General features: G+C 41.1%; 3 protein-coding genes across 3 annotated transcripts in view; 2 read left to right on the top strand and 1 right to left on the bottom strand.

Moving 5' to 3' along the window:
- Positions 1-12,990: 12,990 nt before the first annotated feature.
- On the top strand, positions 12,991-21,323 carry LOC143744237 (E3 ubiquitin-protein ligase TRIM35-like). The gene is made up of 6 exons (XM_077235621.1): positions 12,991-13,619; positions 19,248-19,343; positions 19,458-19,688; positions 19,806-19,828; positions 19,910-20,028; positions 20,402-21,323. Exons 1-6 carry the CDS (start codon positions 13,224-13,226, stop codon positions 20,944-20,946), a joined length of 1,410 nt encoding a protein of 469 aa, XP_077091736.1. The 5' UTR covers positions 12,991-13,223; the 3' UTR covers positions 20,947-21,323.
- An 8,163-nt stretch (positions 21,324-29,486) lies between these two features.
- On the bottom strand, positions 29,487-47,555 carry LOC143744236 (dolichyl-diphosphooligosaccharide--protein glycosyltransferase subunit MAGT1). The gene is made up of 8 exons (XM_077235620.1): positions 47,434-47,555; positions 44,479-44,619; positions 44,248-44,388; positions 42,928-43,017; positions 42,325-42,388; positions 36,046-36,120; positions 35,881-35,971; positions 29,487-30,057 (listed from the first exon to the last, which is right to left on the bottom strand). Exons 1-8 carry the CDS (start codon positions 47,470-47,472, stop codon positions 30,042-30,044), a joined length of 657 nt encoding a protein of 218 aa, XP_077091735.1. The 5' UTR covers positions 47,473-47,555; the 3' UTR covers positions 29,487-30,041.
- A 16,277-nt stretch (positions 47,556-63,832) lies between these two features.
- The window catches only part of LOC143744262 (E3 ubiquitin-protein ligase TRIM35-like), a 3,273-nt gene continuing 991 nt past the window's right edge, over positions 63,833-66,114 (top strand). The window contains exons 1-5 of the mRNA XM_077235651.1: positions 63,833-64,466; positions 65,028-65,123; positions 65,238-65,468; positions 65,586-65,608; positions 65,690-65,808. Coding sequence (XP_077091766.1) covers positions 64,071-64,466; positions 65,028-65,123; positions 65,238-65,468; positions 65,586-65,608; positions 65,690-65,808 — 865 coding nt within the window. The 5' untranslated portion in view covers positions 63,833-64,070. The remainder of the gene's footprint in view (positions 64,467-65,027; positions 65,124-65,237; positions 65,469-65,585; positions 65,609-65,689; positions 65,809-66,114) is intronic.

Genomic DNA, 66,114 nt, shown 5'->3' with positions numbered 1-66,114 from the left:
AAATGTCCTTTTAATGTTCAATGGTTGAAGGGTGAGTAGAATAATGTAATGTTATTGTACACAGTTTAAAAAATATATGATAGCATCCTTAAAGTTTGTCATTCACTGATTGTTTACAGCTTAACGGAAGTTACACCCATAATTTGCGCAAAGCCTCATGGGGTGTAAGAATAATGTGGATATGAGCCATTGAGACTCATTTAAACTCATAAACTCATCTATCTATCTACTTCAAACTACTTTAAACTTCAAACTTATTTTAACTTTTAACTGATTTTAACTTCAACTATTACATTTACTTCATTTAAACTTATAAACTCATGAATTGATACACTTTTAAACTCATACACATAAACTCATGAATTCATACACTTATGAACTCTTAAAATCATACATTAACAAACTCTGAACTCTTAGACTCATTTAATCTTATAAATGTATACACTCATAAACTCATACATTTATAAACTCTTAAACTTGAAACTATTTAAAACAGGGTTCTCAAACTCAACTCACCTGGGGGCCGCTGGAGGTAGAGTCTGGGTCAGGCTGGGCCCCATCAAGTATTACACACAAAAAGGAACACAACTGATCCAATCTTCTCAATCTTTATTATTAACAGTTCTTCAACATGAATGTTTCTTCTGAAAATGAACTGTCCTCTGAATTTGAACATTCCTTTCTGAACATGAACGATTCTTCATGAACATAGGCTTCTCTTGCCTACTCCTTGCTGCCAGAGACCAAGATATTTCCCATACTGAGCCAACATACCTTGGTGAAGTAGAGCACATCCTCATATTCTGACTCTATTTCCTCCAAAAAGGCACGGAACTGCCGGTGCTTTAAACCCCTAGATCTGATATGGTTGATGCATTTCACAACAACAGACATCACATTGTCAAACCTCATGCATTTGCCTCAAAGGGCCTGCTGATGGATAATGCAGTGCAGAGCAATGGACTCTACATTCTCCTCTTCCAGTTTTCTTTGAACAAGTGCCACCAGTCCATTTTTCCTTCCTGACATTGATGGCGCTCCATCGGTTGTTATTCCAGTAAACCTCTTCCATGGCAAACCGGCATCCTCTATAGGGCTTGGCGTCTATAGGGCTTGGCGTGACGTCATTACTTGGCATGGCCGCCATTTTGATTGCCTCCTTTACTGCTACTCGGACTACTGCGCACTGTTTATAGACGTACTCCCTCTCAGTTTTGCGTAACAGACATCTTCAGCTACCTTGTTTGTGGTGTGAGCGCCTACACTTCAGAACAGTTCCGAAGCTACAAGTCATTGGAGTCTCATGTGCAGTTCACAAATGGATGGGTTCAGGAGCTGCAGATCATAAAGCTAACAAAGCGAGTTGTGAAGCTAACGTAAGGTCTAACGTGACTTTGCTTACAGATTGGCGTGAAATCGTTCTCTCACAACAACCACGCTGTTATCTTAAAAAGGACAAAATCACGCTAAGGTTGCCTTCAAGTAAGCAAAACGATGCTTTGAAAACATCTGTTTCGCTGGAAGGGCAAGGGGGTAGCAACAGGACAACAGCAAGTTACAGAGACTGACAGGTCCGATGGGAGGGACAACGTTAATGTTATGAGAGTATTAAAATACGGGATATTTTACAGGAAAATATTAAAACGGGAAGACAGCAGGAAAAGAGCTCAGCTTACCTTTGTCCGGATTACTGTGTTCCCACTGTTTGCCGCTGGCATTATGATCTGCAGCTCCTGAACCCATCCATTTGTGAACTGCACATGAGACTCCAATGACTTGTAGCTTCGAACTGTTCTGAAGTGTAGGCGCTCACACCACGAACAAGGTAGCCGAAGAGGTCTGTTATGCAAAACTGCGGCAGCAAATCCTCGTCGGTGCTCCACTCTTTGTTGGAAATTTTATATGGATCCAAACCGTTAATAGTGCCGATTTTGTCCACATACCGGTCCTTGGCTTCCCTTTTTAACGTATTCCGGTAAATTCCAGATCCTTTTAGGGATCTTAACATCTTTTTTTCTTTCTCCCAACTCTGCTTCTTCTCGTTCGACTTGCTGTATGTTTACATTCGCGAGGCCATCAATATGGCCGCCATGTCCCAGAATGCAACGCGGCGTCCAAGCCCTATAGCACCCCACAGCTGGCGGAATATCTCCTGAGCGGTGGTCTGACCATGCAGTGGAATCACAGCGAGCAACTCCTCGATCACTTCAAAATTGTCGTCAACACCACAGACATAATACTGCGAGCTGAGCAGTGTCAGTGTTGTCCGTGCTCTCATCAAGAGCGACTGAGTATGCACAAAAACGTTTGGCTTTCTCACGCAGTTGATCATATATTTTTTCTGACAGGTCAGAAATGGACTCTGCCACTGTGTTTGCTGAAAGGCTTATGTTGCTAAACTGACCCTTTTTTTCCGGACAGACTTTACTTGCAGCTAGTAACATGCACTTTTTGATGAACTTTCCGGCCTTAGCAATCATCTCACTCACCACGTAGCTAGCTTCGACTGCTGCTTCATTCTCTTTGTCTGCTTTCTTGAATAAATCTTGTTGCCTCAATAGACATTTTTTAAGATTGGCGACCCGGTTCTTTCTCTCGTCATCTCCCTGGTATTTTGTATACTCCTCAGCATGTCTAGTTGAGTAATGACGTCGGATGTTACATTCCTTGTACACCGCAACTTTCTCTGTGCATATGAGACACGTACGGGTGCCCCTATGCTCGACAAAAAAATATTCCGTCTCCCACTTTTCCTGAAATTGCCTGTGCTCGTCGCCAACTTTTCTCTTCATGGTGCGTTTTGAGAGGGACATTGACTGGAAATGGGTGATGGCATATATTTTCTGTCCACTTGGTGTCACTCCGGAACACGTTTCACCCAAGTGACTAATACTTCCCCAGGGGCCTCATGTATCAACACTGCGTACGCACAAAAACACGGCGTACGTCAGCTTTCACGTTCACGGCCAGATGTACTAACAGTGAAATTAACGCGAGAATGTGCGTTCCTCCACGCCGTTCTCATGTCTGGCGTACGTACATTTCTCATAGTTTTTGTCCGTTGGCGACTCATAGAGGCAATAAAGTGAAGTGGCAAACATTACACTACGAATTGTTCTATCGCACCACCAGCTGTCAGATATTGCTTATAATTTGTAATTGATCAATTATTTGACATATTATTGTCACACAAGTCTTATTAAAATATTCTATTAATTATGCAATTAAGTAAGAACATATATAAAGCATGTGCAAATTGATACAACCCGTCTAGCAATGGCAGCGTTGGCTTTATTAGAGGACATTGCTATGGCAGAATCCGAAGAGAACGAGTTTTTAGGGACCACAATGATTTTCTGGCCCACGATGATGACTGGCTTATCAGCCGTTTCAGATTTCCACGGCCTATACTCTTGGAACTCTGCGCTGAGTTGGGTCCGAATTTGGAAAGAGAGACAGTGAGGAGCCACGCATTGCCCGTTCCTTTACAGGTGCTTACTACACTTGGTTTCCTGGCAACTGGTTCTTTCCAAAGAGAACTGGCAGACCGCTCAGGAATAAGCCAGTCGTGTTTGAGCCGTGCAATGCCAGCTGTATGGGACGGGATCATCCGCTTGTCTACCAGGTATATAACGTTCCCATACGATGCAGGTGACCAGCCAAACATTAAAGCGCAATTTGCTGCGATAGCCGGTTTTCCTAATGTAATCGGAGCGATCGACTGCACACATATTGCTATAAAGGCGCCATCTGAAGAAGATTTTGTATATGTGAATCGGAAACATTTTCATTCAATAAATGTGCAGATTATATGTGATGCACAAATGCGCCAAACAAATATTGTGGCAAGGTGGCCTGGGGCAACCCATGATTCATATATCCTTACAAATAGCATGGTTGGGATGAGACTCCAAGCTGGCAGGGTGCGCGATGGGTGGCTACTTGGTAAGTTATGCATTTAAATGTATGGTTCTATCTAAAAGTTTAATTTTTGTGTGTTATTATTCAACTGCCCATCAGGAGACAGTGGTTATCCACTAAAGACGTGGCTGTTAACCCCCCTCACCAACCCACAAACTGACCGAGAGCGCAGATACAATGATGCCCATTCTCGCACTCGGTCAGTTGTGGAGCGGGCGATTGGGCAGCTGAAATGTCGGTGGCGTTATACCGCCCTGACAAGGTTTGCCACATCATACTGGCCTGTGGAGTGCTGCACAATGTCGCGCACAGGCATGGCATACCCCTTGGTGAGGTGGCAGCACTGCCACATGACTCTGACCCAGGACCAGTATATGTGCAGCACAATCAACAAGCCATTCAGGCCCGTCAACGTGTAATTGCGACAATATAAATGGTACTCAGACACAAAGTTCATTTTTTCACCAATTCCTTTAATGAATGCCTTATTTCTGTGAGTGCGTCAGTGACATTTTTCAGGTGACTGTTAATTTCTCCAATGGCCCTAACAATTTGCTGTTGTGACTCCAGAACAGCATGCGTCAAGACGCGGCCAGATGGACGGGCTTCAGCACTGGGGGGAGCATTAGAGACACCGGAGACGCTGGACTGAATGGGCTCTGGCTGCTCGGGTGGTGGAGACTCTGGTGGTGCGGACTCTGAGTGCGTGCCAGTGGACGTTCCTGCTGTTGTTCCTGCGGTTCCTAAGTCCAAATAAACACAGCCACATGTTAACAGTAATTTGAATCGGTTCCTTATTAATGGGTACACGCATTTGCAATAAAAGCAGTGGATACGAAAAATCTCTGGTGTACTTTTTGCTACATTGCATGCATTTTAAAATTAAAATGGTGGCTGGTAGGCTATATGTATCAAAGTTAAGGAAATACATTTCACATTAGTTACCTTGCTGGCAGTCCTGCAGTATATCCGAGTCTCCCACATCAACGGATACGATTCCAGAGATTAACGTGTCTCCTACAATAGAGGCAACTCTCTGATCAAAGGGTGAAAGTTCATCGGCCCCTGTACCACCGCCTGTTCTGCCCACACTGTGGCGGTGCGCAGCAGTTCTCCGCTTAACTTCCACCTTTATGTCAGACCATTTCTTCTTCAGTTCATTTACAGTGCGACTCTCAGATCCCACCGCGTTGACGGCATCAGACAAACTCTCCCACTCTTTTTTCTTTCTTTTGTTATTCATTCCAGAGGACAAAGTTCCAAATAAAATATTTTTTCTTGTTTCTACCTCTAATAGTAGGACCTCTAATTCATTTTCAGTGAAATTTCGTTTCTTGCTTGCTTTAGCCATGTTCTTGCAGGTTTCTTTTTCCAAATTGGACTAATTACCATATTTAAATGATTTAATTGAGGGAGGAGACTGGGTGGGGCGTTGTGCTCGTGCATGTGCGCTCAATTTTACGTTAATTGGGATGTACAAAGAGAATATGCGTGGGAACCTTCTTACGCAGAGATTCATACATCTGTTTTTTTTTGTGCGTACGCACATTTACAGCTTTGTCCGTACGCAATGTTTTAGTATGAATTCAACGCAAGTCTTTGTACATGAGGCCCCAGGTACTTTGCGGTTGGCTTGACAACCATTGACAACATACGCCCCCGGAAGCTGTCACGAGACTATCTATGGTAGTGTACCCACCTAATGTTGACCTTTTTTTAGCGGAATGCAGAAGGAAAAAATAAAATAATCATGAGAAAAAGAATGCAGTGACTGAAAAGAGCCCTTGCTATTGATATTCTTGTTAACATTTCACATTAAAATACCAAGTGCTACGTTTTCCAAATTTTTAATTGTTCAGGTTGGGCACCAGACAGTTTAAAAAACTGACAAACAAATGTTATGTTCAAATGAAATATTCTGTTAACCACCCTTATGGGAAGAAGAAAGAAACAGAAATGTTTCACAGGAGTCTTTTAATTTCCTTAAGTCTGTTCACATTTTATAGCAACAACAATAACAAAAAATAAATAAATATTTCAGTCTCTTAGTGTCCAGAAACACGCCCTTAGAAATGAGCAAATGAAAAGATTCTTTACAAATGAAATACCGGCGTGTTTGCACACAGGCCGTCAAGGTTCAACAGTAGGCCTAGGCCTTTTAAAAAAATAATAACAAAAAGGTGTCTCCAAAAATCATCCCAAAATATGAGTAAATATAGAGAGATCGGTAACCAGGAGGGCGCGGGGAAGACTGCATGCTCCTTATACCTTTTGGTTTTGGTGATCACACGTCGGAAAAAAGTCGCAGAAGATTTCAGCTCGTTTGTTACTCTCTTCCTCCATGCACGCACGTCCCTTCTCCATCATTTCACTATGCAGAAATTCAGACTTTCCACATGTAAAATAATCCCACAGAGTACCTTCACAACACGCTGAAACAACGGCCTCATTTCCCCTGACTTTTCCAGACGCTGCTTCCAAATTTCCCGACCAGGCTCTCGCTTCCGCTTCTCTACTTCCTCTTTTCTTTTCCTCTCAATCACCCAAACCCCTCCTCTTCTTGTTACCGTATTTAGTTTTTCGTTTGTACAAATTCTAATAACTGTTATGAAGTTGTGTAGGTTTTCATTTAGTGTTATTTACAACCCCAAATCAGAAAAAGTTGGGACATTTTGTAAAATGCAATAAAATCAAGATGATAAAATCTGTGATTTGTTCATTCTATTTAACTTTTTTTTAGCTGACAAAAGTACAAAGAAAAGTTTTCCAATATTTTAACTGACCAACATAATTGTATTTTGTAAATATGAACAAATTTTGATTTTGATGGCTGCAACACACCCCAAAAAAGTTGTGACAGAGGCATGTTTACCACTGTGTCACTTCACCTTTCCTTTTAATTACACTTTTTAATCATTTGGGAGTTGAGGATACTAATTGTTGGAGTTTTGCTAGTGGAATATTTGCTCAATCTTGTCTGATACAAGACAGCCGCTCAACAGTCTGTGGTCATCGTTGCCTGATTCTCCTTTTCATGTTGGGTCATACATTTTCCATAAGAGACAGATCTGGACTGCAGTAAACAGGCCGGCACATCCCTTCTATGGTGCAGAGTGTCTAGAAACCACTCAGTTTTAGCACGTGCAGAATGAGGCCTGGCATTGTCTTGCTTCCCAGGGAAGATGTCATCTTGATGGCAGTTTATGTCTCTGTACAATCCAAATATATGCCTCCATGTCAATGGTACCTTCACAATAATGCAAGTTACCCATACCGTTTGCAATGATGCACCTCAATACCAGCACAGATTTTTGCTTTTGCACTTGTCGCTGGTGAAAGTCTGGTTGGTCCCTTTCGTCTTTGGGACTGAGAACTCGATGTCCATTTTCTCCCAAAAACAAGCTGAAACATGGACTCATCTGACCACAGCGCACGTGTCCACTGTCTTCTAGACCATCTGAGATCTCCTCAGGCCCAGAGAACTCGCCGGAATCTCCACATAGAACTGATGTAAAGCTTTCTCCTTGCGTAACAGAGATTCAAGTTGCATTTCTTGATGCAGAGTCAGACTGTGTTCAGTGAAAATGGTTTTCCAAATTACTCCTGAGCACATGTGGCTGTATTTAACGGATTAGCATGATGGTATCTTGTGCAATGCCATCTGAGGGCTCAAAGGTCACGCACATTCAACAGAGGTCTACTGCCTTACCCAACACAGACTGAGATTTCTCTGGATTCCCTGAATCTTGTGACAATATTATGTATGTTTATGTATGGAAGATAATGAAAGGCATAAATTCTTTGCAATCTTGCATTGAGAAATGGGATTTTTTAATTGTTTGACAATTCTCTCAAGATATTTGGCACAAAGTGATGGGCCATGACCCATCTTTGCTTAAAAAGACTGAGAAGCACTTTTACACCCAAACATGATACCCTCAACTATTACCAATTCACCTGCTCATTGTGGACTGTTTCAAAAGAGTTGGATAATCTAATTTGGATAATCTTTTCACTTTTATTTCGTCTCTGTCCCAACTTTTTTGGGGTGTGTTGCAGCCATCAAAATCAAAATTTGTTCATATTTATAAAATACAATTATGTTGGTCAGTGAAAACACTGGAAAACATTTCTTTGTATTTTTGTCAGCTAATAAAAGGTTAAATAGAATGAACAAATCACAGATTCTTGATTTTATTGCATTTTACAAAATGTCCCAACGTTTTCTGATTTGGGGTTCTAATATAATTATTAATTAAATGTTGGTTTATTTTGTTTTACATTGTAGCAGTTCGCTACAGTAGCCCATAAGTGATAAAAACTAAAATAAAAGCGTGGCAAGCGGGGCACACCCAACGACTCAGCAAAAAGGTGCGTTTCAGAACAACGCGCGGGCCGCACTAAAACTGAACTTTGATATCAAGTAGGGGGCCACAAAACATCACCCTTCAATGGCTTCAATTAGCCCCCGGGCCGCGAGTTTGAGACCAGTGATTTAAAACTTCAAAATACTTATCTATCTATCTATCTATCTATCTATCTATCTATCTATCTATCTATCTATCTATCTATCCTAACTTCTTAGGTTTAAAGCTCCTAGCTCCCAAGCAACTCCATAGCAACCAAACTTGAGTACCCTAGCAACCTTTCAACAAAACCTATATATCTACATCAGAACATCGTTTAGGGATGAGGGTTGGCTCTTTTGACTCATGCTAGAAAACAGCACCTTACAACATGCTACACATGCTAGCAGTGAATAGCTACATGCTAATAGCGATTAGTTAAGTGCTAAATCATGCCAAGAACATGCTAAGAACTCTATAAAAACTCCATAGTGTAAACATCTGTGACAAGTTGCTGTGACCTAGCAACTGCCTAGAAACGTCCTAGCAACCACCCAAATACCCCAGCAACCGCCTATCAACACCATATCAACCACCTATAACACCCTAGCAACCGCCAAGAAACGCCCTATCAACCACCCAGAACACCCTAGAAAACGCCTAGCAATGCCCTAGCGACCACCCAGAATACCCTAGCAATCACCTAGCAACACCATATCAAACACCCAGACCACCATAGCAACCACTCAAAATACCTTAGCAACCGCAAAGCAACCACCAAGAACACCCTGGCAACCACACAGAGTACCATAGCAAACACTCAGAATACCCTAGCAAATGCCTAGCAACACCATAGCAACCACCCAGAACACCCTAGCAACCACCCAAAATACCTTAGCAACCGTCTAGCAACTGCTCAGAACACCATAGCAACCACATAGCAACACCATAGCAACCACCCAGAATACCCTAGCAACCACCTAGCAACACAATAGCAACCACCCAGAACACCCTAGCAACAATCCAAAATACCTTAGCAACTGCCTAGCATCCACCCAGAATACCGCAACTGCCCAGAACACTACAGCAACCACCTAGCAACAACCCAGAACACCCTAGCAACCACCTAGCAACTCCATAGCGACCACCCAGAATATCATAGCAACCGCCTAGCAACCACCCAGACCACCATGGCAACCACCCAGAACACCCTGGCAAACAACTCAAAATACCTTAGCAACCGCAAAGCAACCACCAAGAACACCCTGGCAACCACACAGAGTACCATAGCAAACACTCAGAATACCCTAGCAAATGCCTAGCAACACCATAGCAACCACCCAGAACACCCTAGCAACCACCCAAAATACCTTAGCAACCGTCTAGCAACTGCTCAGAACACCATAGCAACCACATAGCAACACCATAGCAACCACCCAGAATACCCTAGCAACCACCTAGCAACACAATAGCAACCACCCTGAACACCCTAGCAACAATCCAAAATACCTTAGCAACTGCCTAGCATCCACCCAGAATACCGCAACTGCCCAGAACACTACAGCAACCACCTAGCAACAACCCAGAACACCCTAGCAACCGCCTAGCAACTCCATAGCGACCACCCAGAATACCATAGCAGCCGCCTAGCAACCACCCAGAACACCCTGGCAACCACATAGCAACCACCCAAAGTACCATAGCAACCATCCAGAATACCCTAGCAACCACCTAGCAACACCAAAGGAACCACCCAGAACACCCTAGAAGCCGCATAACAACATCATAGCAACCACCCAGAATAACCTAGCAACCACCCAGAACACCTTAGCAACCCACTAGAACATTTCAATGCAGGTTCATTTTGAATACATCTTACCTGAAGAACAGTGGCGGTTCTAGAGGGGGGGCCAGGGGGGCCGTACCCCTGTGACAACTAGCTTGGCCCCCCTTGTGGCCCCCCTAAATGTGGAGTGTGAAATAATTTTTACAAAACTGTTTTTTGCTATCTTTGTTATCGTTGTATGCATTTTTTTTTTTTTATTATTCTATCTTTGTGGATTTGCTTGTTCACGTGACAATTCGCATCACATTCGCGGGAATCCCGGCAGAATAGTCTGTCTCCTCCACGCGAGAGAGGAGAGAAGGAGAAAGCTGGTCAGTTGCAAGTTCATTCTGTGTGTATGGCAAGCCGTTTTAACTTTTATTCATTTCCAGGATATGAATTCTTGATATCAACAATTCAATTTTAACTAGTTAAAATTATAGTTATTGATATCAGGAATTAGATTTATACTAGTAACAATGGCAATTTTTGATATCAGAAATTACATTTCCACTAGTAACAATGCTAATTCTTGATATCAACAATCACATTTTTACTAATTAAAATGCTCATTCTAGATATCAAGAATTGTATTTCAACTAGTAAAAACTATAATTCTTGATATCTGTAATTGTATTTTCACTAGTGAAATGTCAGCATAGGCTGCCATTCAAAATCAATTGTTGATATCAATAATTGATTTCTTACTAGTTGCAATTCCAATTTCACATATCAGAAATACAATTCTTACTAGTAAAAACCTTTATTTTTGATATCAAGAATTCAATTGTCACTAGTTGAAATGTCTATTCTTGATATCAACAATTGAATTGCTACTAGTAACAATGTTCATTTTTGATATCAATAATTCCATTTTCACTAGTGACTATGTTAATTTCTGATATCATGAATGTGATTGTTACTAGTAAGAAAGCCATTTTAGATATCTGAAATAATATTGATGTCAGAAATACATTTTCAGATATCAAAAATTAAAGTTTTTACTAGTAGCAATTAAATTGTTGATATCAAGAATAGACATTTCAACTAGTGACAATTGAATTATTGATATCAGGAATTCACATTCTTACTAGTAACAATGTAATTATTGATATGAAAAATTATATTTCTACTAGTAAGAAATCAATTGTTGATATCAACAATTAATTTTGAATGTATTCAAAAATGTAATTGTTGATATCAAAAATTGAATTGTTGATATCAACAATTCATATCCTGGAAATGAATAAAAGTTAAAACGGCTTGCCATACTGTGTGTGCGTATCGGGTGTGCGATGTGTATTGTCTATTAAAATATTGTAATCATTGTTTTAACTATGTACGAGGCACTGTGAGCTGACATCGCATTTGTCTATGGTTCTTTCACTGCTGTGTGCGGTTCATAGGTATGTCTTATATTTATATCATATTATGTTCTTATATTAGAATATCAAATCAGCAAGAGTGCCGTTTTCCCGTGCACAATTGCAACTGTGATATTGATGTTATACAACAGTTAAATCAACAATAAGTTAACATGAGTTACTTTTTAGACACAATATTGTCAATATTGTTTGTTTTCCCTTTATTTCGCCGACGAGAATTTCTAAATGAACCCGTAGCAGAGTCTCAATGCAACAACAGCGATGATTTATTGACTGAAATCCGCGTTTTGAACGAATCATTTTAACGATTCAATGAACAATCACTTGCACTTCCTGAATGAATCAGCCGTTTGAACAAATCGGTTGAATGAATGAATCCCTCAACTCACTTCTGTGACTTTCCGCCGCCTACTGGCGGTTTTAGTTTCATATTTAAAGTACCCTTTAATTAAAACGTTAAAATTAGAAATCATTTCAAATTTAAATATTGATTTAAAAAAAAATCTCATAGCTTTATTTATGCAATTGTAAATGGAGTGTAAATATATTAATGCCGCTTCTGTGTCACCTCTAGACTGCACTGCAAATATGGATTTTGATTGAATTAATTAATTTGACTGGTAACAGTGGTACTGTATAATTATTGTATAATTAAGTATTATTGTATAAATAAGTATAATTACTGTATAATTTGAATGTTAGTATTTGACATAAAAGGTGATTCATAACTCTAAATAAGTTTAAAAAGAATGTCCATATATTGGTGAAAATGCCCCTGGAAATCAATTTAAGGTGGCAAATTAAATTAATTAAAAATTAATTAAAAATTAATTTCGGTCCCTGCTGTTAACTGACCACTGCATAGAATATTAAAAAATATGAATATCTTTGTGAGTCGGCTGTTAACAACAGGCCTAAACCAGCCATGGCACCAGCACAAAAACACAATCAGTAAAATATCATCTAATTATCAACAAAACATTGAAAATATTGAGATATATTTTTGTCAATATTGCACACCCCTAATGTACGGTATGAATTTTGGTCTTAAAAAGCCTTAAATTTGACTTTAAAAAGTGTGCAGTAACCTGTAAACGGTTAGACATAGTTACCTAGCAAGTCAGTTATTTTCAGTAAATGAATTAATAAGCTTCTTGGTCCCCATTGCTTTTGCTCTATAGCTCTCACCAAAATGAAGAGAAAGAAGGACATCATGTCAATTACAGTTACTGTGACTAATACTGAATATGTAATGCAAATGTAAAAATATAATGGAAATGCAAATACATTGTTGAATGATTATAAACATGGTATTTTGCCCGGTAATGCCTGCAGTGCAGTGCAGAAAATGATATGACAACAATAAGTTCTAAATGTAACTGGCCCCTCTAACAGTACAACTGGCCCCAGCTTGGCCCCCCCAGTTGAAATGGTCTAGAACCGCCACTGCTGAAGAAATCCTGACGTTCCTGTTTGACCTGTTTGTACACACCCAAAGGTGATCATAAACTCCTCCTTCTTACAACACTAACCAGGAAGAGACGGACTTATTTCTCCTTTCTGTCACACCGACTTTGTCTCAACAAAAGCAATAAAGAATAAGCAATCAATGGAGAACAAAGAAACTTTAGAGAAGTTCATTTCTGAACCGACAGCAGATATTTGATACTCATTGTGATTCATTTTTGAAAAACGTAGTTCAGAAAGTGAAAGTAAAGTTTATTTTGCAGGACTCAAACGGTGAAAATGGCTTCAGCAGCAGAAGATGATTATATTTGTCCTGTTTGCTATGAAATCTTCAAGGTTCCTGTTATTCTGTCCTGTAGTCACAGTTTCTGTAAAGAGTGTCTACAACAGTTCTGGAAAACTAAGGAAACTCAGGAGTGTCCTGTCTGCAGGAGAAGATCCTCAAGAGATGATCCACCAGTTATTCTCGTATTAAAAAACTTGTGTGATTCATTGATAAAGGAGGGAACTGAGAAACGTTCATCAGGATCTGAGGAGATCTGCAGTTTACACAGTGAGAAACTCAAACTCTTCTGTCTGGAGGACAAACAGCCTGTATGTTTAGTGTGCAGAGACTCAGAGAAACACACCAATCACACATTCAGACCCATCAGTGAAGTGTGTTCATCTTACAAGGTAAGACACATGTCTCTCATTTCATATGCTGAATACAGTGCTAAACATAGAAACATTATTATTATACAATAGACCAGTATTTATATTTGCTCAGACTAAATCTCTATGATTTATTACTGATGTAAAATTCTGCATTAATCTCCGACACTGATGTTCAAATCTTCTTGAATGTAACAGCATTGGCACAAAACGTCTCAGGTTACGACTGTAACCTATGTTCCCTGAGAACAGGGAACGAGACAATACGTCAACGACGCTATGGGGAACGCCTCAGGCGTGACAGGTGTCTGAAATCACTATCAAATCACGTCAATCATATTGACCGGCGACAGCCCGTGAATCATTAGCGTGAATGATTAACGTGCGACCTGGAAGTATAAAGGGGCGCCTTGCAAACATGACAAATCACCTTATCGTCTGAAGGGACTGTACGGTAGGCAAGCCCCGCGGCATGGCAGGGAGACGTATTGTCTCGTTCCCTGTTCTCAGGGAACATAGGTTACAGTCGTAACCTGAGACGTTCCCTTTCGAAGGGAACTCAACAATACGTCAACGACGCTATGGGGAACGATATACCAACGCCGCCATGCTAAGGGGAGTGCATGCCAAGTGGCAGTGACACCTGTCAGAACCAGCAACTTCAAATGAAACGCTAGAACCACTCACCCTCAGGTCACACTGGGCTGTCAGTGACAGCATTCCCTACGGTCATAGCCCAAGCTACAGCCTCACAGAAAAACCTTCATAAACATGGTTAAATGAAAGGTCTACCTGGGCCGGCTCCGGGCCTGGAACCTCAGCTTCCAATTAGAAGGGGTCCCTTCTAGGGAATGTGGCTAGGGAACCCAAGGGAACCCCAGCCAGTCACTATTCAGGGGAACGTACTCACCCCGAAATGCCACCAGGACGGCCTGACCTGGCGCCAGTACATAGACACTTAGTCTGGCCAAATCCTGTCTGTCTGAAGACAGAGCCTCTGGACAAATGCCTTAAGTAAGGCATCCAACCCGAGGGACTGCGAAGCTGGCAGTGAACCACTCGGCCCGGATCTCAGAGACGGGATATCCCGGAGAGTATGACTCAGCATAGTGCTTTCCGACCCTTGCTAGCGAGGGGAGTTTCTCTACTCGATCCACGGATCAACCCAGTGTCTGTGTTTCAAAACACTGAGGAGGCCTGTGAAGGCCTAAGGGCTGATCTAACTGGGAGGCCTCACGAGAGGCCTACGACCGTCTGACCAGACTCAGGAAGCCGCATGCTCTGGTAGGCAAACCAGGCTGTAGGCAGAAAAGGTTCCGGGAGGGAACCTTTAGCAGAGAATGAACACTTTAGCGAGCCAGGGCGCAAGCTCGCCTTCAGCAGCTGCCTATTAAGGCTAGCTGAAACTGATAGCAAGAGACCACTAGCTTCATAAACCCAGCACCACTAGGGAGCGTTACAGGGAGGCCCGGAGAGGCCTACTACCTGATCCTTTAGGGAGGCACGTGAGGCCTACTACCTGATAACCACAGTACGTGGGAACTCACCTTCAGGGAGGCCCGGTGAGGCCTGCTACCTTACAACCACAGTATGTGGGGAGCTCACCTTCAGGGAGGCCTGGTGAGGCCTACTACCTGGTCACCACTATCTGTGGGAACTCACCTTCAGGGAGGCCTGGTGAGGCCTACTACCTGACCGTTCTCATTCAAGGAGGCCTGTAGGAGCCTACTACCTGATAATCACAGCATGTGGGAACTCACCTTCAGGGAGGCCTGGTGAGGCCTACTACCTGACAGCCAAAATATTTGGGAGCCCACATCCAGGGAGGCCCAGAGCGGCCTACTACCTGACAGCCACAATATTTGGGAGCTCACATTCAGGGAGGCCCAGAGAGGCCTACTACCTGATAGCCAACGTAAGTGGGAATTCGCCTTCAGGGCGGCCGGGTGAGGCCTACTACCTGATAACCATCTTAAGTGGGAATTCACCTTCAGGGAGGCCTGAGTGGCCTACTACCTGATAACCACTGGTAGCTTTGAGCCCTGAGTCCGGGTGAAAGTATAAGGTGGCCTGCTAAGGCCAGCCAGCTGGGGACTCGCCTATCAGGGAGGCCTGGTCGGGCCTACTAGCTAATAGCAAGTCATATTCTGCCATAAAGTACACTGTTGGAAACCATACTACACAGCATAATTCACTAATGGGCTTCCAGTAGCGCTATAAGGTATGTCCCACAATGTTGGGACTCACCTCCGAGGAGGCCTGTTTAAGGCCTACTACCCATCAGTGAGTCAACTGCCCAAACCACCAAGGCCAACCACGTAAAGTGAGCTGGCCTACAGTGCCCTCTGGGGGGCTGTCCGAAGGCTGCTGAGGCCTACTACCTAATGGCGCAGCCTTCGTTGGCAGAAAAACTGTTTACACAGCGCCTACAGCATCCTGGTGCCTAATCACATTGCCCATGGCAGTGTACTCCGCAAGAAAGCTAGCACCCTTAAAACAAGGGGAGTACAACATACGCCACTCTGCCTCAACGGAGGCCCCAGTTAGTCAGGGGCCTACCATCTATGCATGGGCGTCAGCTCAGGGCAATGCTCTGGCTTCAGGGGAGCGTACTTCGACCAAAGAAGAAGTGAAGCTTACTTCATACTCGACCCGAGCCATAGTGGTGCGAGGTGGGATAAAACAGAACTGGGAGTGAAGTGCTCAGACCTACCCTGTATCACAGGGGAATACTCACACCTCACCCTGAGGTTACCAGGGTGCGGGCCTGCCAGCGGCTCTAGGGGTGACAGAAATGTATCTGTGCCCAACCTAGGGGAGTGGGGCTTGAATGAAAGCCAACCACCTACACCCTAGCGCTCGAGCAGTAGCTCAGCGAGGTGAGTGAAGCCTAAACTGGCGGCCTAAATCCGTAGGCCAGTTCTGCATGGCAGAGTCGGGCAGGAAACCCAGTCTTCTTCGTGAAGCGAAAGACGGCTTAACCCTGCTCAATAAAGACATATATACCACGGAGGCCTGTTTGAGGCCTACCATGTCCTTACAAACCATCCTCAGCACCACGCTGCATTACTCTAGGCACCCCAGAATGCAGAGAAGGGGGCGGGCCTTGGCCTAACGACTCCCACGGGAGGAGGCTGTTTATACAGGGATGCTAGAAACCAACATTCACACAGTGAAGGGTCTGAGGAAGAAATGCTAAAATTTTTAGCAGAGCGCCTCTATTATCCCTGGCACAGCCTAGGCCAGCTACAGAGGCGGCCCTGGTGAGGGCCAGCCTGCAAGCATAGATCAATCTGAGGGCTCGGAGGAGCCACAGCCTTACTAAAGAATATAGTCTGTATTATTCCATACAAAGGGCTGCAGAATCGCTCAGCCTAATGAAACCCAAACAGAGCTCAAGGGGCGAAATACTCAGGAAGAAGTCAACGGACCCGTGGGCCGGACATAAGATCTATCTGAAGCTCTAGCGTCAGTCAACACTCTAAGTAAAAAATTCTAAGAGAGAGACCAACTACTCTACCCTGAGGTGGCTAACAGCCCGAAGGCTAACATAGTTATCGTTCTGGCCACCTAACAGGGAACTTCAGGGCCCTAATGATCCAGGAAACTTCTCTTACCTTATTACCTTGACATGACCCCATAGCTCTATACAGGGAACGAGGTCTGTAGAGAGATACATCTCGGAATTTTAATTCACAAAAAATTACTCTTAAAAGACCAGTCAGCTCACCTGCGGCGTGCGGAGTGAAGACTCGCCAGATAGTTCTTTATGACCCTGGGGTCCACCACTTTACATGCCTGAAAGAGGCGTTTCTACTAGCCAAGCCTAGGCGGGCCATTGGAACATCGTTCTTATCATAGGCCCAGCCCCAGGCCTGATGTAATGAACGTCTGGGGAGTCAGAAGAGAGGAGAGGGCTGGATTTCTTTTTAATGAAGCCCTCCGGGGAGATTATCCATCAGCGACACTGTGTGCGCTTGTGCTGGATAACCTCCCTCAGATCCCTCTTCTTGCGGGAGTCACGCCTCTTCTGCGCCCTGTTCCTCCACGGAGGGGGCGCACGAGAGGCGACACTGGCTCTCTGGCCCTGTCTACGGTCCTCGGACCGTGAAGGGCCAGGCCCTCCCGCCTGCCTGGGTGTGGAACCGGATCTCAGCGGTATGCAGGATCCTGCAGCAGGTCGGCCTGATATGCCTGCAGCACCGCCATAGTGTGCAGGGAAGCACCAGCCTGAACCGCTGTCGTGTATGCTCTGCCATTCAAACGTGCTGTTGACTTTAGCGGTTTGGATGGCAGGGTTGGAGCTCTCAGTGTCGACGCCTGCCCAGACACGAGATAGTTCGCAAACGACTCGTCAAATGGGCGGCATCGACACATACCCATGCTCTGCGATCCCCTCAACATCAGCGAAACTAACCCGCTGATGTCGGTGAATACGGGCAGAGTATGGGCTCTTCCATGCCCTCTCGATCTCCGTGTGAAGATCAGGAAGGAATGGAAGGCTCACCTGAGCTGGTGTGTATGGCAGGGGAGAAACCGATCGCCAAGCCTACCGCGAGCGGTCTCTCCTCTAGCGCGTCGCCATGGCAGCTACAGCCTGTTGGCGGCGCGCTCCACAACATCCACCAGGTCTGCATACACGGGGCAGGGTGGCTGAGAGGGTTCAGGATCTACCTGATTATAAACCTCCTCAGCCATCTCCTGCTCGTCCTGAAGAGCAGCAACTGCAGGAAACCATTGGTGCCTGCAGTTCGCCCTCGTCAGCCGTCGAATCATTTGAGAGGTTTACAGGACTCTCAAGATGATCGATGAGCTCTATCTGGAAGCCCATGATGCAAGTCGCCGCTCTGCCTCGGCACGAGCGGGACCACGCGGACCAGACGTTGAACCCCCTTCACTCGAGAAGAGGGCCAGACGAGAGCGGAGCGTTTTAAGAGAAAAACGCTCACAGTTCACACAGAGGATTCCCTCGAGAACCTCTCGTGCGCGCTCTTCTCCCAGGCAGGAAAAAACACACTCGTGTGCTGTACATTTCATTTTCTTACCGTTCCATTGAGTAGCGTTTTCAAACAGACAGTCCCTGAAGACGATGAGATGATTTGTCATGTTTGCAAGGCGCCCCTTTATACTTCCAGGTCGCACGTTAATCATTCACGCTAATGATTCACGGGCTGTCGCCGGTCAATATGATTGACGTGATTTGATAGTGATTTCAGACACCTGTCACGCCTGAGGCGTTCCCCATAGCGTCGTTGACGTATTGTTGAGTTCCCTTCGAAAGGGAACATGTATCGAAAAAATAGACATATCATGGGTTATTATTATTTTTTTAAACAATAATATGTGATTTTAAAACACACTGAAAAAGTGACTGATACTAACATACTTTCACTTTCTGCATTTGTTTTGCACAACCACAAATTTAAAACTGCATGGATATAATAATTAAGAATTGGCCATTGCAAAAAAACACATTTGTTTGATGAAAACATGATTTCTTGATGTTCATGCTTTCAAAATGAAATCGTTAAAAATATATGTCCTGCAATTGTCAGGCACAAACGCTTCCCCCATTCATCTTATAAATAAAAATACAATATTTAAACCTCTTAAAGCTGCAGTTTCACAGATTTTCATCTTAACCTGTAGGAGGAATTTAATACAGCACTGACGTCCTTACTAAACAACCTCGAACATGGAGAAGAAATGAAGAAAAAGTGTGATGAAACAATTGAACACATCACGGTGAGGATGTATAAAGAGTTAAATACTCAACATTCACACACAGAGTTTATTATTGACATTAGTGGAGTGTGTGTTCATACAGAGCTGACTGAAGTGAATGTGATTTGATTTCAGTCTCAAGCTGAGCACACAGAGCGTCAGATTAAAGAAGAGTTTGAGAAGCTTCATCAGTTTCTCAGAGACGAAGAAGAAGCTACAATCACTGCACTGAGGGAGGAAAAGGAGCAGAAGAAGCAGAGGATGAAGGAGAAGCTGGAGGAGATGAACACACACATCTCAGCTCTTTCACACACAATCAGAGACATGGAGGAGATGATGAAAGACAATGACGTCTCGTTTCTAAAGGTGACAAATCAATCTGACTTCATTCTTTGTGCATAAAACAACTTGTATAGAGAGACTCATTGACAGTGAGAGTGTTTGATAAGATATTAAAATGTTTTTAAACTCTATATTTTCCAGAACTATAAAGTCACGATGGAAAGGTAAGTGAGCTGCTCGTATCTCTTCTCTCAGTGGATCTGAACTCAAATTCACTGCAGTTCTGACTCCTGAATGTTCCTCAGAGTCCAGATCTCACAGCCGGATCCACGGATGAGTTCTGGAGCTTTGATTCATGTGTCGCGTTATCTGGGTAACCTGCCGTTCAGAGTCTGGAAGAAGATGCTGGAAACTGTCCAACACAGTGAGTCTCGCAGATCTGACACAGTGCAGAAGATAGTTCAGATATAAACACACACAACATCAACATTTGATAGAAATATATTTAAAAATCACTTGAATTTCTAAGTGAATCTAAAGTGTATATCAGTAAATCATCAGATCATACAGTGAACTCATAATGAAAAGTCTATTCCTCATAATCTATGTTTATGTATTAGGATACAATAGTGTTTACTGTATACTGATATTAAACCTGAAGCCTCAATCCATTCTGACAGTAACTGAGAGAATATTGTTATGATTTATGATCTCTTTCAACAAAGTCTTTGTGTTTTACATTTACATTTCTAATACATCATATTTCATCCTGTAATCTGATGTTATTGTCTTTGCAGCTCCGTTGACTCTGGATCCAAACACAGCAGATCCTCGTCTCACACTCTCTGCTGATCTGACCAGTGTGTCGTACAGTCGTGTAGATAAAACACTTCCTGATAATCCAGAGAGGATTGACTGGTATCCATGTGTCCTGGGATCTGAGGGCTTTAACTCAGGAACACACTACTGGGATGTGGAGGTTGGAGACAATACAAACTGGAGTCTTGGAATAACCACAGCATCAAACCAAAGGAAGGGAGAGGATTTCTTTGAGTCTAATGTCTGGTATGTGTGGTACATAAACAGCAAATACAGCTCAGAATCCCCAGAGCAACGCCTCACTGTCTTTACTGTTAAACAGAAGCTTCAGCGTGTGAGAGTTCAGCTGGACTATGACAGAGAAACAGTGTCATTCTCTGATCCTGAAACTAACACACATTTACTCACATTCAGGACATCCTTCACAGAAACTGTCTTTCCATTCTTATATAATCGCTGCACAACTTCTCCTCTGAGGATCTTACCAGTTAAACTGTTTATCACAGCAGAAAATCACAGTTAAATCTGATTCTGCTTCTAGATTAATTCAGTTTTGCAAATTATGCTTTAATAATAACGCTGTAATAAAAGGGTCTCGTTCATCAATCACACTTAAATGTAAAATTTAGAGCTAACTTAACACTTGTGTTTCCTTAAGGACTTTTTTGTCTCTCATTTATTTATTTTTTTGGATAATGTTTCTTTTGTTTATGGCAACTGCGTCAATTGTACGTATTTTATTGCATATGTTATTATTTCATCCTCATTTCCTTTCATAAATCACTGGGTACACAAAATAGTTACACTCAAGTTTGGACCAAAAATGTTTCCATTGAAACCCATTAAAACTCTTTATCCCAGAGCAATTTAACTATTAAATGATTCAGTCTTTGTTAAGGCTTTAAGGCTTTTTTTCCTGTTTTCTGATTATGCATATTAGAGTCATATTCGATTATTTTTATATATTCATCCTATAACTCGAGCTCTGAAACATGAATGCACTGTGAGGCCAGCAGCTGTTTATATATTCATGCATAATGATTGACAGAATAACAAGACAAACTAAATACTTTAGTTTACTTTACTTTAACCAACCGTTATTTAAAACTGTTTGAAAATGTTTATATTTTTATGTATATATATATATATATATATATATATATATATATAAAGCACCACACAAGATGCAAAATGATTGAATTCAATGGATTATGTGTACAACTACTGTGACAAATATACAGTAAGTATATTGATGATGTAACAGGACCCGTTCTCAGCACCAGTGACTGCAGTGCATGCTGGGATTCGGGGGAAAAAAACACTTCCCTGGTTATAATGATACGCTTCTCATATCAAGAGTCAACTGTAGGATTTTCTCTGAAATATACTCTGAGTCAAACGTACATTGATAAGGAACTTGATATGAGGACATTTAAGTATTAACAGTGTTGTTGTCAAACCCATGATTCAACACACAGTCTAATTATTAATCAGTGTTCAAATCCTAAATAACTAACTTTCTGCAGTTCAGCTCACACACACATTCCTGTAGTTTATTTCAATAGGTTGGTAATTTAACATTATATCAGTAAATTAAGTTTACTGTAAATTTAACTTAAATCTGTAGAACCTAAAATATGACTATTAGTATTTCAATAGGCAAGACTGTGAGGATAAACTGAGGGTATACCTGAGACCCAGAAAAAAAAGTTACACACAACGGAAAAAGTACAGGCAGATTTTCTGTAAATTGACGGTATGATAGACAGTAAAAATACAGGACATTTTCTGTGTTTTAGTGTTATACATACAATAAAAAAGGACACTTTCTGTTATTTAATGTTATAAAAACTGCAATAAATCCAACAAATAATGGAAGATATTCTGGAAGCTCATTACCCAGACTTTTTCTGAACTTTTCTGTTAATTTAATTATATTAATATTAATCATAATGCCTACAGTGCAAATGATAATAAGTTTATACGCAGTTCTCCCATTTTTAAGGATTTACTGGAGAAAGCAGAATGGTTTCAATATGTCTGTCACATTAGATATATATTGACAGTATATAGTCTTCTTCATCCAGGAAAAGGGTTCATGACATGCGTAGCTGTTTAATCATTTACATTTACATTTAATCATTACAATATTTATGATTTCTCATTTTTGGTGGTGTATAGTAGCAAACACTTTAATTACAACATATAACCTGATGATAAGATGCAAAGTATTTGTGTCACAATTTCCTCTGTGTTTTGTGTTCAAGGAGTCTTATATGCTATATATATATATATATTAATAATTACTAATTTCAACATTAGTTTTATCCCTTCTTGACAGGAGTGTTAAGCTTATACTTTGTTGTTACGACTTGTCGATTTCAGTATCCTATTTACATTATTTTCAAGAATGATCAAGAATTATGGTTGGTGAAAATATGAAAAGGTCTTTTTCTCTTCCATGACTCATGGTTTCTGCAGTGTTATTCAGTATCGAGATGTTCAGAGAGACAGCACTGATCTCTACTGGCCAGACATCAGCCGTGCAAATATCATTGAAGAAAACCATTAGATTGAAGGCATTTTTACAACTCCAGAGGGACAAAAACCACAGCTGAGACGAGCAGCTAGAAAATAAGTGCTACTACTATGAAGGTAAATTGGTAGCAAAACTCGAGAACACGTAGATGTGAATTTGAGAACTTGTACAATAACAGGGCTCTCAAGTCTCACGCATTGGTCGTGAGACACACGAATTTCAACCCGTCCACCCGTTCACACGCCACACCTTGTATTTCTCACGCTGAGGAGAAGGGAACTTGTCCCGCTATACAATTAATGGACGAGGCGCAGGCAAACGGAGGGAAGTTCTCTGCCGAGTCCATAGCATCTGTCTCGAGTTATACAGAGTTAAATGTTAGCTACCAGCCAATCAGAAATTAGAATTAGTTGTTTCCTGGTAGATTATGTGTTCCCGCTGCAAGCTCGTTCGTTACTAGACAACAGGGCCGTGCAGAGACCTCTGGAGGGGCAGGTGCTCAAAGTATAAAAGGGGGCACATGCGAAACAAGGCTTTAAATAGGGCTGTGCTCAACATATCAATACAGTAATATATCAATACGGATGATTCTGTATTGATACAGTAGCAAATGCATTGATGCAGTTTTGAAAAAGAAACAGAACAGAAAAGACAAATTTTACGTTTAAAAGTTAAAAAAAATTATGAATGTGCAGTGTGCACCTATTCATAACTCTGGGATTAGAAACTGAAGTATCTTAAGTTGTCCCAACCTGATGGCTTTTTCTTCTCTGTTATACAGAATAATAAAGAACAGCTGTTATAGTAAACTGTGTAGGACAAAATCAACGTGGCCCATGTTTCGTATAGTATAGTTTTATTTAATGCCATATCAGCATCTAGGCATGTGCCGGTATCAAATTTTCATGCTGCGATTAATTGATCGAGCTTTTATCACGGTATACGGTATTATCACGATATTTTAATTGCACAAGAGAAACAGACGGATTGGGGGTATCTAAAAAAAAACTTGCATCACAATGTGTAATTGTGATTGTCAAAACATTAATTTTATTTTTTAGTGACAACATGTTATAATGTTTACATGGTTACTGAGGCTACTGTTTGTATTATTGCTTAACACAATTTTCAGGATTTCAATTAAATTCTTGGATTTAATTTCAATCTTGATTCAATATTGACTCATTTGGATAAATATTAGGTAGGCTACAGTAGATAGCCTGCATTTAAATGTTTCTCAAGAAAATATATCTCACATAATGCTGTAAACATACAGAGAGAAATTAAATATAATGCATACAATATAAATATAATAATAATATAAATATAAAAATGTAATATGCAGTAATTTTCATTATAATAACAATTATATAATGACAAGTAAACATATATTAAAATAATATAGTGCGCATATTTAGCAAAATACTCCTCTCTATAGCTATTTTCTTATAGTCAACTAACATTAAATGGCTTTCCTGAGGTAAATGTAACGTTCTGTGACATAATTGTTCTCCTGCAGTGTTATTGACCTCTTTCCGTGGTTGAAAAACACTGATTGATCGAAAGTACCTTTCGGTGGGTTGTACTGTATCTTTAATAAAAAGTAACAGATGATCGGTTTACTTGATCTGAGGCGCGCGATCTGTCACGTCACATTTACAAGCACCAAAACAGTATTTATTGTCTGAATTTCGTTATAAAACCTGAGAGCTGATATTTTTTTCATATCAAAAGTAACCTGCTCTGTCTAGTCTGTCGTTGTCAGTGTCCTCTTTGCTCCGCGATTTTTCTCTGCGTGAGAAAATGGATGTGTGGCGCGAGACCGTGTGAAAGTGTCAAATGCCTGAGTCTCAAGCTGCTGAATGTGTGAGAGTTGGCAGCCATGCGGGGGATAAATAGTCGGCAGCGTTCCTCCTTCCGCCGTGCTTCTTCTCCATGTGAGGATTGTTTACATTAGACTAGAGTGCGCACTGCATGCACACAGTGCTTATACATGTGATGTGGGGATTGTTTACATCAAAGTGCACATGTGTTTTGCGCAGCATATACGCATAGTTTTTTAAGCGGTTGATGGAAAATAAGCTGATGCGCGTTCTAAAAATCTAAATTCGGATCTATTATTTTTCACGGTATTTCGAAGTCCCCGCGATAACAATATCGTGCATATTCATTACCGTGATTTATCGCATTACCGAATACCGGCACATGTCTATCAGCATCTATGGCTATTTTCATGGCATAAACTGATTTGCACAAATACAAGAGTTACATTTACACAATGAAAATAAAAACAAAGCAAACAGAAACAGCAATTAATACTTTACAAGATTTTTAACATTAATGTGATACCTGTTCTGGTACATTCTTACTAAAGTCCTTAAGTGAGTTTGCTGCCTTTGCTGTTGTTGTTACTGCTGCTGCTGCTGATACTGCTGGAGCTGATCTGAGACTGTAGACATTAAAACAAACATATAGAGAAACTCATGAATATTCATGAATGAGAGACTCATGAATATTCATTAGGGAACTCATCCCTGATTGGTCTTAACCCCAGTGACGGGTAGGTTTAGGGGCGGGGTTAGGGGTAAGTCATTAGACCCCCAGTGACGGGTAGGTTTAGGGGCGGGGTTAGGGGTAGGTCATCAGACCAATCAGGGATGAGTTCCCTAATGAATATTCATGAGTCTTCCCCTACCATCCTGTGAAAAAAAATATCGCGTCCCGGACGAGTTCGTCAGGTGAAAGGTCATCATGTGGGTCATTATATTTACGGCTAAATTATTATTCATTAATTTTACTAATAGTTAGATTGGGCAGGCATCCACAAAAGGGCCTTTAATTACAAAAAAAATGAGAGGAAATTTTGCCTTGACAAAAGGGCACTTTGGGCACCAAGGGGCAAAAGGGCAGGTGCTCGAGCACCCAAAGCCCCCCCCCCTCTGCACGTGCCTGCTAGACAACTCCTGGACAACACGCGCACACACGGAGTGGAAGTTGAAAGAGCACGATCTGATGAATGTGGTTTGCGGACATCTTCATTTATTTTTTTATTTTTTTTAGCATTTTGATTTTACGATTCCTGGACGATATCTCTTGCCTGTGATCAAAGACAGTGAGAGCTGATGTTGAGGAGTATAGCCAAATTCGTGCTAAATTATTTTTGATGCATTCAAAAATTCTCCAACTGCTTTTAAAGGGGGCATCGGATGCAAAATACACTTTTATATGGTATTTGCAAATAAATGTGTCTTTGCAGTGTGTGGACACAATCACCATGCAATGAAAAAAATCCATTCACTTTTTTTTAATTCCTCAAAAAGCCAAAAAGTTGTTGCTCATTATCATTTAAAGAGACATGCACCGAAACGGGTCACTGTGAACAGAGCTGTTTTTGAAGAGGTAAACATGGTGTTGTTTTACACAACCATTGAGAAATTTTAACCAAAGTATGTTACAAACTTTACATGAAGACCCAAAAGAATCATACCAACTTGTGGAAAATGGGCATCCGATGACCCCTGTAAAGGTGACCGGTTTGGGTCTTGACATACATGCTCAGGGCAAGTTGTTATGACACAATGTTATGTACATTGAGCACTGATGTTCAGTTGGCTTGTTTGGGGTCAAATTTATTTTTATTTTTCAATAAATTTGTATTTTTTAAATATAACTATTTATTTTATTTGGATGAATTTGTCTTTTTATCAGATTTAACAATTGTTATAATTTCCATTTGTGCGGGTCAATTATGAACAATAGGCGAAATTGAACTGCTAGCAAAAATTGAAGCGAATTTGGTTGGGTCGAGGGACCGCTGCTGCAAATATTTGGGTGGCTCCTCCCCTAAATCTCACTCTAAACTTTTGATAAAACTTGAGAGCCCTGCAATAAATATTCGTAATTGTACGCTAAAATGTACACTCACAGCTTCAATGTGAAAACTTGTCAAATAAAAATCTGAACTTGAACGCTGAGATTTGCACTCGCAGACAATAGTCACAAACCTGTATTCTGAATTTGAAGCTGCAGACAAGCAGTCAAAAATGTGTAAAATGCCATTTACAAAGATACAATGACAGACACAAACTTGTAACATAATTGCACGTATTCTTACTTTCACACTTGCAGTACCACCTCAAGTAGGCACTTGCAACTTCTCAAATCTGTCACTGCAATTTCAAATTTTGCGCCTTGACTTTTGCTACTCTTTTCGCGATATATTAGGTGCAAAACTGACTTGTGCACTGGCACCTAGCCAATGTAATGGGACTTCTGTTATATGTGATGATGTCACGAAACCCGCTTCTCGGGGACGATCTGAATATGATCTGAAACTAAAGGTGTTGTTGTGAGGTGCATGTACAAATCCTTGTATATTTAGGCCTATTGTTGCATTAAAAAAATAAAGATCTGAAATGCTAGCATGGCTTAATGCATTAGAGTGATATTAAAAGAAATAAATGATATTATCAAACTCAGTAAACAACACCATACCAATAATGCATAGGCTACTATGTACAGAAAAGCAGATCAACACAGAATATAAACACAACGCATTTAAGACAGTGGTATGAAAAGGCCAAACTCAGGAAACACCATGCCTACTAATAAAGCATAGAAAAGTAATTTACACATAATATGAACGCAACGCACTCATTCCCTCCCATAGAAAACCAAGAAAACACTTCATGAGGCTTAATGGACCAAAGTTTAAAAAAAAAACACACACAATTTGTTATTATTAATAAAACTGCAGGCAGCAGGTTTATTTGCACTAAACACATATTTCCTTTCTTCCGTCATATTCTGGGCTCAGTGGCTTTTCTGTAGCCTACAAGGCTATGCTTAATTAGTATGGTGTTGTTAACTGAGTTTGATAATATCATTTATTACTTTTAATATCAGTCCATCAAAAACGGGTTTCGTGACATCTTCACGAATAACAGAAGTCCTATTTCATTGGCTAGGCGCCAACCAATAAAACGGCTCATTTGAACACCCCCGCTCCCGCCCCCCTTCCTCTCTCGCCGCCACTGAGTTGCAAGTGCACAACTACACAAGTCAGTTTTGCACCTAATATATCGCGAAAAGAGTAGCAAAAGTCAAGGCGCAAAATTTGAACTTGCAGTGTCAGATTTGAGAAGTTGCAAGTGCCAATTTGAGGCTGTACTGCGAATTTGAATGTTAGAAGAAGTGCACATTTGTATTACAAGTTTGTGTCTGTCATTGTATCTTTGTGAATGGCATTTTACACATTTGTGACTACTTGTCTACAGCTTCAAATTCAGAATACAGGTTTGTGACTATTGTCTGCAAGTGCAAATCTCAGCGTTCAAGTTCAGATTTTTATTTTACAGGTTTTCACATCTGAGCTGTGAGTGTAAATGTTCGCGTACAAGTACGAATATTTATTGTACAAGTTCTCAAATTCACATCTACGTGCTCTCAAGTTTTGCTACTAATTTACCTTCATATACTACTGTGTGAAACACTACATAATAGTAATAAAAAATAGTAATCTGAAGTATTCATGCATATTTCATTCCATGAGTGGAATTGACTTCTCAGATCTTAGCAGTAAATCCAGTTATTTTGTGTATTTATTAAAAACATTTTGTGTATACACAATATACAAGTGCAAGAAGAATCATTACTTTTTCAAACTTTTTTATTTACATATAATTACTTTTCAAACACACCCCTCATCTGCTATTGGTTGGCTCAACAGGAAGCCCCGCCCCCAAACTACCACCATTGGTCACATCAGCTCAAGACAGTCATGCTTCGGTTATCTTTTTACATATTTATCTTTAATTTCAGCAGTCTGATCAAACGATGCGTCCACATTCGGATCATTTATCACACAGGAAATGGAAGATTGCAAAAATGACAAAAATGAGCAGATTGCATTGTGGGATATAGTTCAACACAGAGGGCTTTGTTGTACACTGAACTTTTTTTGGGAGCTGTATCATGTGCACAACATTCATAATACAGAAATAGTAGTATAATGATACAAATACTGTAGTAGTAGGTAGGATGGTACAATGTTTCAAACTTAGCCAAAAACAATAATTAGTTGGCGCTAGGAATGTTCAACGATTAATCCCATCCAAAATAATCCAAATTATGTTTGTTTACATAATATGTGTATACTGTGTATAAATATTTTATATATATAAATTCACACACGCATGAACATATTTAAGAAATATTTGCATGTATACCGTATATATATTTATATTATATATGCCATTTATATAAATATTATATGTATAATTAACAAATTGTTCTTAAACATATACATGCATGTGTGTATTTATATATACAAAATAATTATACACAGTACACACATATATTATGTGAACAAACTTTAATTTTGAATGTGATTGTTGCACAGCTCTACTCTACACCTAATATTATTGTGTTATTTCACTCTGAAGAGACCAACCGAGTAACTCAAAGCAGAATGAGAAAATTGTCAGCATAGATGTACAACTGGAAGAGAAACCAATCAAAAGAAATACAATGCAACGAGCGATCAAGGCACTTTTAATGGCAGAAATCATGACCTGAGGCAAGACAAGAGCAAACACTCTCCGCATTTAAGACACGTTCACTCACCCTGAGGTTTCCTCATCTCACACTCAACTCGCTCAGAAGCCTCTGAATCACTTGGATTCGACTTTGGACACTTGATATGCACATGTATGAGGTAGAATTGAAAACACCTTGCTTGCCTTTGTGAGTTTTCCAAATCTACGCATTTTTACCCAACCAAATTCAATATAAAACTGTACATTTGATTAGCAATAAAACCTCATTCGCAAGCGAGTTTAACCTCCGCGTTCACACACGTAACCCACACCAAGTTACTCTAGACTAGACCAATCAGAGAGAGACATCCAATGAAGTGAACAAACTGTCATTAAAAACTTTAAAATGTAATCCTTAATATATATAAAAAAGCAAGAAGGCACATACAGGGTCAAGCAGAACTTTACCAAATCAATCACTCATTTTAAACATTAAGGCACTTTGCGCATTAATATTCCCACCGCTCCTCCACAGGTCCTCATTTAGCCAAACAGGAAGCTGCACAAAAACAAAAGGCATTTATGTTAGAAAGAAAATAAGTCAAATACATTTCTAAATTACAATTCTTATTATAAACACTACAGTTCAAAAGTTTGGGGTCGGTAAGATTTTTTTCCAGCATTCTTTGGTGAATAGAAAGTTCAAAAGAACAACATTTATTGAAATATATTTTTTTAGCATTAGAATTGTCTTTAGCTGTACTTCACCGCTGGCAAAATGGGCATTCAGAAAAAGGTATTTTTTACTTATTTTTTTAATTGGTGCTACCTGACTAGAGAAAACAGAAAAAAAGGCTGTTGTCTTGCCTTTTGTCAAATAGTTAGGAAACAAGGGTTACACTTTAATTTAAGGTGTCATTGTTACAGTGTAATTATATAAGTACAGAGTAATATTGATTAACGTCATGTAGTTAATATATAGGGTTAGGGATTGGTTGTGGGTTAGTTGCATGGAATTATGCATAATTTACTTTACTATGGTGAGTACATGTAACATATGTAACAAGGACACTGTAAAATAGTGTTATTGAAAACTTCAAAACCCATAATGCACTGGGCATGTTGCCATCCAAGGCCACTCCCACCAGTCTGCTATGGAGTCAAGCCCTGTATCCCAATGATCATACTATCCATCCCAAACAATACGAGAGATTACTATTTATTCCACAGCATAGTATGTTGAAAAGAGTATGGCAGAAGTCTCCGGATGGTCTACTATTTCCAGTAGATTTTCAAAGTGTGGATCCATGCTCACTATAACGCCTAATATTGCCCACAATTCATTGCACTTGGAGGAGGATTTGGTTCAGAACTACAAACAAAAAAGTTAATAAACTACAAACATGGCGGATGTGCGCGACCAGCGGTTGAATAGAGAGGTTTAGATAAAGGTTTGATTGACTAATAATCAACATTTAACCTGAGAAAAAATATTTGTAACACTTTACAATAATGTTCATTAGTTAACATTAGTTAACTACCTTAGTTAACATGAACTAAGAATGAACAATACTTCTATGGGGGTAGAATTGTTGCATTATTCCAAATAAATAGATTATGATCCACAAATAAATGTAAAGAGTTTTACAAAGAATTATAAAACTCACAAATAAATAGAATGAGATTTGCAAATAAAAAATATATTTACAAATGTTGTTTGTACCACAAACACAACTCTGCCTGGCATTTATTTGTGAACCGTTTTTTGTGCATTTGTGAATCGGTTTCTGTGCATTTGTAAATCCCCTCATGCATTTGTGGATTTTGAAACACTTCTAGTGGACTCCACCCACCCTTTACCTAAGCCAATCAGATAACGGCCACATTGAGCTGACCAATCGTAGCACGTTCTCGCTACAACCAATCACGTTAGGCTTTACAATCAGAGTGGTCTTGCCCTGAAATAACTTTGCTCATGTATCAATCTGTGTATCAAGCCAAGACACATTTTTTGAGCCTTTGAAAATGCCAGAGAAACAGCGCTTATGTTATGGGAACAACGCGTTATGGAAGCGTCACGTTATTCATGATAAAACAGAAAAGCATCAATACGTTGCTGAATAATGAATAACTGGATTCAACCTCGTGATAAATACGGGAGTTTGTGTAATATTGGGGAAATTACTGTCACAACAGCTTTTCCCACTTCTTCATTCAAGTTTTAAACAGCAGGTCCGTGGATCTAATGATTAAATATATAACATGCATTTAGTGAAATGCCCAGCAGACAAGCGATTTGAATTTATCCGTTAAAACGCTTGATCACATAAATAATATTTCATAAGAATCAGACTTAATAATATTGTACTGTAAAAGTTACTTACAGCATCCAATATAAATGCAAATATGCATTATCCACTCAAAACCCCATTAGCCTACACACTGTTACATCTTCAATGCTGGTCATTTGGGCTGATATTTTGTCACGGGGTGTTTTAACCACACAAACAGCTAATTTGAATGAAGCTCCCATTACAGTTGCTTTCAGGGGTGTCGATATCTGCTAAATTAATCAGATCCAGTACTCGCCCCGAGTGTAAAGCCTAACGTGATTGGTTGTAGCGAGAACGTGCTACGATTGGTCAGCTCAATGTGGCCGTTATCTGATTGGCTTAGGTAAAGGGTGGGTGGAGTCCACTTATTTGTGGATTTGTCTGCACATCGACGCTAGAAGTGTTTCAAAATCCACAAATGCATGAGTGGATTTACAAATGCACAGAAACCGATTCACAAATGCCCAAAAAACGGTTCACAAATAAATGCCAGGCAGAGTTGTGTTTGTGGCATAAACAACATTTGTAAATATATTTTTTATTTGCAAATATCATTCTATTTATTTGTGAGTTTTATAATTCTTTATTTCTTTGTGAAACTCTTTACATTTAGTTGTTGGTCTTATAATATATTTATTTGTGAATTTGAAATATTTTTGTGAATCTCTTTACATTTATTTGTGGATCATAATCTATTTATTTGGAATAATGCAACAATTCTACCCCAATATACTTCTGCAGCATTTATTAATCTTAGTTAATATTAATTCCAACATTTACTAATATGTTATTAAAATCAAAAGTTGTATTTGTTAACATTAGTTAATGCCCTGTGACTAACATGTATAAAAAATGAACACCTGTATTTGTATTAACTAACGTTAACAAAGATAAACTAATACAGTAACAAATGTATTGATTATTGTTAGTTCATATTAGTTAATGCATTAACTAATGTTAACTAATGAACCTTATTGTAAAGTGTTACCAACATATTTATTTAATGTTATCTACATTATATTTCATCTGCAACAACATCTCAGCAGGTTTAATGGGTTTCAAAAAAGGTAAATATAGTTTCAGCGCAAACTTAAAGTACAATTGTGTATCATTTCATAAAGTTCATCATGTTTTTATTAGTTTGCACGTTTTTTTTGCATCCGTTAATGACTGAATGATTGCAGGCATTCACCCGGTTTAGGCGGATATAAAGTACAGCAAACTTCAACTCATTCATTTCGTTGTGCTTTTCCTTTGTACATTGCAATGATTTAAAACTGTCTTTTGTTGTCCTTTGTTGAATGTCACTGCAATAAAAAATATTAATTTTTTTAACAAACAAAATATAAATTTACAAAAAAAATACCACAGGTTCCACTTTTACTGTAAAACCAGAAATTCCAGAACAACTGAATGATTTACAGCAACACTTATTTCCAACAGAAGAGCAGATATAGAATATAAATACATTAACCATTACCATTTAATTTATTTATTGCTAAGCTCTTCTGATAGTTAACCTTATGAAGCTTTAAAACTGTGTCATCTCTGAGAAATAACTCCACAACCATGTGCCTGGATGATACACAATGATGATCATTGATACAAATGCATGATCTATTTTGTTGCACAACAAACACTCATTCAACAACATGTTTTAAAAGTCATAAAGTTCTATAAACATGCATGTTCTTAATTGGGCTTCAATTAGAGGCACTTCTGACTTGAACTCTTGAAAAATGAAACCTTTAAACTTTGTTGGATCGATGTTAAAACATGACATTCTCCTCATTTTCATCACTTAAGATTTGCATGACAAAAGTTTGGAATCACTATGATTTAAAAAAAAAAGTATACTTTTATAGGCAAGGTCAAGAATGCCTGAAATTGATCACAAATGACAGCAAAGACACTTATAATGCTACAAAAAATAATAATTTTAAATAAATTTTGTTTTTTTGTATTTGCAAATCATAAAAAATCCTGGAAATATATGCTCCACAATGATTTCAACACTTCATTAAGCAACACAACCATTTTCAACCGTGATCTTAATCTGAAATGTTTCTTGAGCAGCAAATCAGTATTAGAATGATTTCTGAAGGCTTGTGTGACACTGAAATCTAGAGTAATGAGCTCTGCCATCACAATGCATTTTTTTAAACATTAAAAAAACTTTCACATATTTATAATATTTCACAATATTACTGTTTTTCAGATAAATGTAGTCTTGGTACCCTACCTAGAACCTTACTAATACCAAAACTTTGAACAGTAGTGTATATATTATTATATCAAAGCCAGCACAAGTACACCTTGCAACCAAAACATTAAAAAAAATTGTGTTACATTATTTTGCCAGTATGTATATCTGTAAATATAATTCTTTTAGAACATCAAATTGGTTGCTGCTTATATTCCGTAAAAGAATGTTAAGTTTTTTTCCCTCATTTACAGTAACCTAGTTGTACCAAGTGTAATTTATCCACTTTTGTCCATACAATTTTGTTTAATCCAAATTGTACTCATGTTTCTGTGTGGTCTTAAATTATTTGGCTTATTTAAATGAACGAACAATCACACCAGGATAAATTTAAAAAAAAAAAGTGTTAGCCCACAGATACATTTACGAGGGTTTATTTAATTTATTGCAATCAACAAATGATAACAATTAGTAAAATACAGTTTTAAAGCTTCGCAAGGTGCAATTTATACGACAAGTTGAAGTTTGCTGTACTTTATATCGGCCTACACCAAGTGAATGCCTGCAATCATTCAGTCATTGACGAATGCACAAAACGTGCAAACTAATAAAAACATAAACTTTATGAAATGTGTGTGTGAGTGAGTGAGTGAATGGGTGAATGTGAGGCAATATGCAAAGCGCTTTGGTGGCCATTGGGTCAGTGAAAGCGCTATATAAATGCAGTCCATTTTACCATTTACCATTTTTTACCAATGATACACAATTGTAGTTTAAGTTCGCGCTGAAACTATATTTACCTTTTTTGAAACCCATTAAACCTGCTGAGAAACGAGTAGTGAACCTCTGAGTGAACTAAAATGAGCAGTGCGACACGCGCATGACCGGGAAACTCATTAATATTCATGTTGGCTCCGCCCACTGCTTCTACAGATGCACAACTCACTTTTGCTCCACATTTCACTAGATTTATGGTGCAAAAGGCGCGCGCGAAACCTGTCACTTGAAAGCGAAAAACTGTTTGAGATTCGTAGCAGCAGATTCAAGCAGCTGTAGTTATGTACTTGTGTTTGTGCTAGAAAAATATACAAGATATTTGTGAGAAAATATTCTACAAGTGTGCAACTCTCATTGGATGAATTCACATACTGATTTGCGGATGAGCAAAATTTCTCTGTGACTTCACATTTTTTGATGCGGGTGTTTAAATGCGTTTTGCACCATATTCACTGCAGCAATTGTAGCAAAAATGTGAGCGCACAAGTTTATTAATTTGTGATTTGTAGAATAGGATTTGTGCACCTGCAATGAGGAATTTGAGAAAGTTTAACTGTTGTGTTGTGTTTGTGGGAGAGAAATAAAAGTCTACAAGTTTGCTAACTCTTAATGCATTTCTCTCTGTGACTTCAAATTTACTGATACTCATGTGTGGCTATTCTCTAGAACTACGAATTTCACTGTCACAGGCGTTCAGTAGTTTTGCACCAAAAATACCTTCATAAATTACCACCTTGCATTAGTAGGAAATACTTCTTAGCAAACTTTTAGACAATGATCTCGACTTTTATTGTTCCCAGTGCAAGAATTCAAAGAGTATAACCCTCTGACGGTCTGTGGGCGGGGATACAGAAATGTGGAAGTACAATCTGTAGTTTTCACGATTTTAGGATTCTGCACCATTTCTGGGTCACTAATGAAATGTAAGTGAACTAGAGACAATTAATACTCAAATTATTAAATTATAAACAACAACAACAACCTGCATTACAGTAGCATTTTTTTATTAGTGCTCCCAGACTCTCTTTGCATTGCTATTTCAATCGGATTATTGGACTAATGGTCTTACCTGTAAGGATATCCGTGATATTTGGCCCTGAAGACGGACAGCAGCCAACTGAAGAACAGCACCACCAGCCCAATTCCTGCCATACACATGACTGGAGAGAAACATGACACACATTAAACCGGTTCTCACTGTAGTTAATGCAGAACTGGTTGATTGACAGCATACTTTTCCTCTTCCCGACGTCCAGGTCAGAGGTCGCAGCCTCATGAAGCAGAACCATTCCTAGAGTCACCGCAGCATCTGAATCAGGGTTCAGGAACACACTCATGACACTGGAGAGATTGACATGAGAGACTATGTGTGCGAATAAAGCCACAGCCAATCAGAACAGAGGATATACATCTGTGTGTAGAGCTACTCTATTGTTCAAACGTTTGGGGTCGGTAAGATTTGTTATTATACTTTTATTCAGCAAGGACATAAATCAAGTGACAGTAAAATAATTTTTATGCTACAAAAGATTTCTATTTCAAATAAATGCTTTTTTATACTTTCCATTCATCAAAGAGTCCTGAAAAACTATCATGTTTTCACAAAAATATGAAACAGAACAACTGTTTTCAACATTGATTATAATCATAAATGTTTCCTGAGCATCAAATCGTCATATTAGAGTGATTTCTGAAGTATCATGTGACACTGCAGACTGGAGTAATGATGCTGAAAATTCCACTTTGATCACAGGAATAAATGACATTTTACAATATATTCACATAGAAATCAGATATTGTAAATTATAATGTTTCACAATATTACTGTTCTTACTTTGGTCACATGAATGCAGCCTAGGTGAGCAGAAGAGACTTCTTTCAAAAACATTAAATCTCAATGATCTTACTAACTGGGTGTGAGCACCAATGAGAATTCAGTGTGGGCGGAGCTTCACGGCACAATGCAACAAAAGAAAACAAGTGACCAACAAATTGTTTGTTGCTTGCCATGTCGCAGACATAGGGACAGATTTACTAAACAGGGCAAATTAGAGCAAGAGCGCAATCCCATAAAAGTGCCGATGAGAGAGGAAAGCTCTGCAAGTGATCTATTGATGACACACACATTAAAGACGACAGACACAGCGGATCATTTCCATAATGACCAACGCAATATACCAGTTAGTGTCTGGTTTAAGACATGCTAATTTTGGACGGTAAAAATTCTGCAAACACTAGTAAATTGATGAGTGCAAACATTAGTAAATCATTTTGCATGAATCAAAATTCTCTCTTCGCATAAATTTTGTGCCTGAAAGGGAAACATCTCGGTTACGTATGTAACCCTAGTTCCCTGAATAGGGAACGAGACGCTGCATCAAACGCTGTGGGAACGCCCCTGCGTGAGTGCGTCATGAAGCACGTATGGAATCAGTCCAATGGAGAGACGGAACGTCACAGGCGGGTGACGTCATCGACCAGGAAACTATAAAGCACCCCAGAATCACAACCACGTCAGCTTCTGATAGACTGAAGCAAGTCGATCACAGGCAGGGAGACGCAGCGTCTCGTTCCCTATTCAGGGAACTAGGGTTACATACGTAACCGAGACGTTCCCTTTCAAGGGAACTCGATCAGCGTCAAACGCTGTGGGAATGCTAATACCCACGTCGCCATAAATGCAAGTGTCCGTCCGTGTGAAGTCAGAGCGCACATTCAGACGAAAGCACCTGCGGCCCAGGAGTGGAGCTGAAGTCCAGGTCATAAAACCTAATGAATGTGTGCGGTGAGGACCAGCCTGCCACATCACAGACATCATGAAGGGAAACTCCTGATAATAGACCTTTAGAAGCAGCCATACTCCTAGTCGAGTGAGCTCATACAGCCAAGGGTGAAGGCTGACCAGCCGACTCGTAAGCAAGTGAGATAGCCTCAACCACCCACTTGCTCATCCTCTGCTTAGATGCAGGACACCCTTTCCTGGGAAAGGAGGAGTCAGAAAAGGAGGAGGACAAAAACCTGCAGAACTATAGGTCTAACAATATTAGTAGGGACCTTAGGAACGTAAGGAAAAGCCTTAACCATACCAGGCAAAAAATCCAGGCACAAGGGAGAAACCTAGAGTGCTTGAATGTCTCCAATTCTTTTGAGAGACGAGATAGCAAGAAGAAAGCTAGTTTTTAGAGTGATGAACTTCTCAGAAACTTCTTCAATGAGCTTGAAAGGAGCTAGGGAGAGACCTTCTAATACAATGGCCAAATCCCAGGTCGGCACCCTCATGTGTACTGCTGGCCTCGAAGTGCCACAAAGAAAACGTGTTATAAGTGGGTGTCTCCCCAAAGAAACTCCACTTAAAGGGACGTGGTAAGCAGCTAGTGCTGCCACGTACACCTTCAGTGTGGAGGGGGATAGCCCTGTGGAGGGGGATAGCCCTGTGGAGAGGGATAGCCCTGTGGAGAAGCGCTCCTGCACGGACTCCAGCACTGCACCCACCGGCAGTTAACTGGGTCCAGCTGGTGTTCTCCACACCAGGAAGTGAATAATTTTCACTTCAAGGCATATAACTACCTCGTGGACGGAGCTCTGGAATGGAGGATGGTCTCAACAACCTCGGTTGAGAGACCTGAATTAATGAGCTGTGCCCCCTCAGAGGCCAAGCCCACAGTTTCCACAGTTCTGGGCGGGGGTGAAGGATCATCCCACTCGCCTGAGAGAGAGGGACACTAGGTCCGCAAACCATACTCGGGCCGGCCAGAACGGGGCCACCAGAAGGAGACTGACCTCGTCCCGGCGAACCCTTTCCAGAACTCCTGGGAGCAGAGCAATCGGGGGAAATGCATACAGACGTGACCTCGGCCAGGGCTGCACCATAGCGTCCAGCCCCGACTGAGGGAGAACCACAGATGACAGTGTGATGTCTCCTTGGAAGCAAATAGGTCCATCTCGGCGTGACCAAAACTCTCAAACAGCAGCTCCACCACTTTGGGATGGAGTCTCCATTCCCCGGGCCTCAGCCCCTGTCTCGACAGGAAGTCTGCCCCCTGATTTAAATACCCGGAGATATAAAAGAAAGAAGTTTCCCCTGGGTCCATAGGAGGATCTGGCGAGCCAGCTTGTAAAACGGCCGCAAACACAGACCCCCTTGATGGTTTATATAAGAGACCACCCGCTGTGTTGTCGGAATGAACAAGCACATGATGGCCCCTCAGGTCTGGGAGTAAGTGTTTCAGGGCCTGAAACACTGCCAACATTTCTAGACAGTTTATGTGCCACGAGAGATGCTGGTCCTGCCACAGACCTTGGGGGCCGGGCGACCACTCATGATCGCCTCTCAACCTGTGAGGGAAGCTTCTGTCGTTAGCGTTACACGACGACAAAGAGTTCCCAGCACGGGTCCTTGGGACAGGAACAAAGGTTCTTTCCACACGAAGGCAGCGCCACGTGACTTTGACTGTGCGGAGTGGGTTTCCCCTCGGGAAGAACCCCTTGGTTCTGAGCCACCACTGTAATGGTCTTATATACAGCAGGCCGCAAGGTATAACGTTGGATGCTGCTATCAGATCTAACGGTCTCTGAAACTGCTTTACAGTGAGCAACTGGTCTAGCTTCACTTGTTTCACGGCTGAGAGAATCGAAGCGATACGAGTAGGAGACAGCATCGTCTGCAGTCTGCATCATCGTCAAATCCCATATAACATCCAGAAAAGTGGTCCTCTGTGATGGAGATAGCACACTTTTCTTGGCGTTTAGCTTCAACCCAGCTTCTAGATATGAGCAAGGACGACATCTCAATGCCGAACCGTTTGCTGCTCCGATTGAGCTAGAATCAACCAATCATCGATGTAATTTAGAATGCGAATGCCCTGGAGGTGCAGTGGAACTAGCGCTGCATTCATGCACTTCGTGAATGTGCGGGGTGATAAAGCTAGACCAAACGGAAGAACCCGATATTGGTACGCTTCGCCCCCAAAAGCGAACCTCAGGAACTTCCTGTGTTGGGGGACGATGGAAATATGAAAGTATGCGTCCTTTAGATCTATCGTGACAAACCAGTCCTCGGACCTGATTTGTGACAGAATATTTTTGAGAGTTAGCATTTTGAACTTGAGCTTCCCTACTGAGCGATTTAACAGGCACAGATCTAAAATTGGACGCAACCCCCCATCCTTCTTTGGAACGACGAAGTACCGGCTGTAATAACCTGACTCCTGGCTGGGAGGAGGAACCCGTTCTATAGCCTCCTTTTGCAGGAGTGTTTTTACCTCCTGTTTCCATTACCAGAGCCTGCTCGGGGCCCACCACTGTGGGTAGGAGCCTTCTGAATTGAGGTTGACGAGACCTGAACTGAATAGCGTAACTGTTTTCGATCGTTTGCAGGACCCACTGAGATATTTTTGGAAGGCTTTTCCCCTCTGCCAGAAAATCTAAGGGTACCAGTCTCTTGAAACTGGCCTCTAGGATATTTTGAGCAGCAAACAGAGCGCGCTGTAATGGCGCACTACCAGGGAACAACTGGTTTGACTACTGTGAGTCCCTCCTCAGAGGGAGCGAGCGCCCCTTGGGAAAACGCTCACTGGGACCGACTAAGCCCCGGCATAAAGACAGGATTGGCAGAATGGGCCCCTGAGGGCACCGAGAGAGAGTGGGCACCGTATAATGCGGTGAACTCCTTTCTCTCGCGGTGGGGACTAGCCTCAGCATCCTGACGCTGGTGGCGTCAGGACTTCTTAGACGAAAACACCTTGGCCATAATAACTGTCCTCAGATCAGTTTTGCTCGAAGACTTCGGCTGAGAGTGCCGCGTCGCGCCCCACTCTCTTGTTGGGGGAGCGCAAGACACGACACTCTGCTTTTGCTGCGCCCGATGCTAGTCAACGGCTGGGACTGCTCCCGCCCAGCAGTCCCTGGGACATGAACTCGGCCGGCGCCTGCCTTTTCTCTGCTTGGAACCTATCAATGACCGCGTTGGCGGAGTCACCGAATAGGCCAGCAGGGGAGAGAAAGGCGTCCAGAAGGAAGGTCTTTTCTTTCTCCTTCATTCCTGAGAGGTTCAGCCAGAGATGTCTCTCTGCGGCCACCAGGGCTGCCATAGAACGGCCCATTGACTTGGCCGACTCCTTGGTGGCACGTAGAGATAAATCTTCTGCCTGACGCAATTCTTGAATTACGTCAGTGCTGACCTCCTCACTCTCGGTCATGTCCTTTAATAGGTCGGCCTGGTATGCCTGCAGTATGGACATAGTGTGCAGGCATGCCGTGGCCTGACCTGCCGCCGAATAAGCCTTATCCACCAAAGCCGAAGTGTTTCTTAAAGGCTTGGTTTCTTAATGCCGGTGCTTTGAAAGACAATGCCGATTCAGCAGAGAGATGGCTCGCAAGCGTCTCTTCAGCCTTAGGCACTGCCCCATAACCATAGTGTTTATCCCCCACAAACTTCGACACCTCGGAGTGGTGGTCTGGAAAAACGGCAAGCACCGGCGTGGAGGTTGCATACGGGAAGGCAGAAAGCGTTCATCAAGCTTACTCTTAGACCTAGACTCCTGCCTAACTGCTGGCCACTTAATGCTTAATTTTGCAACAGCACGAGTACGCACCTGCATCAGCTCCTCACTCTCTGGAGACTGAAGTGACGAGTCTCCAGTATCTCCTGTCTCGATACGCAGAACCTCCGCTGAGCGTGCTTCCAGACCCTGAACTAAGGCACTGGATCTGACAGGTGAAGGCTGAGATAGGGCGGGGCCCGTCTCAAACCCCTCTGTCAGATCCATTTGCGAATCCCATGATTGAAGTCACTGTTCTGCCTCGGCAGAAGCGGGACCTGAACCGCGAGGAGCGCGAACCGAACCACTCTCCTCGAAGAGTGATCGGCGTGAGTGGAGGGTTCTTAGTGGAAACCGCTCGCAATGCTCAAAATCAGCCCCCTCAAGAGCCGACTGGGAATGCTGCACTCCCAAACAAACAACACATAGTTGGTGTGTATTCCCACCCATGAGATATCGAGTGCAAGGAGGAACACACCTCCTATATAGTTGTTCGCTCGCCATAATATAGATCGTCTCTTTTTTTTTTGTGTGTGCGTGTGAAAAAACTCCTGCCTAGTGAAACTAAGGACAGACAAAAAACACTTTAGGACAATGATTCACACAGAGCGCTTGCTGAAGGCACAGAAGCTGACGCGGTTGTGATTCTGGGGTGCTTTATAGTTTCCTGGTCGATGATGTCAACCGCCTATGACGTTCCGTCTCTCCTTTGGACTGATTCCGTACGTGCTTCATGACGCACTCACGCAGGGTGTTCCCAAAGCGTTTGACGCAGCTCGAGTTCCCTTGAAAGGGAACTCCTACAAATGCATATGCAATAACATCAGCTGCAAAAATAACTCTGTCCACACATATTCAGCGCTAATTTTACACTGCGTGTCTTTAGTACATCCTGACAGTAGTTTTTAAATGCCAAAAGAGGGTTTTTGCTGGCACAGTGTAACTGATCTGAGCGCAGTGGCTGTGAAGGATACTGAAGAGAAGAACGATGTGAGTCTCTGCCACAAACTGAGCCTGACTGCTGCCGTGGATGTAACTCTGAAACCAAAGAGAGACACATTACTGTGGATTATCATTTGACATAAAACCCTGTAGATGTGAGAACTTAATGGGATAGTTTGTGACCTGAGGGGGCTGTGATGTTATCAATCATAACTGTGGATGTTTACTGACAAGCACCAGAAACAAGCCTTTCTGACTGAGGGTGGAAAAATGTCAAGTTTTGCCAATATAGAACCGCTTTTTATTCAATAACTTTAATATCAAAAGTAAATCTCAAGGAACATTAAGAAGATTTATTGCTTTCAGTTTATGGATGTTAGCTTTATTCAAGACAAAATAAACTTTTCTCAAATGGACAAATTTAAGAGTTACAGTCTTTCTCATCCAGGAAACTGGAGCAAAAATACTGAGGACTCAACTTTTGTCCAATCAAATGCTCTCTAGAATGATTTAAAACGGGTGACAAACTTTCAATATGACACGCATCAACACAGCAAAGAAAACTGGGATTGTCAAGCCATTTCATGGTGTCTTTAAAATATAAAACCAAACGTGAGGTAAAGAGTGTAACCAACCACTTGGCCAGTGTTCGGGTTCTTGTGAGCGTATGGAGGTCCTCGGATGTGGTTCCACATTTGACCCGATGTCATGATCAAAACAAAACACTGGAGAGAGAGAGAGAGGTTGTTCATGTTTAGTGAATTTATACTTTTTTTTTTTTACAACAATACAATAGAACACACACACAAAAAAAAACAGGAGAAAAAAGTGGGGAGAAAAAAATGCTGCCAATCACAATCAATGTAATCTATAGTTTTCACATTCAAAAATAGAGAAATGAATACCTAAATTGTAATGTATTTAATGACATCTAGTATATAGCAGGTATCAACAATTTCAATGACAATGTCTAAATAGGGTTTTCACAGACATCAAGACAATACTCACTCCTCTACCTCTAAAAGCCTATAATAATTATTATTATAAAGGGAACATTTCAAATTAGACTTGTGCTTTTTCTTGCTACGGTGGCCATTTTTCCATTGCCATGTGTTCTAATAGTAAATTTAACCTAATTGTTTAGTTTTCCAGTGTTGAAGATTAGTTTTCTAAGCAAATAGTAGAACAATATTAAACTAATTTTACACAGTGAGGTGTGGCATCAATCTCTGAAGATCTCCCAATAAACGCTAATGATACTTTAATCTTAATAATAATGAACAATTTCTCTGAAACTTGCAACCAAAATTTTTTAATGCTGGTACAATGCCATTACGAATGGAGGTACGAGTCTTGACTATTAAGATTACATTGAACTACTAGTTACAGCACGAAATTAACATGGATGAACATTAGAAGGCATGTTGAAAGATACAGTATAATTTACTGAAATGAATCCTGTCTCATGTCATCGCTCAATCAGTGTTTCAACGGGGAAAGATGTCAATAAAACAGCTTGTAGGCTAAACTTAACATTACATTTACCTCAAGAAAGCTATTTAATGTCCATGAACTCTTTAGTTAGCTAGGAAAAATAACTCTAGAAAGGAGCATTTTGCTAAATATAGGCACAGTATTACATACTAATTATATTGTTACTGAACCTGTGAGTGATGTCTTCAATAGCCTATTTAATGTAAGTTTGAATAAATCTGGCATGAAAACAAGTTATTAAAGTTTATTGTCATTTAAATGTTTACATTTCACCAATAAGCTGAAGTATGAAAAATGTGCAATTTAAATGTTTGTACAACTCAGTTGTCTATCAAATAAGTTAGATTAATTAATGAGTTATTTTAGTTTTTTTGTCCAAGTGCATCCTGAATTTTCGGTCTCGGCTCTGAATTTTGGTTTCGCTGCATCCCTGTAATGAAACATAAAGGTCAAGGTCCCACCAGTGCAGAGAAAGCCCAGACGTTCTTGTTGAACAGGAACTCCAGGTTGTTTCTGCGCAAGTAAGCCAGACTGCCGATGAACGCCAGCAGCAGACCCAGCATCAGCGGCCCGGCGTAGCTCGGAGGCCTGATCACCCGGATCTGAAGGACACACACCAGCCTGTCAAACACTGACTTGACTCTTCTGTGTGTGTGTGTGTGTGTGTGTGTGTGTGTGTGCTGGAGTCTTACGTGGACGTCTGTGCGGTCCGCCACCCATCGGGCCAGTTGCTCCGCGGCGAAGCCTCGCACCTGCAGCTCGTACGTGTCCGCGCGCTTGGGCTTACCTTTGGCCGGGAAGTTGATGAATGTCGGAGCCGAGTTCATGTTCAGCTGAAGAGGACATCACCAGAATGACGTTACTATTAGGGATGGGCATGATTAATCGACGATCGATTATTGATCATTAAGAATTTCGTCGATCACGTTAATTTGTTATCGATTATCATTAAACTAATGCTGCTGCGTTGCGTAGTGTGAGTGGAAAGTGAACGTGTTCCCCGGGCTGGTCAAGTTAGCGCGGAGGTACCTGTGCATCCGGCAACGTCAGTCCCCTCAGAGCGGGTGTTTTCAGCGGCTGGACTGAAGCCTTGTTAACACTCGACGCGTCCGCTCGAGCGCGAAGGTGAGCGCGGCAAAAATGACGTCATTGCGGTATTCGGTGTTTCACAGGCGAGCGCGTCGAGTATAAACGCCTCGTCTGTTTGGGGAGGTGCGCGCGCAGTCTGTGGAGACTCGCGCTGCAGAGCCAGGCGAAGGTGTAAACGAGGCTTGACGGTCAGGTTGCGGTCGCGTCTGACCTCAGATCATGTCATCAACATGCTTATCTTTCTCACCAAAATCAGTAGACTGGTGTAGAAGTTGTATGTGAGTTACTAGTTATTTTTTATGAGGCTTTGTTAAGTAGCCTAGCCGAATTGATTGTTACAGTAGGTAGGCTAATCTCTCTCACCCTCTTTCTCGACTCCGTTCTTGGATAGTTCTGAGTTACATTTTGACAAAACCTGTCAGATCTAAGTATTATTATGTTTTTGGTTAAGTTATTGTTTAAAATGATTTTTTTTATTATTTATTATTTTGGAACAAACGAAGGTCTCTGTTTAAGAACGCCAACTCGCAGCTGCAGGTTCCGTTGCTTCCGAGCACCGCAGCGCATATATCTTCAAGTTTAGCCTAACCGAACGTCCAGTTTTACTGCCACAAGTTGATCATCTTGTAATAAAGACCTAATCGAGGAAAAACGCACTGTATTTTTGTATTTTCATTGCATTTTTAATTTATAAAAAGTATATAATATAAAAATAAATAATGAATTTGAATATAAAAATATGAATGATTAATCGATAGTCGATCGTTAATTCTCCCGACGATCGACTAAGAAAATTTAATCGAATGCCCATCCCTAGTTACTATTACAAGAATTTTCATTCTTCATGTCAACATGAATCAAAATTTACCCTATTTGTTTTCTTATTACACATTACTGGTCTTATTGATGTAATATCTTGCTTTCCCTCTAAAACAACTTTACTTTTACAATGACATCACCTAGTCCTTGCGAGCAACTGGTTAATGTTAAACAACCGGCGTATTATAGCTATAGTCATCGCATTTAGGTCTGGCTCTATTCAGATATGTATATTATGCACTTTTTCAATCAATTTCCAATATAATATCTAATATAAAGTCCTCCCAGAAACTTTTTTTTCACTTGGAGATAAAGAACTGTTGAAATGTCTTAGGCACGTTAGTATTTTCTCCCCAAAAATGATTTTGAGCCAGTTATTTATATTATTTGCTGTAGATTGTCAGTAGGAAATATCAGTTTACATTTCCAAACATTCCTTTTCCATCAAAGGGTAAATAAACACTAAAACAACTTTTTTTAGTTAATGATCTGTAGGAATGGAGCTTCATAAATGCTGTTCATTGATTCCAGTAAATTGTTTGACATTTGGGTATAAAGTGTTTTAATTCTACAATGTATGGTGTAAAAACGTCTGAGTGCTGCCCTCTTCAGGTTGAACGGTGGCTACTGCAGTTGAATTTTCCTATTGGATGTTTGCAGTGGTACGTGACGTAGCGGTTCCAGGTGACGTAGGCAGTTTCCATACAGAGAGATGCGTCTCAGGTGCACGCCCCCCCTCCGCTGGGCTCTTTTCCAGCATTTTTCAAATATTGCCAGTGGGTGGAGTCAGGCTCTGACCAGGGGTTTAGTTACCCTTTAAAGGTCCCATATTGTAAAAAGGCTCATGAATATTAATTTGACAGGCCAAAATCGACCTGTTCTTGGCAGAGCTCCTGATAAAGGAGCTGCAATAATATATTGAGATGGTTTTTGGTACACATACCGCAAATATATATTCTTAAGGACATTAAAACCTAAAATAAAACTTCAGAAAGTTGTACATATGGGACCTTTAATTGTAATAATCCAGTGAGATTTTGGTATGCAGGAGTCTGACGGTATCTGATCTCATCGAGTTTGTCCGTCTGTGATTACATGAAGAAACAGAAAAAAAACTGAGACTAAATCCAGAAGAACTACGGCAACGTCTCCAAGACTCTTGAGGAAACTTTCCTGCAAAGCTCGTGTAAAAATGATTTAAAGAGAGGATTCTATCAAAAATAATGTCATAAATAGATTTTATCTATCATTTAACTTCTATTAACTAAATCAAATCAATATTTGGAGAGCACCCTTTGCTTTAAAACAGCTTGTGTCCAGGTACACTTGCACACAGTTTTTCAGGTAGCTTTGCAGGAAGCTTTCTTCATAAGATGTTGCCACATTTCTTCTGGATTTAGTCTCAGTTTTTTCTGTTTCTTCATGTAAACACAGGTGATGATGTTGAGATCAGATACCTGCTGTTGTCAGACTCCTGCTTACAAAAATCTCACTGGATTATTACAATTACTGGCAACAGGAATGTTTGGAAATGTAAACTTATATTTCCTACTGACACACTTCAGCAAAATATATAAATAACTGTCTTAAAACCATTTCTTAGGGGCAAAAATACAAACGTGCCTAAGACATTTGCACAGTACTGTATATCACATACTGAAAATGCCACTTTATGTAACCCTGTAGAAGAGTAAGGTATGAGGTGGAGAACAAAGATAAAATAAATTCAGGATGGTTACCATCTGGAAAACATCTGAGCCTTCATCAAAATCCACCATTGCAAAGAAAATCCGGTTAGTAAATGCACTCGAATAACGCCAAGAGTTCGCGAGGATCTGGTATTCTTCATCTGCCTGTCTGAAAACGAAAGAAAAAAACAACACAAAAAATTACTTAATTTCCATACATAAATATCAAGTTTGTTTAATGCAATTAATTTAGTGCACAGGTTTTGAATGTGAAGCTTTTTTGTGCAACAACAACAAATGGAAATGCAAAAAGAAAGATTAACTTTGCTTTTCGAATGCTCGCCTCACCTGCCATTGGCTGGAAAAACACTGGTTGAGTAAATTACTGTCTCAAATGACACTTACACTCTTGTGGACTTAAAATGGCCATCATGTGCACATCCACTTGACTTGAAAATCCTATTTCTTATTTAACTACCATGTACTAACCTTTACATTAATCATTTGATTTGAAACAATGCACTTATTGTGTACATGTTTTTACATTGTACTTATTTTTAAAAAACACCTGCATATAAATACAACTGAAACTAAATTCTGTAATTAGATATATACACAACTACTTTGTTGACCATTCCCTTTCCATTTAACCCAGCCATAAACCTATCCATTAGGGGTGTAACGATACCCTCATGTCACGATTCGATACATATCACGATACTGAACTCACAATACGATATTAAATGAACAGTAACCCAAAGCACAGGACAATAGAGACATCAGAGTAAAAATATTCATGATTCTGAAGATGAAAATACAGAATTATTTTAGACGAATATTTGCACTCTGTCACTGACTAGATATATTTAAAATAATGTAAGCCACTTTTTAATGGTAACATCAGACATTTGCCATTATCACGACCCACAAATATTCCCCCATTGCATTATTATACATTATATCCAACATTATTTATAGTAGTTTAATGTAGTACTGACACTAAAACTCTGAAAACTTGAATTTTCTTTCTCACACAGTCGTTTTTATTTATCAAACCTGTCCTAACCTTACCCATATCCACCCCAATAGAAGCACTACAGTTTTGCAATATAACATCAACATAACAGTGGCGAGCAGGACGAGTGGTGTGACTGATGATGAGCAACAGCTGCGCGACGCACCGCTCTCGTATCTCTCACGGAGGAGCGGCGACAGTGAAGAGTGAGAGAGGACCAGGCCTGGACTGTTTTATCTGATGTTGTGTTTTATTATGCGCGACGCACCGCTCTCGTATCTCTCACGGAGGAGCGCGGCAGTGAAGAGTGAGAGAGGACCAGGCCTGCACTGTTTTATCTGATGTTGTGTTTTATTATGCGCGACGCACCGCTCTCGTATCTCTCACGGATGAGCGCGGCAGTGAAGAGTGAGAGAGGACCAGGCCTGGACTGTTTTATCTGATGTTGTGTTTTATTATGCGCGACGCACCGCTCTCGTATCTCTCACGGAGGAGCGGCGGCAGTGAAGAGTGAGAGAGGACCAGGCCTGCACTGTTTTATCTGATGTTGTGTTTTATTATGCGCGACGCACCGCTCTCGTATCTCTCACGGAGGAGCGGCGGCAGTGAAGAGTGAGAGAGGACCAGGCCTGGACTGTTTTATCTGATGTTGTGTTTTATTATGCGCGACGCACCGCTCTCGTATCTCTCACGGAGGAGCGGCGACAGTGAAGAGTGAGAGAGGACCAGGCCTGCACTGTTTTATCTGATGTTGTGTTTTATTATGCGCGACGCACCGCTCTCGTATCTCTCACGGAGGAGCGGCGGCAGTGAAGAGTGAGAGAGGACCAGGCCTGGACTGTTTTATCTGATGTTGTGTTTTATTATGCGCGACGCACCGCTCTCGTATCTCTCACGGAGGAGCGGCGATAGTGAAGAGTGAGAGAGGACAGGGCCTGCACTGTTTTATCTGATGTTGTGTTTTATTATGCGCGACGCACCGCTCTCGTATCTCTCACGGAGGAGCGGCGACAGTGAAGAGTGAGAGAGGACCAGGCCTGGACTGTTTTATCTGATGTTGTGTTTTATTATGCGCGACGCACTGCTCTCGTATCTCTCACGGAGGAGCGGCGACAGTGAAGAGTGAGAGAGGACCAGGCCTGCACTGTTTTATCTGATGTTGTGTTTTATTATGCGCGACGCACCGCTCTCGTATCTCTCACGGAGGAGCGGCGGCAGTGAAGAGCGAGAGAGGACCAGGCCTGCACTGTTTTATCTGATGTTGTGTTTTATTATGCGCGACGCACCGCTCTCGTATCTCTCACGGAGGAGCGGCGGCAGTGAAGAGTGAGAGAGGACCAGGCCTGGTCTGTTTTATCTGATGTTGTTATTTATTATGCGTGACGCACTGCTCTCGTATCTCTCACGGAGGAGCGGCGGCAGTGAAGAGTGAGAGAGGACCAGGCCTGGTCTGTTTTATCTGATGTTGTGTTTTATTATGCGCGACGCACTGCTCTCGTATCTCTCACGGAGGAGCGGCGGCAGTGAAGAGTGAGAGAGGACCAGGCCTGGTCTGTTTTATCTGATGTTGTTATTTATTATGCGTGACGCACTGCTCTCGTATCTCTCACGGAGGAGCGGCGGCAGTGAAGAGTGAGAGAGGACCAGGCCTGGACTGTTTTATCTGATGTTGTGTTTTATTATGCGCGACGCACCGCTCTCGTATCTCTCACGGAGGAGCGGCGACAGTGAAGAGTGAGAGAGGACCAGGCCTGGACTGTTTTATCTGATGTTGTGTTTTATTATGCGCGACGCACCGCTCTAGTATCTCTCACGGAGGAGCGGCGGCAGTGAAGAGTGAGAGAGGACCAGGCCTGCACTGTTTTATCTGATGTTGTGTTTTATTATGCGCGACGCACTGCTCTCGTATCTCTCACGGAGGAGCGGCGACAGTGAAGAGTGAGAGAGGACCAGGCCTGCACTGTTTTATCTGATGTTGTGTTTTATTATGCGCGACGCACCGCTCTCGTATCTCTCACGGAGGAGCGGCGGCAGTGAAGAGCGAGAGAGGACCAGGCCTGCACTGTTTTATCTGATGTTGTGTTTTATAATGCGCGACGCACCGCTCTCGTATCTCTCACGGAGGAGCGGCGACAGTGAAGAGTGAGAGAGGACCAGGCCTGCACTGTTTTATCTGATGTTGTGTTTTATTATGCGCGACGCACCGCTCTCGTATCTCTCACGGAGGAGCGGCGGCAGTGAAGAGTGAGAGAGGACAAGGCCTGCACTGTTTTATCTGATGTTGTGTTTTATTATGCGCGACGCACCGCTCTCGTATCTCTCACGGAGGAGCGGCGACAGTGAAGAGTGAGAGAGGACCAGGCCTGGACTGTTTTATCTGATGTTGTGTTTTATTATGCGCGACGCACCGCTCTCGTATCTCTCACGGAGGAGCGGCGACAGTGAAGAGTGAGAGAGGACCAGGCCTGGACTGTTTTATCTGATGTTGTGTTTTATTATGCGCGACGCACCGCTCTCGTATCTCTCACGGAGGAGCGGCGGCAGTGAAGAGTGAGAGAGGACCAGGCCTGCACTGTTTTATCTGATGTTGTGTTTTATTATGCGCGACGCACTGCTCTCGTATCTCTCACGGAGGAGCGGCGACAGTGAAGAGTGAGAGAGGACCAGGCCTGCACTGTTTTATCTGATGTTGTGTTTTATTATGCGCGACGCACCGCTCTCGTATCTCTCACGGAGGAGCGGCGGCAGTGAAGAGTGAGAGAGGACCAGGCCTGCACTGTTTTATCTGATGTTGTGTTTTATTATGCGCGACGCACCGCTCTCGTATCTCTCACGGAGGAGCGGCGGCAGTGAAGAGCGAGAGAGGACCAGGCCTGCACTGTTTTATCTGATGTTGTGTTTTATTATGCGCGACGCACCGCTCTCGTATCTCTCACGGAGGAGCGGCGGCAGTGAAGAGTGAGAGAGGACCAGGCCTGGTCTGTTTTATCTGATGTTGTGTTTTATTATGCGCGACGCACCGCTCTCGTATCTCTCACGGAGGAGCGGCGGCAGTGAAGAGTGAGAGAGGACCAGGCCTGCACTGTTTTATCTGATGTTGTGTTTTATAATGCGCGACGCACCGCTCTCGTATCTCTCACGGAGGAGCGGCGACAGTGAAGAGTGAGAGAGGACCAGGCCTGGACTGTTTTATCTGATGTTGTGTTTTATTATGCGCGACGCACTGCTCTCGTATCTCTCACGGAGGAGCGGCGACAGTGAAGAGTGAGAGAGGACCAGGCCTGCACTGTTTTATCTGATGTTGTGTTTTATTATGCGCGACGCACCGCTCTCGTATCTCTCACGGAGGAGCGGCGGCAGTGAAGAGTGAGAGAGGACCAGGCCTGCACTGTTTTATCTGATGTTGTGTTTTATAATGCGCGACGCACCGCTCTCGTATCTCTCACGGAGGAGCGGCGACAGTGAAGAGTGAGAGAGGACCAGGCCTGGACTGTTTTATCTGATGTTGTGTTTTATTATGCGCGACGCACCGCTCTCGTATCTCTCACGGAGGAGCGGCGACAGTGAAGAGTGAGAGAGGACCAGGCCTGGACTGTTTTATCTGATGTTGTGTTTTATTATGCGCGACGCACCGCTCTCGTATCTCTCACGGAGGAGCGGCGACAGTGAAGAGTGAGAGAGGACCAGGCCTGCACTGTTTTATCTGATGTTGTGTTTTATTATGCGCGACGCACCACTCTCGTATCTCTCATGGAGGAGCGGCGATAGTGAAGAGTGAGAGAGGACAGGGCCTGCACTGTTTTATCTGATGTTGTGTTTTATTATGCGCGACGCACCGCTCTCGTATCTCTCACGGAGGAGCGGCGACAGTGAAGAGTGAGAGAGGACCAGGCCTGGTCTGTTTTATCTGATGTTGTGTTTTATTATGCGCGACGCACCGCTCTCGTATCTCTCACGGAGGAGCGGCGATAGTGAAGAGTGAGAGAGGACAGGGCCTTCACTGTTTTATCTGATGTTGTGTTTTATTATGCGCGACGCACCGCTCTCGTATCTCTCACGGAGGAGCGGCGACAGTGAAGAGTGAGAGAGGACCAGGCCTGGTCTGTTTTATCTGATGTTGTGTTTTATAATGCGCGACGCACCGCTCTCGTATCTCTCACGGAGGAGCGGCGACAGTGAAGAGTGAGAGAGGACCAGGCCTGCACTGTTTTATCTGATGTTGTGTTTTATAATGCGCGACTCACCACTCTCGTATCTCTCACGGAGGAGCGGCGACAGTGAAGAGTGAGAGAGGACCAGGCCTGCACTGTTTTATCTGATGTTGTGTTTTTTTATGCGCGACGCACCGCTCTCGTATCTCTCACGGAGGAGCGGCGACAGTGAAGAGTGAGAGAGGACCAGGCCTGGACTGTTTTATCTGATGTTGTGTTTTATTATTCTAACATTATACTCTCAACAGACATTTACATCGATAGTCGGGCGTTATAATTGATATGCTTTTGGTGAACTGTGGAGTGGATAAAACTGTTTTAATGGTAGGCTAACCAATACCATTGACTCGCGCTAGCCTAGCACCGGCGAACTATGCAACTGGAAGGACTGGGTGAACATTTTCGAAAACTGACTCCACTGGTAAATAACGCACAGGCTAACTTGTAAATGAGGCCCGATGTCCAAAATTCCGAACCACCCCTTTAATTACTCACTTTTTATCAGAGGGAAAAGAGAATCTGGGAATTGTGATAAATGTGGCTTGTCAGAAACAGTTGAACACGTGTTAATTCATTGCACAGAATACAACAGAGAAAGAATCGATTTTACAGAATCATTAAGCTACGTAGGTATTAATATATTATCAGTAAAAAGCATATTTCAAAACGCACAGAAAGAGAAAAGGGTTTTATAGTGCTTTAATGAGGTATCTAAGGGAAACAGGATTGGTTAACAGAATATAGATTAATATAATTATTAATTTTTTTTAAGATAATTTGCGTCACTTTGGTTAACGCTTTACAGTCCTGTCCAGTTGGTGGCAGTAAATGCACCATTTAGCTGGGTTGCCAACCGCCATAAAACTCCGAAAGAAGAAGAAGAAGAAGAAGAAGAAGAGACTTGGAGAGAGAGACCGGTAACGACTCGTGGGTGAACTGGACTGAGACGGAGAGAGTGAGAAAGGAGAATGCTGAGAGCGAGAGTCTTTGAAACCTGAGTAGCGTCTGTTTTGTCCAGCGCGTGGTGCGCATCTTTTGTTTTTGTTTGAGAATTTTGATTTGAATAAAACACCCACAGTCACCTGAAGCCGACCCTGTCCTCTTCCTTCCCTTTATCGGAACATTTCATCCACTACAAACTCCCATTGACTTTCACTGATGAAATGTTCAGATTTTCAAACTCCCCAACTGTCAAAAATTCTAATCTAAACTCCTTGAAGCCCTAGACTCAATCAAACTGCCATTCTATATAGCCTACTATCCAGCTTATTCCTGACGAGTTTACTGCGTTTTGAATTATGGGTGGCACTTCCGGTTTGGGGAACTTCCATTCAAAAAGTCTGAAACAAATCATTTCAAATCATAAGGTTGCCCTACAAATAAAATCTATCCATCAGTTTGACTCAATAAGCTATCCGTTTTCTTTCATGTTTTATTTAAGAATAACATGAGAATAACGTAACACTTGGTATTTTAATGTGACATGTTAACAAGAATATCAATGGCAAGTCCTCTTTTCAGTCACTGCATTCTTTTCCTCATGATTATTTTATTTTTTCCTTTTGCATTCCGCTAAAAAAGGTCAACATATACTGCACATTTGTTTTCTGTTCTCCCGATTGAATTTACAATATTAATAATTCACTGGAATGCACGAAGAATCTCTCTTTTTTTTCTCCCCAAATCCTCAGTTCTCTTTCCAGGTCTGTTTTCACAGGTAAATACAATTTATTATCTGTCAAAATGAGTGAAATCACTTTGAAATAGTATCACGCAATGCTGAAGTAATTGTTTTTTTTGTTTTTTTTTTAAGGCAAGGTATGTTACATAATACAGATTACCACAGTGATATTTAACCGTCCGATTTTGCTATGGAATGATTCAATTTCACGGTTTCGGTGTTATTCATGGTCTTGTTGACGCTTTTACACTTTTAAATGTCCTTTTAATGTTCAACGGTTGAAGGGTGATTAGAATAAAGTAATGTTATTGTACACAGTTTAAAAAATATATGATAGCATCCTTAGAGTTAGTCTTTCACTGATTGTTTACAGCTTAACGGAAGCTACACCCATAATTTGCGCAAAGCCTCATGGGGTGTAAGAATAATGTGGATATGAGCCATTGAGACTCATTTAAACTCATAAACTCATCTATCTATCTACTTCAAACTACTTTAAACTTCAAACTTATTTTAACTTTTAACTGATTTTAACTTCAAACTATTACATTTACTTCATTTAAACTTATAAACTCATGAATTGATACACTTTTAAACTCATACACATAAACTCATGAATTCATACACTTATGAACTCTTAAAATCATACATTAACAAACTCTGAACTCTTAGACTCATTTAATCTTATAAACTTATACACTCATAAACTCATACATTTATAAACTCTTAAACGTTAAACTATTTAAAACAGGGTTCTCAAACTCAACTCACCTGGGGGCCGCTGGAGGTAGAGTCTGGGTCAGGCTGGGCCCCATCAAGTATTACACACAAAAAGGAACACAACAGATCCAATCTTCTCAATCTTTATTATTAACAGTTCTTCAACATGAATGTTTCTTCTGAAAATGAACTGTTCCTCTGAATTTGAACATTCCTTTCTGAACATGAACGATTCTTCATGAACATAGGCTTCTCTTGCCTACTCCTTGCTGCCAGAGACCAAGATATTTCCCATACTGAGCCAACGTATCTCGGTGAAGTAGAGCACATCCTCATATTCTGACTCTATTTCCTCCAAAAAGGCACGGAACTGCCGGTGCTTTAAACCCCTAGATCTGATATGGTTGATGCATTTCACAACAACAGACATCACATTGTCAAACCTCAGGCATTTGCCTCAAAGGGCCTGCTGATGGATAATGCAGTGCAGAGCAATGGACTCTACATTCTCCTCTTCCAGTTTTCTTTGAACAAGTGCCACCAGTCCATTTTTCCTTCCTGACATTGATGGCGCTCCATCGGTTGTTATTCCATTAAACCTCTTCCATGGCAAACCGGCATCCTCTATAGGGCTTGGCGTCTATAGGGCTTGGCGTGACGTCACTACTTGGCATGGCCGCCATTTTGATTGCCTCCTTTACTACTACTCGGACTACTGCGCACTGTTTATAGACGTACTCCCTCTCAGTTTTGCATAACAGACATCTTCGGCTACCTTGTTTGTGGTGTGAGCGCCTACACTTCAGAACAGTTCCGAAGCTACAAGTCATTGGAGTCTCATGTGCAGTTCACAAATGGATGGGTTCAGGAGCTGCAGATCATAAAGCTAACAAAGCGAGTTGTGAAGCTAACGTTAGGTCTAACGTGACTTTGCTTACAGATTGGCGTGAAATCGTTCTCTCACAACAACCACGCTGTTATCTTAAAAAGGACAAAATCACGCTAAGGTTGCCTTCAAGTAAGCAAAACGATGCTTTGAAAACATCTGTTTCACTGGAAGGGCAAGGGGGTAGCAACAGGACAACAGCAAGTTACAGAGACTGACAGGTCCGATGGGAGGGACAACATTAATGTTATGAGAGTATTAAAATACGGGATATTTTACAGGAAAATACTAAAACGGGAAGACAGCAGGAAAAGAGCTCATATAAAAAACTGGAGGGTTGACAGCTATTAACTACACTTTTGAAACACATAGTTAACAGCAGCTAGGTGGAGCTCAGCTTACCTTTGTCCGGATTACTGTGTTCCCACTGTTTGCCGCTGGCATTATGATCTGCAGCTCCTGAACCCATCCATTTGTGAACTGCACATGAGACTCCAATGACTTGTAGCTTCGAACTGTTCTGAAGTGTAGGCGCTCACACCACGAACAAGGTAGCCGAAGAGGTCTGTTATGCAAAACTGCGGCAGCAAATCCTTGTCGGTGCTCCACTCTTTGTTGGAAATTTCATATGGATCCAAACCGTTAATAGTGCCGATTTTGTCCACATACCGGTCCTTGGCTTCCCTTTTTAACGTATTCCGGTAAATTCCAGATCCTTTTAGGGATCTTAACATCTTTTTTTCTTTCTCCCAACTCTGCTTCTTCTCGTTCGACTTGCTGTATGTTTACATTCGCGAGGCCATCAATATGGCCGCCATGTCCCAGAATGCAACGTGGCGTCCAAGCCCCATAGCACCCCACAGCTGGCGGAATATCTCCTGAGCGGTGGTCTGACCATGCAGTGGAATCACAGCGAGCAACTCCTCGATCACTTCAAAATTGTCGTCAACACCACAGACATAATACTGCGAGCTGAGCAGTGTCAGTGTTGTCCGTGCTCTCATCAAGAGCGACTGAGTATGCACAAAAACGTTTGGCTTTCTCACGCAGTTGATCATATATTTTTTCTGACAGGTCAGAAATGGACTCTGCCACTGTGTTTGCTGAAAGGCTTATGTTGCTAATCTGACCCTTTTTTTTCCGGACAGACTTTACTTGCAGCTAGTAACATGCACTTTTTGATGAACTTTCCGGCCTTAGCAATCATCTCACTTACCACGTAGCTAGCTTCGACTGCTGCTTCATTCTCTTTGTCTGCTTTCTTGAATAAATCTTGTTGCCTCAATAGACATTTTTTAAGATTGGCGACCCGGTTCTTTCTCTCGTCATCTCCCTGGTATTTTGTATACTCCTCAGCATGTCTAGTTGAGTAATGACGTCGGATGTTACATTCCTTGTACACCGCAACTTTCTCTGTGCATATGAGACACGTACGGGTGCCCCTATGCTCGACAAAAAAATATTCCGTCTCCCACTTTTCCTGAAATTGCCTGTGCTCGTCGCCAACTTTTCTCTTCATGGTGCGTTTTGAGAGGGACATTGACTGGAACTGGGTGATGGCATATATTTTCTGTCCACTTGGTGTCACTCCGGAACGTGTTTCACCCAAGTGACTAATACTTCCCCAGGTACTTTGCGGTTGGCTTGACAAGCATTGACAACATACGCCCCCGGAAGCTGTCACGAGACTATCTATGGTAGTGTACCCACCTAATGTTGACCTTTTTTAGCGGAATGCAGAAGGAAAAAATAAAATAATCATGAGAAAAAGAATTCAGTGACTGAAAAGAGCCCTTGCCATTGATATTCTTGTTAACATTTCACATTAAAATACCAAGTGCTACGTTTTCCAAATTTTTAATTGTTCAGGTTGGGCACCAGACAGTTTAAAAAAATGACCAACAAATGATATTTTCAAATGAAATATTCTGTTAACCACCCTTATGGGAAGAAGAAAGAAACAGAAATGTTTCACAGGAGTCTTTTAATTTCCTTAAGTCTGTTCACATTTTATAGCAACAACAATAACAAAAAATAAATAAATATTTCAGTCTCTTAGTGTCCAGAAACACGCCCTTAGAAATGAGCAAATGAAAAGATTCTTTACAAATGAAATACCGGCGTGTTTGCACACAGGCCGTCAAGGTTCAACAGTAGGCCTTTAAAAAAAATAATAACAAAAAGGTGTCTCCAAAAATCATCCCAAAATATGAGTAAATATAGAGAGATCGGTAACCATGAGGGCGCGGGGAAGACTGCATGCTCCTTATACCTTTTGGTTTTGGTGATCACACGTCGAAAAAAAGTCGCAGAAGATTTCAGCTCGTTTGTTACTCTCTTCCTCCATGCACGCACGTCCCTTCTCCATCATTTCACTATGCAGAAATTCCAACGCATTCTCATCCTTTGGCGTCATATGTGACGTCATATGACAAAACGGCGAAATACTACGCACATGGCACCCTTTATCGTCAATATAACACGCACTGTGATGGGTAGGTTTAGGTGTGGGGTAGGGTCTGCGTCTCATATTCACGCTAAAGGATGCCAGTCAACTTTATGACGCTTTGGGTTCGCGTGTTATATTCACGCTAGAGGGTGCCATGTGCGTAGTATTTCACCGTTTTGTCATATGGCGTCACATATGCCGCCAAAGGATGAGAACGGGCTCGAAATTCAGACTTTCCACATGTAAAATAATCCCACAAAGTACCTTCACAACACGCTGAAACAACGTCTCATTTCCCCTGACTTTTCCAGACGCTGCTTCCAAATTTCCCGACCAGGCTCTCGCTTCCGCTTCTCTACTTCCTCTTTTCTTTTCCTCTCAATCACCCAAACCCCTCCTCTTCTTGTTACCGTATTTAGTTTTTCGTTGGTACAAATTCTAATAACTGTTATGAAGTTGTGTAGGTTTTCATTTAGTGTTATTTACAACCCCAAATCAGAAAAAGTTGGGACATTTTGTAAAATGCAATAAAATCAAGAATATGTGATTTGTTCATTCTATTTAACCTTTTTTTAGCTGACAAAAGTACAAAGAAAAGTTTTCCAATATTTTAACTGACCAACATAATTGTATTTTGTAAATATGAACAAATTTTGATTTTGATGGCTGCAACACACCCCAAAAAAGTTGTGACAGAGGCATGTTTACCACTGTGTCACTTCACCTTTCCTTTTAATTACACTTTTTAATCATTTGGGAGTTGAGGATACTAATTGTTGGAGTTTTGCTATTGGAATATTTGCTCAATCTTGTCTGATACAAGACAGCCGCTCAACAGTCTGTGGTCATCGTTGCCTGATTCTCCTTTTCATGTTGGGTCATACATTTTCCATAAGAGACAGATCTGGACTGCAGTAAACAGGCAGACACATCCCTTCTATGGTGCAGAGTGTCTAGAAACCACTCAGTTTTAGCACGTGCAGAATGAGGCCTGGCATTGTCTTGCTTCCCAGGGAAGATGTCATCTTGATGGCAGTTTATGTCTCTGTACAATCCAAATATATGCCTCCATGTCAATGGTACCTTCACAATAATGCAAGTTATCCATACCGTTTGCAATGATGCACCTCAATACCAGCACAGATGTTTGCTTTTGCACCTTTAGCTAGTGAAAGTCTGGTTGGTCCCTTTCGTCTTTGTTACTGAGAACTCGATGTCCATTTTCTCCCCAAAACAAGCTGAAACATGGACTCATCTGACCACAGCGCACGTGTCCACTGTCTTCTAGACCATCTGAGATGAGCTCAGGCCCAGAGAACTCGCCGGCATCTCCACATAGAACTGATGTAAAGCTTTCTCCTTGCGTAACAGAGATTCAAGTTGCATTTCTTGATGCAGAGTCAGACTGTGTTCAGTGAAAATGGTTTTCCAAATTACTCCTGAGCACATGTGGCTGTATTTAACGGATTAGCATGATGGTATCTTGTGCAATACCATCTGAGGGCTCAAAGGTCACGCACATTCAACAGAGGTCTCCTGCCTTACCCAACACAGACTGAGATTTCTCTGGATTCCCTGAATCTTGTGACAATATTATGTATGTTTATGTATGGAAGATAATGAAAGGCATAAATTCTTTGCAATCTTGCATTGAGAAATGGGATTTTTTAATTGTTTGACAATTCTCTCAAGATATTTGGCACAAAGTGATGAGCCATGACCCATCTTTGCTTAAAAAGACTGAGAAGCACTTTTACACCCAAACATGATACCCTCAACTATTACCAATTCACCTGCTCATTGTGGACTGTTTCAAAAGAGTTGGATAATCTAATTTGGATATTCTTTTCACTTTTATTTCGTCTCTGTCCCAACTTTTTTGGGGTGTGTTGCAGCCATCAAAATCAAAATTTGTTCATATTTATAAAATACAATTATGTTGGTCAGTGAAAACACTGGAAAACGTTTCTTTGTACTTTTGTCAGCTAATAAAAGGTTAAATAGAATGAACAAATCACAGATTCTTGATTTTATTGCATTTTACAAAATGTCCCAACGTTTTCTGATTTGGGGTTGTAATATAATTATTAATTAAATGTTGGTTTATTTTGTTTTACATTGTAGCAGTTCGCTACAGTAGCCCATAAGTAATAAAAAACTAAAATAAAAGCGTGGCAAACGGGGCACACCCAAAGACTCAGCAAAAAGGTGCGTTTCAGAACAACGCGCGGGCCGCACTAAAACTGAACTTTGATATCAAGTAGGGGGCCACAAAACATCACCCTTCAATGGCTTCAATTAGCCCCCGGGCCGCGAGTTTGAGACCAGTGATTTAAAACTTCAAAATACTTTTCTATCTATCTATCTATCTATCTATCTATCTATCTATCTATCTATCTATCTATCTATCTATCTATCTATCTATCTATCTATCTATCTATCTATCCTAACTTCTTAGGTTTAAAGCTCCTAGCTCCCAAGCAACTCCATAGCAACCAAACTTGAGTACCCTAGCAACCTTTCAACAAAACCTATATATCTACATCAGAACATCGTTTAGGGATGAGGGTTGGCTCTTTTGACTCATGCTAGCAAACAGCACCTTACAACATGCTACACATGCTAGCAGTGAATAGCTACATGCTAATAGCGATTAGTTAAGTGCTAAATCATGCCAAGAACATGCTAAGAACTCTATAAAAACTCCATAGTGTAACCATCTGTGACAAGTTGCTGTGACCTAGCAACTGCCTAGAAACGTCCTAGCAACCACCCAAATACCCCAGCAACCGCCTATCAACACCATATCAACCACCTATAACACCCTAGCAACCGCCTAGAAACGCCCTATCAACCACCCAGAACACCCTAGAAAACGCCTAGCAATGCCCTAGCGACCACCCAGAATACCCTAGCAATCACCTAGCAATAGCATATCAACCACCCAGACCACCATAGCAACCACCCAGAACACCCTAGCAACCACTCAAAATACCTTAGCAGCCGCAAAGCAACCACCAAGAACACCCTGGCAACCACACAGAGTACCATAGCAAACACTCAGAATACCCTAGCAAATGCCGAGCAACACCATAGCAACCACCCAGAACACCCTAGCAACCACCCAAAATACCTTAGCAACCGTCTAGCAACTGCTCAGAACACCATAGCAACCACATAGCAACACCATAGCAACCACCCAGAATACCCTAGCAACCACCTAGCAACACAATAGCAACCACCCAGAACACCCTAGCAACAATCCAAAATACCTTGGCAACTGCCTAGCATCCACCCAGAATACCGCAACTGCCCAGAACACTACAGCAACAACCTAGCAACAACCCAGAACACCCTAGCAACCGCCTATCAACTCCCTAGCGACCACCCAGAATACCATAGCAACCGCCTAGCAACCACCCAGAACACCCTGGCAACCACATAGCAACCACCCAGAGTACCATAGCAACCATCCAGAATACCCTAGCAACCACCTAGCAACACCAAAGGAACCACCCAGAACACCCTAGAAGCCGCATAACAACATCATAGCAACCACCCAGAATAACCTAGCAACCACCCAGAACACCTTAGCAACCCACTAGAACATTTCAATGCAGGTTCATTTTTAATACATCTTACCTGAAGAACAGTGGCGGTTCTAGAGGGGGGGCCAGGGGGGGCCGTGCCCCTGTGACAACAAGCTTGGCCCCCCTTGTGGCCCCCCTAAATGTGGAGTGTGAAATAATTTTTACAAAACTGTTTTTTGCTATCTTTGTTATCGTTGTATGCATTTTTTTTTTTTTATTATTCTATCTTTGTGGATTTGCTTGTTCACGCGAGAGAGGAGAGAAGGAGAAAGCTGGTCAGTTGCAAGTTCATTCTGTGTGTGCGTATCGGGTGTGCGATGTGTATTGTCTATTAAAATATTGTAATCATTGTTTTAACTATGTACGAGGCACTGTGAGCTGACATCGCATTTGTCTATGGTTCTTTCACTGCTGTGTGCGGTTCATAGGTATGTCTTATATTTATATCATATTATGTTCTTATATTAGAATATCAAATCAGCAAGAGTGCCGTTTTCCCGTGCACAATTGCAACTGTGATATTGATGTTATACAACAGTTAAATCAACAATAAGTTAACATGAGTTACTTTTTAGACACAATATTGTCAATATTGTTTGTTTTCCCTTTATTTCGCCGACGAGAATTTCAAAATGAAACCGAGTCTCAATGCAACAGACAGCGATGATTTATTGACTGAAATCCGCGTTTTGATCACTTGCTTCTTTCCCGAATGAATCAGCCGTTTGAACAAATCGGTTGAATGAATGAATGAATCCCTCAACTCACTTCTGTGACTTGCCGCCGCCTACTGGCGGTTTTAGTTTCATATTTAAAGTACCCTTTAATTAAAAAGTTGAAATTAGAAATCATTTAATGTTTAAATATTGATTTAAAAAAAATCTCATAGCTTCATTTATGCAATTGTAAATGGAGTGTAAATATATAAATGCCGCTTCTGTCACCTCTAGACTGCACTGCAAACATGGATTTTGATTGAATTAATTAATTTGACTGGTAACAGTGGTACTGTATAATTATTGTATAATTAAGTATTATTGTATAAATAAGTATAATTACTGTATAATTTGAATGTTAGTATTTGACATAAAAGGTGATTCATAACTCTAAATAAGTTTAGAAAGAATGTCCATATATTGGTGAAAATGCCTCTGGAAATCAATTTAAGGTGGCAAATTAAATTAATTAAAAATTAATAAAAAAATTAATTTCGGTCCCTGCTGTTAACTGACCACTGCATAGAATATTAAAAAATATGAATATCTTTGTGAGTCTGCTGTTAACAACAGGCCTAAACCAGCCATTGCACCAGCACAAAAACACAATCAGTAAAATATCATCTAATTATCAACAAAACATTGAAAATATTGAGATATATTTTTGTCAATATTGCACACCCCTAATGTACGGTATGAATTTTGGTCTTCAAAAGCCTTCAATTTGACTTTAAAAAGTGTGCAGTAACCTGTAAACGGTTAGACATAGTTACCTAGCGAGTCAGTTATTTTCAGTAAATGAATTAATACGCTTCTTGGTCCCCATTGCTTTTGCTCTATAGTTCTCACCAAAATGAAGAGAAAGAAGGATATCATGTCAATTACAGTTACTGTGACTAATACTGAATATGTAATGCAAATGTAAAAATATAATGGAAATGCAAATACATTGCTGAATGATTATAAACATGGTATTTTGCCTGGTAATGCCTGCAGTGCAGTGCAGAAAATGATATGACAACAATAAGTTCTAAATGTAACTGGCCCCTCTAACAGTACAACTGGCCCCAGCTTGGCCCCCCCAGTTGAAATGGTCTAGAACCGCCACTGCTGAAGAAATCCTGACGTTCCTGTTTGACCTGTTTGTACACACCCAAAGGTGATCATAAACTCCTCCTTCTTACAACACTAACCAGGAAGAGACGGACTTATTTCTCCTTTCTGTCACACCGACTTTGTCTCAACAAAAGCAATAAAGAATAAGCAATCAATGGAGAACAAAGAAACTTTACAGAAGGATTTTTGTGAAGTTCATTTCTGAACCGACAGCAGATATTTGATACTCATTGTGATTCATTTTTGAAAACCGTCGTTCAGAAAGTGAAAGTAAAGTTTATTTTGCAGGACTCAAACGGTGAAAATGGCTTCAGCAGCAGAAGATGATTATATTTGTCCTGTTTGCTATGAAATCTTCAAGGTTCCTGTTATTCTGTCCTGTAGTCACAGTATTTGTAAAGAGTGTCTACAACAGTTCTGGAAAACTAAGGAAACTCAGGAGTGTCCTGTCTGCAGGAGAAGATCCTCAAAATCTGAACCTCCTGTTAATCTAGTGTTAAAAAACTTGTGTGAGTCGTTCCTGAAGGAGGGAACTGAGAAACGCTCATCAGGATCTGAGGAGATCTGCAGTTTACACAGTGAGAAACTCAAACTCTTCTGTCTGGAGGACAAACAGCCTGTGTGTTTAGTGTGCAGAGACTCAGAGAAACACACCAATCACACATTCAGACCCATCAGTGAAGTGTGTTCATCTTACAAGGTAAGACACATGTCTCTCATTTCATATGCTGAATACAGTGCTAAACATAGAAACATTATTATTATACAATAGACCAGTATTTATATTTGCTCAGACTAATTCTCTATGATTTATTACTGATGTAAAATTCTGCATTAATCTCCGACACTGATGTTCAAATCTTCTTGAATGTAACAGCATTGGCACAAAACATGTTTCGAAAAAATAGACATATCATAGGGTATAATTATTTTTTTAAACAATAATATGTGATTTTAAAACACACTGAAAAAGTGAATGATACTAACATACTTTCACTTTCTGCATTTGTTTTGCACAACCACAAATTTAAAACTGCATGGATATAATATGGATATAATAAAAAAACACATTGCAAAAAAACACATTTGTTTGATGAAAACATGATTTCTTGATGTTCGCTTTCAAAATGAAATCGTTAAAAATATATGTCCTGCAACTGTCAGGCACAAACGCTTCCCCCATTCATCTTATAAATAAAAATACAATATATAAACGTCTTAAACCTGCATAAGTTTCACAGATTTTCACTTTAACCTGTAGGAGGAATTTAATACAGCACTGACGTCCTTACTAAACAAGCTCAAACATGGAGAAGAAGTGAAGAAAAAGTGTGATGAAACAATTGAACACATCACGGTGAGGATGTATAAAGAGTTAAATACTCAACATTCACACACAGAGTTTATTATTGACATTAGTGGAGTGTGTGTTCATACAGAGCTGACTGAAGTGAATGTGATTTGATTTCAGTCTCAAACTGAGCACACAGAGCGTCAGATTAAAGAAGAGTTTGAGAAGCTTCATCAGTTTCTCAGAGACGAAGAAGAAGCTACAATCACTGCACTGAGGGAGGAAGAGGAGCAGAAGAAGCAGAGGATGAAGGAGAAGCTGGAGGAGATGAACACACACATCTCAGCTCTTTCACACACAATCAGAGACATGGAGGAGATGATGAAAGACAATGATGTCTCGTTTCTAAAGGTGACAAATCAATCTGGCTTCATTCTTTGTGCATAAAACAACTTGTATATAGAGACTCATTGACAGTGAGAGTGTTTGATAAGATATTAAAATGTTTTTAAACTCTATATTTTCCAGAACTATAAAGTCACGATGGAAAGGTAAGTGAGCTGCTCGTATCTCTTCTCTCAGTGGATCTGAACTCAAATTCACTGCAGTTCTGACTCCTGAATGTTCCTCAGAGTCCAGATCTCACAGCCGGATCCACGGATGAGTTCTGGAGCTTTGATTCATGTGTCGCGTTATCTGGGTAACCTGCCGTTCAGAGTCTGGAAGAAGATGCTGGAAACTGTCCAACACAGTGAGTCTCGCAGATCTGACACAGTGCAGAAGATAGTTCAGATATAAACACACACAACATCAACATTTGATAGAAATATATATATATATATATATATATATATATATATATATATATTAAAAATCACTTAAATTACTAAGTGAATCTGAACTGTATATCAGTAAATCATCAGATCATACAGCAAACTCATAATGAAAAGTATATTCCTCATAATCTATGTTTATGTATTAGGAAACAATAGTGTTTATTGAATACTGATATTAAACCTGAAGCCTCAATCCATTCTGACAGTAACTGAGAGAATAT

This window comes from Siphateles boraxobius, unplaced genomic scaffold (assembly GCF_051911475.1).
Source record: "Siphateles boraxobius isolate OS27281-9 unplaced genomic scaffold, OSU_SipBor_1 2, whole genome shotgun sequence".
Taxonomy (NCBI): Eukaryota; Metazoa; Chordata; class Actinopteri; order Cypriniformes; family Leuciscidae; genus Siphateles; species Siphateles boraxobius.
This window is presented reverse-complemented; position numbering and strand designations above follow the sequence as displayed.

What these genes read in the sequence shown, in the direction of transcription:
- LOC143744236 (XM_077235620.1), bottom strand. Translation starts at nt 47,472, where the DNA reads ATGGTGGATTTTGATGAAGGCTCAGATGTTTTCCAGATG. An exon ending in TCTGGGCTTTCTCTGCACTG is followed by an intron (nt 43,018 to 44,247) that starts GTGGGACCTTGA and finishes CTCTCTCTCCAG; the next exon opens with TGTTTTGTTTTGATCATGAC. An exon ending in TCACATCGTTCTTCTCTTCA is followed by an intron (nt 36,121 to 42,324) that starts GTATCCTTCACA and finishes ACCCTGATTCAG; the next exon opens with ATGCTGCGGTGACTCTAGGA.
- LOC143744237 (XM_077235621.1), top strand. Translation starts at nt 13,224, where the DNA reads ATGGCTTCAGCAGCAGAAGATGATTATATTTGTCCTGTTTGCTATGAA. An exon ending in AAACAATTGAACACATCACG is followed by an intron (nt 19,344 to 19,457) that starts GTGAGGATGTAT and finishes ATTTGATTTCAG; the next exon opens with TCTCAAGCTGAGCACACAGA. An exon ending in ATGACGTCTCGTTTCTAAAG is followed by an intron (nt 19,689 to 19,805) that starts GTGACAAATCAA and finishes TATATTTTCCAG; the next exon opens with AACTATAAAGTCACGATGGA.